Below are 72089 nucleotides of genomic sequence, written 5' to 3'. Positions count from 1 at the left end.
GCAATACGCTACTACGAGCAGACACACTGCGATGTGCGAGTCGCCGCGTGCATGCGCAGTATACTTGCACATCGCGGCAGCTCTCGGCCTACCTTATTGAGCAGGGGGAGCGGCCGTGATGTGTGCACATCGCTTCAGGGTGTCTGCACGTAGCGGCGTAGTCGTTCCAAGCAGGCACATGTAAAGGCAACATACAGAGGACCTTCAGCTGCAAATACGCAAGTCTGAACCTACCCCAATACTAGAAATATCAAAAACAAAAATAAAATAAGTGCCAAGTTTATCTTATATGAGTAAGAAGATTGGGATTCCTTCTTGAGCACCTACCCAGAGGGAGCGCTGTATCTTGTGTGCAAGTTCTACAAAATCGCAGAATGTTGACACTATGGTGTTTTCTTTGGATAAAATCTTGGTGTCTCTCTCCCATAGAAGTCTATGGGAGCAAAAAAAAAAAATAAAAATAAAAACTAGCATAAAAATCGCCATAAAAATCACCATGTGGTGTAAGCATTGGCGGTAGAGATGAACGAACTTACAGTAAATTCGATTCGTCACGAACTTCTCGGCTCGGCAGTTGATGACTTATCCTGCATAAATGAGTTCAGCTTTCCGGTGCTCCGGTGGGCTGGAAAAGGTGGATACAGTCCTAGGAAAGAGTCTCCTAGGACTGTATCCACCTTTTCCAGCCCACGGGAGCAACTGAAAGCTGAACTCATTTATGCAGGATAAGTCATCAACTGCCGAGCCGAGCAGTTTGTGACGAATTGAATTTACTGTAAGTTCGCTCATCTCTAATTGGCGGGTTCCCCCCCCCCCCCACACCCCATTATGTCTTTAATAGAAATCCATGACACAACGAAAGAAAAACATAAGATAAAATGCAGTTGAAAAAACTGTATAAAAAACGCCAAGACTAAAACCCACTACAAAGCGATAGATGGCAACTTCAGCTCACCCCCCAAAGCCCCAGCCGCGCTCGGACTGTGCAAGGCAGCGCAACCTGAAGAGCAGAGAAGCAGAGGGTGTCCAGCGCAATTGTCATGCAAAATATATTCTTTTATTGAAGATTAAAAGCCATCACAGAAGTACAAAGTAGGCAGGCAGTTCTTTGTGACATTTTTATAGGTCGAATTTGGGGAGGGGGAAAAAAACATCAGAAAAAAATGCCAATGTTAAACCTACATTGCGTTTATTTTTTTTGTTGGTATTTTTTTTCTCCCATAGACTTTCACCTAAAGATTCTCTTAAAAAAAAAAAAAAAAGCGCCTTACCTTTGAAAACACAGCCCAAAAATAAATAAAATAGAAATTGCCAATAAAGTAAAAACGCCAAAAAGAAAAGAAAAAAAAAAAAAAAAAAGGGGTTTGGCGTTTCAGAATTCCCTATTGACTTTTGTGCACAAAACGCCTTCCATCGATTTGGAAGTTTTAAGTAAAAAATTAAATTTACAAGAGCAAAACCAATTATGACATAAATTATTATTATTATTACCGTATTTATCGGCGTATAACACGCACTTTTTAGGCTAAAATTTTTAGCCTAAAGTCTGTGTGCGTGTTATACGCCGATACCGCCCCAGGAAAGGCAGGGGGAGAGAGGCCGTCGCTGCCCGCTTCTCTCCCCCTGCCTTTCCTGGGGTCTAGAGCGCTGCTGTCGGCCCTTTTCACCCCGATAGCCAGGGAGAGAGAAGCGGCGCCGACAGCCAGGGGGAGAGAAGGGGCAGCGGCACCCATTGCCGGCGCCGCTGCCTCCCCCCATCCCCGGTGGCATAATTACCTGAGTCCGGTCCGCGCTGCTCCAGGCCTCCGTCGTGCGTCCCCGGCGTCATTGCTATGCGCTGAACGGCACGGCGCATGACGTCAGAGCGCCGCGCCGTGCATAGCAACGACGCTGGGGACGCACGAAGGAGGCCTGGAGCAGCGCGGACCGGACTCAGGTAATTATGCCACCGGGGATGGGGGGAGGCAACGGGGCAGCGGCGCCGATAACCAGGGGGTGAAAAGGGCCGACAGCAGCGCTCTAGACCCCAGGAAAGGCAGGGGGAGAGAAGCGGGCAGCGACGGCCTCTCTCCCCCTGCCTTTCCTGGGGGTATATTGGGGTATACACACTCACACATGCACCCTCATTTTTTCATGGATATTTGGGTAAAAAACTTTTTTACCCAAATATCCTTGGTAAAATGAGGGTGCATGTTATAGGCCGGTGCATGGTATACCCCGATAAATACAGTATTTTTTTTTTATTAAAACCACATAAGAAAACACACTAATTGACTTATATGGGTATTATGACATCAAATTCTGCAGACGTGTATAGTATTGTTAACCAATCTGCGTTCACGCGTGACATTTTATTAGTGGCGGTCACTGTAATGCCACGTTTTTACATGGATTCTCCAAAAACACAGTAAAAATTTAGCAATCTTACTGCCAAATTGCAAACCATTTAAAAAGCGATTTTTGTCACTGTTTGAAACACGGAAAAAAACGCACATGGTACGGTCGACAGGATTGCTAATTAAAGTTCACACAGCCTAAAAAGGTACCGTATATATGTATATGACAGGGAGATGTAGGTTGTAGGGGCTGGTCAGAGGTGATGACATCACACAGGGGGGGGGGGGGCAGTGCTCAGAGACAAGATCCAGCCACGCCTCCTGAGACAGGAGAGGACGATCGTCATCTCGGGAGAGAGGGAGGAGCAGGGGAGCTGTTGAGACAACACCACACTGACAATAAGAGGACTACACAACTTCCTGTTAGGGGCGTATCGTGCAGAAACACTCTGAAGCCAGTGTAATTTGTGATAACACTATATTTATATACTATAAGTTATATATCTTGGGGTCTTATTTGAATACAGTTTTCTAATACGGTAAATAGGTGCTGGGGAACCACTTGTGGATTTTCCTTAGTGTGTTCCCAATTCAGGACCTTACAGTATTTCCCAACCAGGGTGCCTCCTGCTGTTGCAAAACCACAACTCCCAGCATGCCCGGACAGCCAAAGGCTGTCCGGGCATGCTGGGAGTTGTAGTTTTTCAACAGCTGGAGGCACCCTGGTTGGGGAACGCTGAACTACATGGTGACTTTTGTGCAGCTCTGCACTATAATCCCATGATGCCTCAGCCCATCATGGCATCCTGCATCTGACAGTCGCTCTTTGCATTCAGTGTATGACACGAGGAGGGGGCGGCTGAACAGGCAGTAGTATGTTGCGTTAATTCGTAGACGTAAGAAGTCATACTGTGCCTCAATAAACAACACAAATGAAATATATTTAATGCCTCGTCACCCACTGGAAGTCAGTCAGTTCCCATGGTAACGGCCCCAAATGACTACAGCGGCAAAAAAAAAAAGACTTTAAACGCTTCACGGATTGGTATCAGGTTTTTTTTGAGCCTTAGAATATATTTTATTTATAATTACTTTTCAATTACAAAATTATATTGTTCTCTACCTCTATAAAAGGGATCTAAACCATTGTCCGAACTCCATGAAGATATAAAGTTAAAACTAGAGATGAGCGAACTTACAGTAAATTCGATTCGTCACGAACTTCTCGGCTCGGCAGTTGATGACTTTTACTGCATAAATTAGTTCAGCTTTCAGGTGCTCCCGTGGGCTGGAAAAGGTGGATACATTCCTAGGAGACTCTTTCCTAGGACTGTATCCACCTTTTCCAGCCCACCGGAGCACCTGAAAGCTGAACTAATTTACGCAGGATAAGCTATCAACTGCCGAGCCGAGAAGTTCCTGACGAATCGAATTTACCGTAAGTTCGCTCATCTCTAGTTAAAACCCCTGCCTATACTGCCTACATTCCCATGAAGACTCTGGCTGCTTCCTGAGACTGGGTGTGGTGTTTGATCATTGCACCTGGGCATCCCATTAAAAACATTATACAAAAACAAAAATAGCCAGCACAACAACCAAACACACTGTGTATGCCGCCATGGCAAATACAAAATACACAAAAAGAACTATATACTTGACCGCGAAAGTAAAACTGAGGCTCCACAGGATAGGGGATAAGTAGGTGATTGCAGGGGGTCCGGCTGCTGGGGCCCCCGCAATCTCCTGAATGGTACCCCGTTGGTCAGACCCCCCTGCAATCATCTGCTTATCCCCTATTCTGTGGATAGGGGATAAGTTAATTTTGGCCACAGTACTCCTTTAACCCCTTAAGGGTTTTTCCATTTTTGTACATTTGTTTTTTCCTCCTTACCTTTTAAAAATCATAACCCTTTCAATTTTGCACCTAAAAAATCCATATTATGGCTTCGGTTTTGGTCCACCAATTCTACTTTGCAGTGACAGTTATTTTACCAAAAAATCCATGGCGAAACGGGAAAACATTTTTTTATTGTGCGCCAAAATTGAAGAAAGTATGCCATTTTGTAACTTTTGGGGGCTTCCAAAAAAAAAAAAAATAAATAAAAAAGTTTCTACACAGTAAATTTTTTCAGTAAAAATGACACCTTATCTTTATTCTGTAGGTCCATACAATTAAAATGATACCCTACTTATATAGGTTTGATTTTGTCGTACTTCTGGAAAAAATCTAATTGTCATTTTGACCCCTAACACTATTTTTCTGCGTACGGGGCGGTATGAGGGCTAATTTTTTCTGCCATAGTTTTTATCGGTACCATTTTTGTATTGATCGGACTTGATCGCTTTTTATAAATTTTTTTCATGATATAAAAAGTGAGCAAAACTACGCTATTTTGGATTCTGGAATTTTTTTGCGCGTACGTCATTGACCGTGCGGTATAATTAACAATATATTTTTATAGTTCGGACTATAATTAGTGAAGGGGTTACAGGATCTTTATTAACTTTCCTTCCACACTTATTTTTCTGCATTGTTATAGCCTCCTCTAGTTGCATTACTGTAACTTCGCTCATCTCTAACACGGCAATGATCAGTGTTATCGGCGGTCAATTGCTCAAGCCTGGAGCTGCCGGGAGTGTATTTTTGACACGGCATTCAAAGTTCGGTGCCATGCGCTACTAACCGGGGTCCGGCTTTCATTAGCCGCTGAGACCGACCCACTATGACGCGCGGTCAGACCCCGTATTATAGACTGGGACCGGGCACAGGGCGTACAGGTACGCCCTGCATCCTGAAGATGTTTAAAAGGGTACTCCGGAGGGGGAAAAAAAAAAAGAAGGACTACACAACTTATTTTGGAGCATACAACAGCTAATAAGTACTCGAAGGATTAAGATTTTTTTTTTTTTTTAATGGTGCCGATTCCGCTGGTTCCTGCACATGGACTCTAGTGTGCATGTGCCCTTAGTCATGGGAAAGGAGCTGGGTAAACCTGCTGCTATCTGAAAAAAAAAAAAAAAACTCACTAGTAGCAGAAACGGCTTCCCAAGGCATTGTCCCTATTCATTTTGTGATTGTCAGTGGTCAGAACTAGAGAGGAGCGAACTTACAGTAAATTCGATTCATCACAAACTTCTCGGCTCGGCAGTTGATGACTTTTCCTGCATTAATTAGTTCAGCTTTCAGGTGCTCCCGTGGGCTGGAAAAGGTGGATACAGTCCTAGGAAAGAGTCTCCTAGGACTGTATCCACCTTTTCCAGCCCACCGGAGCACCGGAAAGCTGAACTAATTTATGCAGGATAAGGCATCAACTGCCGAGCCGAGAAGTTCGTGACGAATCGAATTTACTGTAAGTTCGCTCATCTCGTTAGAACCCCTGCTGTATACGACCTCAAAGTCATGTCAGCTCTATAAAATATAACAATAAAACAGCCTAAAAGGGATAAAACATTTTGCTGTAAATAAGACATTTCAAAATATTTCCATAGGCAAAGAAATAGAATGCAGATTGCGATAACTTTCATCTGCTGCAAGTAAAAGACAAATATACAAGTGACGAAACCACATGGTGGCGAAATACTGCGACTGTCCATACAAGCACACAGAGGGATGGCTTTATTATTATGTTTGTAGGAACTCTGGCTGCACTCGTGCCACCTTCCGCGGTTCTTTCATGTGAGTCTTCGGACACTGCATCTCACACCAGCTGATGGGCACCATGGTCGCCCCTGCGTAAGAGGACAAAAAGCATATTAACTGTTTGGTCTGGGTAACTTAAAAGGTATTTTAAACTGTAAAGTGTCCCTGTCAATAAAAAAAAAAAACAACTATTGAAATGTTTTATGGAAACCTCAAAAGTTTGGTTCGGTTTGGGTTTCTGTGCCAAGACCCCCGCTGATCAGGAGAACAAGCGAGAAGCGGCTTTCAGTGATCTTTGTCTCGCTGCTCCTTTATAAGGTCTATGGGGCTGTGAGTAGTGCTGGGCGATATGACCAAAAATGAGTATCACGGTATTTTTTTTTTTTTTTACATTGAGACTTGCATTGAGGAGGCGTAGCGGAACTAAATGGGCTTTTGGAACTAAATGATCTGAACACTGGGGCAGTGGGGTACCCTTTTAAATAGATGTAACAAACAACCCTACAGCCTCCAGCTGTTGCAAAACTACAACTCCCAGCATGTTGGACTGTATAGTAGTGTATAGTATAGGTCAGTGTTTCCCAACTAGGGGTGCCTCCAGCAGTTGCAAAACTACTACTCCCAGCATGCCCGGACAGCCGTTGGCTGTCCGGGCATGCTGGGAGTTGTCGTTTTGCAACAGCTGGAGGGCCTACTGTAGGTATAGTATATTATACAGACCCCTGTCCATCCCAGAACCCTGACTCACCTTCCCAGTTGCTGCAGTGACCGCCCGGGGAGGGTGGTCCGGGCCATCCATCCTTCCTGCAGTGTCCGGCGGCATTTCAGGTGGAGGGTGAACCGGTCCGGGCTGTCCTTCTCCGGGGGTCCTCTTCTCCACTCCGGGCAGGCTCCGGCCTAGTAACGCTGTATAGACGCCGCTGCGCAGTGACATCCGTGCGCAGCGACGCACCTGAAGTCACGGCGTCTATGCAGCTTACTAGGCCGGAGCCTGCCCGGAGTGGAGAAGAGGACCCCCGGAGAAGGACAGTCCGGACCGGTTCACCCTCCACCCGGAATGCCGCCGGACACTACAGGAAGGATGGATGGCCTGGACCCCCCCCCCCCCCCATTACGGGTAAGTTTAATTTTTTTTACTGACTCGGAAGGTGGGGGAGGGGCCCGACCGGTATAGCGGTATGGGCAAAAATCCATACCGTGGGAGAGAAAAAAAAAAAACGGTATCCGGTTCATACCGGTATACCGCCCAGCACTAGCTGTGAGACTAAGATCACTAAAAACCGGGGGTTAACGAACGCTGCCACTTGCTTCTCACCATTTGCTCTCCTGATGGGTTGGGGGTGCTGGACCCTTAGTGGTGGGATTTCCAGGAGCCATTTTCTTTATTAAATATTCAAAACTTTTTAAATAACCATATTACAAAAGGTCTTTAATTTTCATTATTATAAACATAAAAAGTTTATAGATCTTACAGTGCCCATTTAACCCCTTAAGGACCGAGGGTTTTTCTGTTTTTGCATTTTCATTTTTTGCTCCTTGCCTTTAAAAAAAATCATAACTCTTTCAATTTTGCACCTAAAAATCCATATGATTACTTATTTTTTGCGCCACCAATTCTACTTTGTAATGACATCAGTCATTTTGCCCAAAAATCTACTGTGAAACGGGAAAAAAAAAAATCATTGTGCGACAAAATTGACACATTGTGAACAGAGCCTTGCTCTCCAACAACCAGAAAGGACACAAAAGAATAAAATAAATCAATATATAAAAAAATAGGTATAAAATAGTTCTTAAAAGGGGTACTCTGTTTCTCAGCGTTTGGAACAAACTGTTTTGAACGCTGGAGCCGAGAGCTCGTAAAGTCATAGCCCCACCCCCTCATGATGTCATGCACCACAGCCGTCACACCCCCTACCATAGACTTGTACTGAGGGGGCGGGGCTATGACATCACGAGCTCCCGGCGCCGGCTCCAGAGCTCGAAACAGTTTGTTCCAAACGCTGAAGTTGGCGCCGGGAGCGCGTGACATCATAGCCCCGCCCCCTCTTGATGTCACCCCCCACCCCCTCAATACAAGTCTATAGGAGGGGGCGTGGCAGCCGTCACGCCCCCTCCCTTAGACTTGCATTGATGACGTCACAAGCTGCCGACTCCAGCATTCGTAACAGTTTATTGCAAACGCAGCGGAGTACCCCTTTAATGCCGTTCATTTCTTATGTGAATGGGGCCAAAGAAAAGGTCATATACCACTTCTAATAATGAATGTCTACCAGCTGGGGCAAACTTGTATGGTATGGGGGTAAAAACAAAGTTTTATGGGGGGAGATTTATCAAAACCTGTACAGAGAGAAAGTTGACCAGTTGCCCATAGCAACCAATCAGATCGCTTCTTTCATTTTTCAGAGGCCTTTTTAAAAATGAAAGCAGCGATCTGATTGGTTGCTATGGGCAACTGGTCAACTGTTCCTCTGCACAGGTTTTGATAAATCTCCCGCTATATGTTAACATGAGTGACACAATCAGCGCCTGTATGGACCTATACATGTTGTATTACAGAACTATGAAAACCTGCAGTGTCCGGAGTTTCTATAGTCCACGGTATGTACAGAACCATTCCAGGCCGTACACCCATTCCCACTCACCTGCTTCACTATGTGCAACCACAACTCCCAATTCATTCTCCGCCGTTGTCAACAAATAGTTAGACTGGGCGTCTCCTAAAGATATCTACACGAGATATAAGGAAGCGGTAACAACATTACAGAACATGTACCTTGAGGTTGTATCAGGTTCATACATTTGCAGTACCTTGATCCTTATCAGCCCATTAACAAATAGCTGCGCTCCGACTATAACATGTGGGCGAGAGTCACTATATAGTAGTGCTGGGCGATATGACCAAAAAGGAGTATCACGGTATTTTTTTTTTTTTTTACATTGAGACTTGCATTGAGGTGGCGTAGCGGAACTAAATGGGCTTTTGGAACTAAATGATCTGAACACTGGGGCAGTGGAGTACCCTTTTAAATAGATGTAACAAACAACCCTACAGCCTCCAGCTGTTGCAAAACTACAACTCCCAGCATGTTGGACTATATAGTAGTGTATAGTATAGGTCAGTGTTTCCCAACTAGGGGTGCCTCCAGCTGTTGCAAAACTACTACTCCCAGCATGCCCGGACAGCCGTTGGCTGTCCGGGCATGCTGGGAGTTGTAGTTTTGCAACAGCTGGAGGGCCTCAACAGCTGGAGAGACTACTGTAGGTATAGTATATTATACAGACCCTGGCCATCCCAGAACCCTGACTCACCTTCCCAGTTGCTGCAGGGACCGTCCGGGGAGGGTGGTCCGGGCCATCCATCCTTCCTGTAGTGTCCGGCGGCATTCCGAGTGGAGGGTGAACCGGTCCGGGCTGTCCTTCTCCGGGGGTCCTCTTCTCCACTCCGGGCAGGCTCCGGCCTAGTAACGCTGCATAGACGCCGCTGCGCAGTGATGTCCGTGCGCAGCGACGCACCTGACGACATGGCGTAGCAGCGTCTATGCAGCGTACTAGGCCGGAGCCTGCCCGGAGTGGAGAAGAGGACCCCCGGAGAAGGACAGCCCGGACCGGTTCACCCTCCACCCGGAATGCCGCCAGACACTACAGGAAGGATGGATGGCCCAGACCACCCCCATTATGGGTAAGTTTAATTTTTTTTATTGACTCAGAGGGTGGGGGAGGGGCCCGACCAGTATAGCGGTATGGGCAAAAATCCATACCGTGGGAGAAAAAACAAACTGTATCCGGTTCATACTGGTATACCGCCCAGCACTACTATATAGTAGTCAAGGTGCCCAGATAAGGCTAATAGTCTGTGAGAGAAGATATTAGCGAATTTTGCAGGACGCCAGTAGTTGAATAGAGACAGTGTATAGTTAGTGTCTCTGGAACGAGCGCGCACGGGATTTCTCTGATAAGACATCTCTGCGACTTGTCCTATTGAGTATATTGTATTTTATCTGTATATGTGTTATGTCAAGTCATGTCCAAATTGTTTCTGTGGATTAATGTTAGTTTCAGATGTGGGTTGGAGATTGCTTAAAGGGGTATTCCGCTGCTCAGCGTTTGGAAAAAAAATGTTCCGAATGCATGAGCCAGGAGAGTGTGACATCATAGCCCCGCCCCTCATGATGTCACACCCCACCCCCTCAATTCAAGTCTATGGGGAGGGGGTGTGACGATGTCACGCCCCCTCCCATAGACTTGCATTGAGGGGGCGGGGTGTGACATCATGAGGGGGCAGGGCTATGACATCACGAGCTCCCGGCGCCAGAGTTCGGAACAGTTTGTTCCAAATGTGGAGCACCCCTTTAAAGTGATTAGCCCAGGTTATCCAAGTGAATTGTTGGGACGTCACAAAATTATACCAGAGTTGAAAGAGTTAGTGGTTTTTAGACATTTTCCAATAGAGGATTGGGAGCAGGGACTGTCTTTGGAAGAAATAGAAGGTAAAGCAGGAGAGGAGGGGAGTGAGCCGGTTAGGTGCGTCTGCCACCAAGAACAGCCAGAGGACTGCGAGACGGAAGAGTAGAATATAACAGCAGATCTGTTTGGGCTCCTAATGGGAGGTCCAAAGTAAGGATGGGACAGAAACAGGTGAAGCCGGAGAGAGGGATTTTAGCATGTAATCTGGTGGCAGAAAGCGAGTCAAGAAAATGTGAAAAAGTTGAGTAAACTGTTGAAAATATGTGATATGCAACCAGTAATGGGAGGAAGGTTGCAGCCAAAAATATGGCGGAAAATTCTCAGAGAGACGAAAGGATTATAAGTTGATAATTGGTTAGAACAAGAAATAGAACAGGAGGATAAGAAGGTATGTGTGTACGATAAATGTCTAAGGGTACGTTCCCACACGGCGTATTTGCTGCTGCGTATTTTATTTTCCCTGTTGAAGTCAATGGGTAGGAAAATACGCAGCACCAAATATGCAGCAAATACGCAGCAAAATACGCCACGTGGGAATGCACCCTTAATGCTGATGAAATGCCCCCAACACACATCAATGTTTTAAGTCAGCCACAAACTAGGGTGGATACGCTTTAATTGTGGTGCCCAGAACGCCCCCTGGTGAGATAAGTGTCATAGGCCACACCCAGTTTCTGCCCCCCAGTAATGACCTGAAAACACCTGCCCCTTCTGTATCCTGAACTGGCGGCCATCTTGGCATACCCGGAAGTATGGGTACTCCCACTTCCGCCCAATGGGAGCCATCTTGGGACACCCAATACTCTTACTTCCCCCTACTTCCTGCCCCACCCCATGCAGCCATCTTGCTAAACCTGGAAGGCCTACTCCCATGTATCCTGTGCTTAATCCTGATGGCTCCTACCATGTTCCTCCTACATCCATCCTCCCTTTCTCTGTTATTGGGGGGGGAGGAAGGGGAGCAATTCTCAGAGGACAACAAGACCAATGTACCAATGTACCGAAGGGATAGAACCAGCCCTAATGTAGCCACCGCTAGTGGGCGGCTACGCTTCCACTCCGGGGGTTGCCCTCATAGAAGGTGCTCAAGCACCTGTGACCCGTCCCAAGCAGCAGGTAGACCTGATTACACCCGGTCGCTTCTGCATGTCACCCTTTAATCCAGCCAGCTCTTCAGAGACCCCCATCTGAAATACCTACTATATTCTGATGCAGCTTGATGGACATGCACAGGGCAATGCCCCTCCTGATGCCCCTACTATGTATGTTACTTTTAACCCATCCCAAGCAGCTACCGTTGTATCTCAACTCCCTAACCCAGATAAACAACCAATGCCCTTTTACCGTAGGATCAGGGAAATCAAACAATCTTACTCTGCTTCATTTAAGGATCTACAGAGCCTATGTCAGATTAAGGCTGGTGATGCTTACTGACTAATTATGGAACCGCATCTCCAGAAAGGAATTTACCCTGAGGAAACTACCTACTGGTCATACACCTACTTCTGTGAGCTCCTATTAAAATGGGCCCAAGACAGATTAGCAGATCAAGCAACTTGTGTCCATGATATTATCCAGGACAAAGGTGAATCTGATAAAAAATACCAGACTCAAGCAACTCTTTCATGATCTTGGATTTGACTCATCCAAGAAAAATCACATTCACAAATGTTATCCTCTGCTTTTGTCAATGGCCTAAAAGACCCGGTAAAGAAGGGCCTTGTTCTATCATGCCCAGAATACAGAGTGCTGACACTTGATACCCTACTCTTAGTGGCAAAAGGTTTACAATCTAGCCACATTCTCACCAAGAAACCTGCCCCTCTTATGATGACTGGGGATCTCCCCACCAACCGCCAGGACAGCGCCAACCTGTAGTCTGCTACAACTGCCACAAGCCTGGCCACTATAAACGTGACTGCAGATCCCCAAGGAGATCTGGACCCCCACAAGGTCAATACTTGGCCAATTACCAACAACCCAATGGCCCACATGGTACTCAAGAGCCCTCTGGATACTCCCCAAACCAAGGGCAAAGACCTACCTGTCTCTCACCTTCTATGGCAGTATCCTCAACCAGCATGGATGGCCCACTGGCTAAAGTGACACTACCCATTGAAGGACACCTTACAACCTTTCTTACAAACACAGGTTAATTAGGGCCCAAGACCTGCCAACTGAGTCTTTACTCTCAAATATAGATGTGTCATGTGTAGGGGTTGATGGTGTACCCCAGACTAATCCCTTCACAAAGCCTCTATGCAGTCAACTTCCCCCACTTACTGGCCAGATTTATAGTTGTACACTTGTCCACTTAACCTGTTAGGAGCAGACGTTCTGTCCAGACTCCAAGCCTCCATTAAATTTAGCAAAGATGGAACTATATCCATCTTATCCCCTCTGGAGATTGAGGATGTCTCTGCTCTATGCTTATCCCGATTATGTTGGCTCTCCATTAAACTCCCACCTCCACAATCCCATCAGATGTACTTGCTTGTATACCAGTAAGTCTCTGGTCAACTGGTCCAGAAGACATTGGCAAACTTAAGGTCCCACCTGTCATGGTCACTCTCAAGCCAGGAGCCCCACTGCCTAGAAAACCCCATTACCCACTTAAGATTGCCAATCTGAGGCTCTCTCTAAACAAGTCCAGACACTGGTCAGCAATGGGGCTCTCACACCATGTACTTCTCCCTGAAACACGCCCTTATTCCCGGTCAAGAAAAAAAGACTGCCAAAGGGGAACCTGAGAAGTACAGGATGGTACAAGATCTTAGAGCCCTGAATGAAGCCACAGTACTAGACACCACTATTGTTCCCAATCCCCATACTCTGCTGTCAAGGGTTCCCCCTACTGCAAAGTATTTGACTGTTGTCGACCTCAGCAATGCTTTATTTAGCATACCTTTGGATCCCAGATGCTGGTATTTATTCACCTTCACCCACAAAGGACAGCAGTACACTTGGACTGTCATGCCCCAAGGAGCCCAAAATTCACCCAGCCAGTTTTCTAAAGCCAAGACTCTCATACTATCCACCTGGCAAGAACAGAACCCATCCGTGGTACTTATCTATGTGGATGATCTTTTATGTGCTGAGGACCTCATGTGCAGAAAAACATTCTAAATGTCTCCTCTGTTACCTAGCTGACCAAGGCTGCAAAGCCTCAAAACAGAAACTTCAGTGGTGTTCCACCTTAGTTGTGTTCCTTGGCCACTGCACCTCACACCTTACTCAAGACAGAATTCAACCCATACAGGATATCCCTGTACCAGCAAGACGCAAGGCTTTACATGCCTTCCTTGGACTGATCTCCTACTGTAGGTCATGGATCCCAGAAGCCTCTCTATGATACTTTGAGGATGGATCCGTTTGACCTGGGCTATCTCTTGGCTATCTCCCACTTTCTGAAATACAATATATATGTAAAATGCGGTAATAAAGCAAGGAAGAATTTCTCCGGTCAGCTCATTGAAATGAATGAGATACAGGCCGGCTGGGATACGGGTGCGCCAGGTTTTCACTCCCCTCAGCTAAATCCGGTTCCCGTATCTTCAAAACGTGGTGTGAAAGCACCGCACCCTAAGGCAGGTTAGAGGCCCACTTTATTTTATTTATTTTTTGCTAAAATTATAGCATGAATCATATGGATTTGCAAACATTTGCTACTCCACACTACTACTATACCTTCCAAAGTGGCATTGCTTAGGGAATAGGATAGGTCTACAACAATGTCAATTGCCAGTACAGATCGTCACAAAGCAGGGGGTAACAGGACACTGGTTGAAAAACACCAAGACAGACCATAAGTTTTGTAGTCTCTGAACCCCCTTTTTCAAGGGGTATTCCAGGGGAAAAATGTGTCCATTGTTTCAATAAGGTTAAAAATTACTTACTGTAATATAAGTTCCTTACTTAAAAATAAATAAAAAAATGTAAAAAAAAAATTTGTATGAACTTGTGATATTTACATTTATACATTAAATGGTTCAGTAAGAACCAACACAAGACTCTCTGCTGCCCCTAATGTTCTACCGAAACAGAGCCTCCCCAACCAAATGGGGGAGGCTCAAATGCATTAGAATACCTACCACACTGGGAAAGGCTGTCTGTCACTAGCGCTAGCCTTCCCCAGTGTTTTGTATATCCTAATGCATTTGAATATATAATACACAAGAGGAGGATTTGTAATCAGGGACCATGAGAAGTCCTGCAATTCCCCCTCGCAAACACAGGTGGCAGTAGCGAGCACGGTGTCTGCTCTTACTGCTACCACTCAACCTAAAAGTAATAATCACAAAAATTACAATTTTAAATGAAGTTATATAAAACTTCACCAAAGCAATAAACAAAATCTTCAGAATCCTACTATAATTATTGCTAATATAAGGATACAACTTTTGCAACAACTATGTCTCCTGGTCGAACACTTTTGTAAACTTCAACCTGGAAAAGACAATCAAGAACATAAGTTAGAAATATATACTCTACATCATGTAGACTATATGGACCAAGTAAGAATCAATAAAATAAGGGTCAGATTATTAGTGATATTATATTATGTCCTGGCATTTTGGATAGAAAATACCAAAACATTATGATCAGTGCAGGGTTTCAGCGTCCACAGATCCAGAGAATGAAGGAAAAAATCAGACACTTCGGCCTTTTCATGAACAGCCATCCATAGTGTAACACAGTGTTTCCCAACCAGTATGCCCCCAGCTGTTGCAAAACTACAACTCCCAGCATGCCCGGACAGCCGTTGGCTGTCCGGGCATGCTGGGAGTTGTAGTTTTGCAACAGCTGGAGGCACCCTGGTTGGGAAACACTGGTGTAATGGAATGACACCACCACAGCTCCATTCAAGTAGATGAGGCAGTCTTCAATTAGGAGAATCCTGGAGGTTCCCGGCTCTCAGACCCCACTGCTGATCAGGACTATGCCAGCACTTCTAGGGAAACCCCTTTTAATGGTGCGTTGTTTCAATAACTAACCACAGTGTTCGCCTATAAAGATTTGTTTTGTGTAATACCTTATCCTTCTCTGTTGCTCGGATGTCTTCTCTTCTATACATGGAAAAAATAATAATAATAATTAATAATAAAATGATAATACTAAACTACTAAAATACTAATACTAATATATAACACAAACTTGCACAATAGGAGCAACTACAAGTCCCAGCTTGTCTACCAAGCCAAGACAGGTTTATTCATAAACTGAAAGGCCAGTGCTTTTTTGCTAATAATGTTGTTTTCCAAAGCTAAATGTTCACAGAGGTCCTAGGTGCGTTTTGTGCCACATCCCTGGGCACTAACTGCAACCAATGGGCGTTCCTGGTATTTTAATAGACACCTATGGTTCTTTACAGGAAAGTGCAATGTGGCTTTAAATGGGCACTATCATTAAAACTTATTTTTGCTATTGCACTCCTTATGGTAAATAAAACATCTTTCTAATGCGAATTCCACTAGAGAAGAAAACAGACCTGGTCGCACATCCACAACATGCACAATGATCTAATGTTTCTCAGCAACATTTATTAAACGAACACGTTGTTAGTGTACTTTATGGTCATGAAGTGCAAGCCCGCTAGCCACGTCACGGCCATCTGTAAGTAGTGGGTCCCTAACATCCCTAGCATAAAATGGCGCAGCACTGAGTGGCGACCACCACTGCCCCAACACCAGTGCCCACAAGGGGGAAACGACCCAACTAGCAGAGCAGCCCCAATGACACTCAAACTAGCCCCTGTGCTGCGCCACCCCAAGGCATGGACCAGGGACTGGTTTGAGTGGCATTGGGACTGCTCTGCCAGTGGGTCATTCGACCTGTAGGCACTGGTATTGGGGCGGTGGTGATCGCCGATCAGTGCTGCGCCATTTTATGCTAGGGACCCATTACTTACAGGTCTCTGTGATGTGGCTAAGGGGCTTGCACTTCATGACCATAAAGTACACTAATGACCTGTTAGTTTAATAAATGTTGCTGAGAAGCATTAGATCAAGGTGCATGTTGTGGATGTGCGACCAGGTCTGTTTTTTCTCAAGTTGAATTCACATCTTTCTAATGTACTTTATTTTTATTTATTTTATTTTTTAAAGAGTTTTCTGTGTTTTGTGTTTAAAAAAGCTGCCATTAGATGTCTCCCTACTTGTCCACAGCACATTTCCCCCCCCCCCCCCCCCCCCCCATCTCTTGCACTGACTTTGGACTCCTGCTGGCCTGGCAGAAGTTTAAAAGCAGGAAATGCAGTCTGGAGTGCTGAGAGGGGGCTGTGCAGCCTTAGCCAATCATAAATATTCTCACACTGAACTGCTCTGGGCTGTGTGCAGCAGAGTGAGGGAGGAAGTTCTCCCCTGTTTGGCTTCAGATGATGCCACGTCTGCTGGGGAACGCCCCTTCCCAGTCTGTGAATCTGACTGAGACTGAGCAAAAAATAAAGAACAAATATCAAGGTAGAAAAATAAAAAATAAAAATAAAAGGCAGGGAGTGGTTTATCATGATGGGGGCAGTGAACTGGGAAGGGGTGTGTCCAAGGCAAGCACTGAGCCCACCCTCACACGCCCTGCATTAACTTCCTCCCAGAGTCTGCTGTGCTGTGTCTTTATCCAATTACTACAGGCTGCTCTGTAACCCCCTCCTCTCTGGTTGCTGACAGGAGTCTTATAGGACAGGAGTGAGCACAGAGAAGTGCTAGTCCAGACCATTTGACCATTTTATTTTTAAAGAATTTCTGAATGATGATTGTTCCAATTTTCCTAACTATATTTTAAAATAATCCTGAAATCTTGCTGTTTCCATTTTGTCCACTAGGCTTAAAACTAAGCTGAAACTTCCTGTTCTGTATGAGATTAGGAGGAGGCTGCTGGAAAGTGATCAGTACAAAAATTATAGTGAATGGCGACACCAGCAGATAGATAAGACAGGATCTTCACAATAGCTGAAGCTCTGCCCCCCCCCCCCCCCCCCAAATCCCTGTTAAAATGACCTCTGTAAGGGCTCATTCACACTGCAGACAGTCAGCCGGCCAACTGAATGACTGCTTGCAGCATGCTCGGCCAAAGTCATCAGCAGTAGGACCCCATGGACATGCGTCGTCTCATAGACAATGCAGTCTGGCAGAATTCTGCCCAAAAAATGTACATGTTAATTTTTGGATGAACGTACTTTCCACCAGCTGAGAACAATGGGACTCTGCTGCATGCAGATTTCTGCCAGCGGAATGTCAACATTGTGGTCGAGCCCTAAAGGTAAGAGAGTATGCCCAGAAGCCTTTCCCATTCATGTACACTGAACAGGTACTGTCTATTGTGGCCTATGTCCTAATGTAAAATACATGTCCGAACACTGTTAAAAACCCCTCAGGCAAGATGGCTGCCACCTTAATGACGTAAAAAAAAAAATACAAAAAAAATTAATAAAATAGCAACAGATTAGGAAAAAAAAATGAAAAAGTTTCAGTATCTTGACTCAAATTAGTAAAATAAAAAAAATAAATCTAGGCAATTTTAGTGTGCAACCCCCCCTTTAGATTGGGCATACACAGAGCAGTCTAAAAGCAGGAAAGCCAAAAAAAAGAACTTGCATTGGTGAATATAGAACTCAGTCGTACCTGATTGTGCCTCTGAACATGTTTTTGAGTGCAGTTGCACCAACATACATGATCTGAACTTTAGCAAATCTTGGGTTAATACTTATCACCTGCAAATAAGGAGGAGGGGGGTAAAAATGCTTTAGAAAAACAAATCAATTACTTACTTTTTCCAAAAGTGAATTTCAGTATTACTGCAATTTGCAGGTGACATCAACTACACTTAAAGGGGTACTCCACTGCTAAACATCTTATCCGCTAACCCAGTGTTTCCCAACCAGTGCCTCCAGATGTTGCATAACTATAACTCCCAGCATGCCCTGACAGCCAAAGGCTGCCCAGGCATGCTGGGAGTTGTAGTTATGCAACACCTGGAGGCACACTGGTTGGAAAACACTGCCCTTTCCAAAAAATAGTGGATAAGATGTCCGATAGCAGGGGTGTGGCCGCTGGGACCCCCCGCAATCTCCGGCGCGGCACTCTGGTCATCGAGTGCATGAACTTCGCTCCGTGCTGGATGACGGGTGACCACATCTGTCACACCCCCTCCATTCATGCCTATAAAAGGAGGTGTGACTGGTATGTACTAGCCGTCACGCCCCCTCCCATAGACATGAATGGAGGGGGTGTGGCATGACATCAGGAACACGGAAGCTCCAAGCGGTCACCAGCCTGGAGATCACGGAGGGTCCTAGCGGCCGGACCTTCAGCGATCAGACATATTATCCCCTATTCTTTGGATGAGGCATAAGATGCTTAGCCATGGAGTACCCCTTTAAGTCCATGTTCACAGGCGGTAGATTTGTTGTGGATTTATGGTGCAGATTCTACATCGCAAACCCACAGCAACCGGTCTACGTGTAGCAGAAAAGAAAACATGCAGAACTGCAGATTTCATACTTTGCCGGGCATAGCGTGCAAACCATGTTGAATATACAGATCAATTTATCACAAAACGGCAAATCTAAGCCTCGCATAGAAGAACACTGAGGGAGATTTATCAAAACCTGTGCAGAGGAAGAGTGGTGCAGTTGCCCATAGCAACCAATCAGATTGCTTCTTTCATTTTCCACAGGCCTCTAAAGAGGCCTGTGGAAAATGAAAGAAGCAATCTGATTGGTTGCTATGGGCAACTGCACCACTCTTCCTCTGCACAGGTTTTGATAAATCTCCCCCACTGACACCACTTACCTTACAGGTCACGATGGAGCCGACATCAGGCAGAAGATTGGAGCCTGTATCTCTCACTACGGAGATCACTGGCATCTACAGAAAGAACAAAAGCCAGTGACCACGCTGGTAGCGAACCACTAAGTAACAGCACTGTGGGTATTTGTCACAGAATAAGCCACTGGTTTCCAAACAGCGTGTCAAAGGCTGTCCGGGCATGCTGGGAGTTGTAGTTTTGCAACAGCTGGAGGCACGCCATTTGGAAGACACTGGAGTAAGCAATGTTATACAATACTTGCTGCCACAGATATGAAAAAAACTGATCCACTTTGAAATTTGCCGGCATCCATGCAGTCCCAGTATCATCTACGCCCAGAAATGGTATAATAATAAATAGGGATGTCCCGATACCGACACTGGACATTTACACGAGCACGTGGACTAATCCGAATGCTGCCAGGACCCCCACCGGCAGGTATTACAGAGGTGTCCTGTGCGCGCTACTGAACTATGCAGCGCGCGTCACAGTGGGGGCCTATGACTAATGCTGAACATCTTCGATCGAGGTGATGTCCGGCATTAACCCTTTAGACGCCACGATCACAGTTCATCGCTGCGTCCATAAGTCCTGAAATTAACTGCCGGTTATCTCATGGATGCTGATCGCTATCAAGCGGTGTCCCGATCAGCTGATAGGAAGGCCGAAGGTCCCTTACCGTGCTCCATGCTGTCCGATCGTCACTCCTATACTGCAGCCAGCCATGGCAGGCAGTAGTATAGGAGCACCGATAACACTGATCAATGCTGTGCAATGGCATAGCATTGATCAGTGTATGCAATCTACAGAATGCATGTAATAGTCTCCTATGGGGACTTAAAAAATAGTGAAAATATATATATATTTATATATTCCCTTGCCTAATAAAAGTTACCCCCTTTTCAATAAGTTTAAATAATAGATTTTTTTTATATTAAAAAGTCCTTCCTCTAATAAAACCTGGAAATACTCCCCTTTTCCCCTTTATAAAGAAAAAAATAACTTAAAAAAAAACCTGACATTTAAATGACATTCATTTAAAACGTATCCCTGATAATAAATGTCAGAAAGCGCCAACTTTACATCATTGCAGCACAAAGAAGAGAACAAAGAAGTGTACACGTATGTTCATATGTACATAAACAACTATGGGTTTCCAGCAAAGGGAATTTCTACTGCCGAAAACCAGCAGCTGATTATGTACATGTGAACTCACCCTAAGAGAGCTTTACTGTCTTATAGAAATAAAATGGCCCTCATTTACGAGTGGAGTGTCGGTTTGTGTTTTTGCAAGTCTTTTACTCTTTTTTTTCTGATGCTATTTACTAATCTGACGCCCAATTTCCCTTTCTTTCTGTCGCAGGTTTTTTTTTCTGTCGCACAAAATGTATTCTGTGCGACAGAAAAAAAAGTATCTGCAAATTCTGACTACATTAGGTGCTTGTACTACTACCCCCATCATGGAACAGGGTCTGTTCCATGTTGGGGGTAGTAGTAGAGGGGCTGAGGGATTGATCGCAACGGGTCTCACTTCTGAGACCCGATCCAATCAAATGTTATTAAGCAGGGGAGTGGGCGGCATGTTCCGATCCCCTGCAATGTACTGTAAACTTTCATTTTTAAATTCCGGGACCGAGGAGCCAATCAGGGCTCCTGGCAGAGTTTTAATATAGAAGCGCTGTGGTGGGCAAAGATGTATAGAATCGCTGGGGGGGGGGGTATATATCTGGCCCCTCCAGCATTTCTATATATCTTTCCCCCTACTGCGCTATATCAAACTTAGTGGCCGCTGCGCTTGAATAAATGTACTGCCCCCCCCAGCGCTATTGTATATCTATACTGACCCCCGCTGCACATATACTGACCCCCTCTGCGCATATTTATATATATATATATATATATACTGACCCCCAGCTGCGCATATTAATATTCATGCTCTCCCTCCCCTGGCTGCCAATGAATGAAAACTCTATTAGCGGCGGAGCGGAAGGCTGCTGCCCGCTCACGCTGCTAAGAGTTAGTCATTCATAGCGGGCAGCAGCTGCATATCATGCTGTGGGGGTCAGACATATGGATATACAGTATGTCTGACCCTCACATCATACATATACAAATGCCGGCTCACCGCTATGAATGACAAGTAAAGCAGTGCAGGGAGGCTCGCACTGCTGCTCCTAATAGCTTACTTGTCATTCATAGCGGTGGGCCAACATTTGCCGCTAATAGAGTTTTCATTCATTGGCAGCCAGGGGAGGGAGAGCATGAATATTAATATGTGCAGCTGGGGGTCATTTATAAATAAATATGCACAGAGGGGGTCAGTATATGTGCAGCGGGGGTCAGTATGGATATATAATATCACTGGGGGGGGGGGGAAGTACATTTATTCAAGCGCAGCGGGCGCTAAGTTTGATATAGCGCAGTAGGGGGAAAGATATATAGAAACGCTGGAGAGGCCAGATATATACCCCCCAGCGATTCTATACATCTTTGCCCACCACAGCGCTTCTATATTAAAACTCTGCCAGGAGCCCTGATTGGCTCCTCGGTCCCGGCCATTCAGGGCTCCTGGTGGGGAATTTAAAAATGAAAGTATACAGTACATTGCAGGGGATCGGAACATGCCGCCCGCTCCCCTGCTTAATAACATCTGATCGGGTCTCAGAAGTGAGACCCGGTGCGATCAATCCCTCAGCCCCTGTACTACTACCCCCAACATGGAACAGACCCTGTAGCAGGATTCACTCAGTTTTGTGGAATTTACCGACAGCTCAGAGCTGTCGGTATTCTGTGAAGCAAAACTCACAGGTTTTCCTGTGAGTTTTCTTCACACTCAGTGTTTTTTCTTTTTTTTTCGGGAACATGCCCCTTTTGTCGGGAAAAACACCCCTTTTTGTCGGGTTGTGCACCAGATTCTGGCGCAAAACCCGACAAAAAGTGTCGGGATCCTGTTAGTAAATGAGGGCAAATGTCTTCAAAAGGACAATCACAGATTTCATGAGAACGGATAATGGACGGCTCTAAACCATTAGCGCTCTGCGCAAAAGATCCCTCCCAACAACACAGGACAGGGGTGTCGGCATGTGGCCACCATTTCTATAAAATCCCATAGAGATCCCAGAATACATGACGATTCTTTACCAATCCATTGTCACTTTTCTTAACCACGTATCCGGACAGTGAGGAGAAGATGTAGCCATGTTTGCAGTAGGTTCCGTAGCCGGGGGCACAATCCTCCAAACTGCAGAGCCGTTCCCCTAGAAGAGGAGCACATCTATTAATAAAAGGCTTATTTTAATGATAAACCCCCTAGCCACATTCCACCCTCTCAATAAAAATAAATAAAACTATCACTTGAGGGCGCAGCAATTTTTAATTTTTGCTCGCCTTCAAATAGCCATAATGCTTTTAACGCATCTAGAGATGAGCGAACTTACAGTAAATTCAATTTGTCACAAACTTCTCGGCTCGGCAGTTGATGACTTTTCCTGCATAAATTAGTTCAGCTTTCCGGTGCTCCGGTGGCCTGGAAAAGGTGGATACAGTTCTAGTCGACTCTTTCCTAGGACTGTATCCACCTTTTCCAGCCCACGGGAGCACCTGAAAGCTGAACTAATTTATGCAGGAAAAGTAATCAACTGCCGAGCTGAGAAGTTCGTGACGAATCGAATTTACTGTAAGTTCGCTCATCTCTCAACGCATCCACCTATAGACCCATGAGGCTTGTTTTTTGCAGCAACAATTATACTTTGTAATTACATCAATCATTTTACCACAAAATCTACAGTGAAACAAAAAAATTATAATAAAAAAAATATAAAAAAATAAAAATGTTATATATATATATATATATATATATATATATATATATATATATATATATTTATTTGTGGAGGCAAAATTGACAAAAAAATACCAAAACCCACATGTTTGTTAACAGTGGCATTTAAAAAGGGGTTCTTATCCCCATTCCAGGCGATCGCAGCTGTGGCGCCCCCTCCATTCATGTCTATGGAAGGGGGCATGATGGCTCGTACATACAAAGACATGATTGGAGAGGGCGCGAAATGACATCACTAACATGGAAGCTCCAAGCTTCCGTGTTCAGGATGCCGCAGCGCCGGCCCGGAAACCCCCCCGCGACCAGACATCTTATCCCCTATCCTTTGGATAGGGGATAAGATGTCTAGGGGCGGAGTACCCCTTTAAGGATAAAATGACACATTGGCCCTTATTTACTAAGAGTGTTGTGTAGGTTTCTTTGTGGGTTTTAATTCCCTACAATTTATTTTCCATGATATTTACTAAGGTTTCCCTACATCATTTATTTTTTTAATTTTTTTTTTTTTTTGCACGTGCTGATCTGTCGGGTTTTCCTCGGCTCAAATCCACCTTATCTTCTGTGGAAACCTTAGTAAATATGTTGCTTTTTTGTGAAAATGTCAGGAACACGCCCCTTTTTATGTGACCACACCCCCTTTTCCCGAAGGCCATGCCCCTTTTTCAGGTTTCTCCATAAAATGGAGAGTCAGGAGTTTTTTTTTTTTTCAATTCTGGCGCAATGCGTCTCAATCTGGCACACGACCTGACATAACATGTCGTGTTTGCAGTAGTAAATGAGGGACAATGTCTCTATACCAGGGGTCTCCAACCTGCGGACCTCCAGATGTTGCAAAACTACAACTCCCAGCATGCCCGGACAGCCGTTGGCTGTCCGGGCATGCTGGGAGTTGTAGTTTTGCAACTTCTGGAGGTCTGCAGTTTGGAGACAATTGGTCTATACGATTACAAAGATCCCAAATTTATATAGGTTTTATTTTACTATCGGGACCCTGTGTTTGCACTGGTGTGGTCCAGATCAGCCCCCTGCGCTAGCCGGCAGATGCCTTTTACACTTTTAGATACAGTAATCTAAAGGGTTAATGCCGGACAACAGCATAATCGCCGACGTTCAGAATTAGCGTTGAGTCCTGGCTCCTATCCATTACTCCCACACTTTCTCTACTCTCCCCCCAATGTGATTGTATGCATGCTCAGACCGACCGAGCATGCATATGTATAGGGGCATCATGACTAAAAGCTGTCAGCTCAATGAGTGCTCAACCGGAGTCTAGTGCGGTGTTTCCCAACCAGTGCGCCTCCAGCTGTTTCAAAACTACAACTCCCAGCATGCCCGGACAGCCTATGAATTCTGGCATTTTGCTACAATGTATCGGTAATTTGTAGCCACCTGAAGTCCGGGATGTTCAGCTCATGAGGATTGATTAGACTGGATGCAATTGTAACAAATCCTCAGCTGTCAGCTGGATTAGGTCTGTAGATAGGAAAGTTTCCATTCACTGACAGCCAGCAGAGATCTTTAAAGGGGTATTTCCTACGTTAGCCAGTGGGTTTTAAACCTAATGCAATACTACGGCTGTCAGGGCATGCTGAGAGTTGTGGTTTTGCACCGGACAGTGAAACACAGGTTGAAAAAATAAATAACCTATAATGCCTCACGCCGTATACTGGGACTTGTAGTTCCCCAGGTTAATCATAAACGTCTCCGTACTCACCAGGAACACAACACCGAGCAGGCGCCATCCTAACCACGTGAGGATCCGCACATTCGCCGGAAGTCGCGCTGTAATTGGAAGATGGGGTAGCACGTGACTCGCTGCCTATTGGACGCTGTGCGAAGTTAACGAGCCAATCAGCAGGGACAATCCCCTTAAGACCGGTTGCGGCCATCTTTAATAAGGGAAAGAGATCCAGAAAACTTTGTAACAGTGCGTGTGTGTGTTCAAATACTTACCAAGCTGAGTTTTCTGTTCATGGGGCCAGAGTTCCCCCCTAGTACTGAGGATATAACATTGGGTTCTTTTTTTATTTTTTTACTTTTAGCATTTTATATCATTTTTTTAAACAAATGTTCTGCTTTTGCTAAAAAAAAAAATTACAGGTTTGCACAGAAATTGTCAAAATTTTCAGTCCAATATTTCTGTATTTAAATGCGTAGTCGCCTGCGCTATTGTGTCACGCAAGAACAAGTATGTTGAGATGCTTTTTTTTTTCTTATATAAGTCAAATGTAAACTGAATCTTTTCTTTATGCATCAGTTTTGAAGACATTAAACATATATGTTAAATAGTGCCGTATGAACAAATCTATAAGTTTTATTTATATATGTAGCGATCCAGTGGCAAAATACAGATGTTACATTCCGATTTAGCAGCAGACATCCCTGATGTATTGAAAGGGTTAAAACAATGGTAAACATCTGAGATTTCTGCTAAAATATGAGCGGATTTGGGCAGGAAAGTCAATTATTTGAATCTATTTAGGATGTGTTCACACGTTGTGGTTAGTTATTGTTAACGCAACTAATTAACGCATTTCTTTTTCAGCATGCGCAGTGTGCTCGCAGGCATAGCAGTAGCTCCCCCTGCTCTCTGAACTAGGCCAAGAGCAGCCATGATATTTTTAAGCACGCTGCTACGCTGTGCATGCGCACGGCAACTCGCAGATCACTGTGTGTCTGCTCATGGCGGCGGATTGCGACTACAAGCAGACAAAACAGGAGGCACACTCGAGAGACGGTCAGTAGAGCATCTACAGCGTCAAATACGCTGCGGATGCGCAACGTGTGACCCTACTCTTAATTGGGTACACCTGTTTATTTGCTTGTTAACAGCTAATCAGCCAATCGCATGGCAGGAACTCAATGCATTTAGGCATGTAGACATGGTCAGGACAACTTCCTTGAACTTCAAACTAACCATCAGAATGGGAACAAAAAGGTTATTTAAAGGGGTTAACCAACATAAGGTGACTTTAGTATTGTCATACAGTAATTGATATGTTTACCAAGGATCTGTGCTTGTGTCGGTGGTAAATGGCCGTGTCCTAAGTCCCCCATCACGCTGCTGGCTTTTTTTGGGGGGGTAACTGACTACTTCCTGCTTCTGTGGCCTCCCTCCGACTACAATTCCCAGGATCCTTTGTTTCAAGGTGGGAGGTGACTTATTTTCCTTCCACACATCGGTCACCCCACCCATTGCAGCACAGCCACGCTCCCTTTGATCACATGACTTGCCTAACATCCCGACTCACAAGCTGTGTATCTCTGTGATGAGGAATGCACGCACATGTACGCCGGTAACATCATCAGGGGGCTTCACACACAACAGACAGAGCAGCCAAGCCCCCATTCAGCACCTGACTTGTGATATATTGTCTCGGGCTGCACAGCAAACTGGGAAAGGTCCAAGACAATACTGATTTTGTAGGCTTCATAAAATGAACCGGGAAAAAAGAAATTTGATATTAGTCGCCAAACACAAAATATTAGTAACTAGACTAACTTTGCTGCCAGTGTCTTACATTCAAAGAACCAAAAATCCTGGAATACCCCTTTAACCCCTTAAGGACCAGGCCATTTTACACCTTAGGACCAGAGCGTTTTTTGAACATCTGAACACTGTCACTTTAAGCATTAATAACTCTAAGACGCTTTTACTTATCATTCTGATTCCGAGATTGTTTTTTCATGACATATTCTACTTTATGTTATTGGTAAAATTTTGTCGATACTTGCATCGTTTCTTAGTGAAAAATTCCAAAATTTGATGAAAAAATTGAAAATTTTGCATTTTTCTAACTTTGAAGCTCTCTGCTTGTAAGGAAAATGGATATTCCAAATAATTTTTTTTTTATTCACATATACAATATGTCTACTTTATGTTTGCATCATAAAATTTACGAGTTTTTACTTTTGGAAGACACCAGAGGGCTTCAAAATTCAGCAGCAATTTTCCAATTTTTCACAAAATTTCCAAAATCACAATTTTTCAGGGACCAGTTCAGGTTTGAAGTGGATTTGAAGGGTCTTCATCTTAGAAATACCCCATAAATGACCCCATTATAAAAATTGCACCCCCCAAAGTATTCAAAATGACATTCAGTCAGCGTTTTAACCCTTTAGGTGTTTCACAGGAATAGCAGCAAAGTGAAGGAGAAAATTCACAATCTTCATTTTTTACACTTGAATGTTCTTGTAGACCCAATTTTTGAATTTTTACAAGGGGTAAAAGGAGAAAATGTATACTTATATTTGTAGCCCAATTTCTCTTGAGTAAGCACATACCTCATATGTCTATGTAAATTGTACGGCGGGCGCAGTAGAGGGCTCAGAAGGGAAGGAGCGACAAGGGGAATTTGGAGAGTACGTTTTTCTGAAATGGTTTTTGGGGGGCATGTTGCATTTAGGAAGCCCCTATGGTGCCATAACAGGAAAAAATACCCACATGGCATACCATTTTGGAAACTAGACCCCTTGAGGAATGTAACAAGGAATAAAGTGAGCCTTAATACCCCACAGGTGTTTCACGACTTTTGCATATGTAAACAAAAGTTTAAAAAATTTCACAAAAATGTGTGTTTCCCCCCAAATTTCACATTTATGCAAGGGTTAATAGCAGAAAATACCCCCCAAAATTTGTAACCCCATCTCTTCTGAGTATGGAGGTACCCCATAAGTTGACCTGAAGTGCACTACGGGTGAACTACAATGCTCAGAAGAGAAGGAGTGATATTTGGCTTTTTGAGAGCAAATTTTGCTCGGGGGCATGTCGCATTTAGGAAGCCCCTATGGTGCCAGGACAGCAAAAAATACCCACATGGCATACCATTTTGGAAACTAGACCCCTTGAGGAACGTAACAAGGAATAAAGTGAGCCTTAATACCCCACAGGGGTTTCACGACTTTTGCATACGTAAAAAAATATATATTTTTTTCACTAAAATGTGTGTTTCCCCCCCAAATTTCACATTTTTGCAAGGGTTAATAGCAGAAAATACCCCCCCAAAATTTGTAACCCCATCTCTTCTGAGTATGGAGGTACCCCATAAGTTGACCTGAAGTGCACTACGGGTGAACAACAATGCTCAGAAGAGAAGGAGTCATATTTGGCTTTTTGAGAGCAAATTTTGCTCGGGGGGCATGTCGCATTTAGAAAGCCCCTATGGTCCCAGGACAGCAAAATAACCCCCACATGGCATACCATTTTGGAAACTAGACCCCTTGAGGAATGTAACAAGGGGTACAGTGAGCATTTACCCCCACTGGTGTCTGTCAGATCTTTGGAACAGTGGGCTGTACAAAATTTTTAATTTTTAATTCTGTTCCAAAGATCTGTCAGACACCAGTGGGGTGTAAATTCTCACTGCCCCAGAGCACTTTGCGCCCACATATGGGGTATCTCCGTAGTCGGGAGAAATTGCATAACAAATTTTGGGGGGCTTTTTTTTTCCCTTTTACCTCTTGTCAAAATGAAAAGTATGGGGCAACACCAGCATGTTAGTGTAAAAAAAATTTTTTTTTTACACTAACATGCTGGTGTAGACCCCCAACTTCACCTTTTCATAAGGGGTGAAAGGAGAAAAAGCCCCCCAAAATTTGTTAGACAATTTCTCCCGAGTATGGCGATACCCCATATGTGACCCTAAACTGTTGCCTTGAAATACGACAGGGCTCCAAAGTGAGAGCGCCATGCGCATTTGAGGCCTGAATTAGGGATTTGCATAAGGGTGGACATAGGGGTATTCTACACCAGCGATTCCCAAACAGGGTGCCTTCAGCTGTTGCAAAACTCCCAGCATGCTTGGACAGTCAACGGCTGTCCGGAAATACTGGGAGTTGTTGTTTTGCCACAGCTGGAGGCTCCATTTTGGAAACAGTGGCGTACCAGACGCTTTCATTTTTATTGGGGAGGGGCGGGGGGCTGTGTAGGGGTATGTGTATATGTAGTGTTTTTTACTTTTTATTTTATTTTGTGTTAGTATAGTGTAGTGTTTTTAGGGCACAGTCACATGGGCGGGGGGTTACAGCAAGTTTCCCGCTGCGAGTTTGAGCTGCATCGCAAACTTGCAGCCTGATACTCACTGTAAGCCCCCTGCCCATGTGAGTGTACCCTGTACATTCACAGGGGGGGGTGGGGGACCTCCAGCTGTTGCAAAACCACAACTCCCAGCATGCACAGTCCATCAGTGCATGCTGGTAGTTATAGTTTTGCAACAGCTGGAGGCACACGGGTTGGGAAACACTGAGTTAGGAAACAGACAATGTTTCCCAACCAGTGTGCCTCCAGATGTTGCAAAACCACAACTCCCAAACATTCTCAGGCATGCTGGAAGTAGTTCGGCAACATCTTTAGAGCCAGATGTTGCCGAACTACAACTCCCAGCATGCTTGGAGTTGTAGTTTGCAACATCTGGAGGACTACAGGTTGCAGACCACTAATACAGTGGTTCCCAATCTGTGCCCTTCCAGATGTTGCAAAACTACAACTCCCAGTATGTCAAAACTGTCCAGGCATGCTGGGAGTTGTAGTTCTGCAATATCTGAAGGGCCAGATGATACAGAACTACAACTCCAAGCATGCCTGGACAGTGAGGGCATGCTGAGGATGTGTATTTTTGCAAAACTGCAACTCCCAGCATGCCCAGACGCCAAGGGCTGTCTGGGCATGCTGGGAGTTGTAGTTTACAGGGTCCCATTACAGCAATGCATGTCGCTTTACGGCGACGTGCATTGCTGTAAAGGGCCCGACCACGGCTGAAGATCAACTCACCTGTCGCCGCTGCCGCCGTCTCCGCCGCCAGGATCCAGGTCTTCAGGGACGAGGTAAGTACCGGGGCTGGTCCCCAGCACTCCCCCATCCCCCGCCGCGTCCTCCGGTCTTCCTCCCATCCTCTCCGGACTTCAAGGTGCCGGGCAGGACGGGAGGAAGTAACCGCCCCCCCCCCCCCCCCTTGCGATTGGTCGGTTAGTTAACCGATGGATCGCAGGGGATCGGAGGAGGTGGCAGGCTTGCCACCTCTCTCCTAGCCTCCAGCATGGTCCTGGCTGTCTGTGACAGCCGGGATCATGCGAAATTACCGGGCGGTCGGGTCCCAGAGACCCGATCAGCCCAGTATCGCCGCAGATTGCAAGGGCGATTTCCCTTGCGATTTGCGGCGATCGCCGACATGGGGGGCCTACATGGCCCCCCTCGGCGTTTGCCCTGGATCCCTGCTGAAGCATTTCAGCAGGCACCCGGTTCCGATCTCTGCCCGGCGAGCGGCAGAGACCGGAAAACGCCATGACGTTGTGGAACGTCATTGGTCCTTAAAGCCCAGGGTGCCATGACGTTCCACAACGTCATTGGTCCTTAAGAGGTTAAAGGGGTACTCCGGTGAAAACCTTTTTTATTTTAAATCAACTGGTGGCAGAAAGTTAGAAGTAATTTTCAAATATGTTTATTAAAAAAATCATAATCCTTCCTGTACTTATTAGTTGCTGAATACTACAGAGGAAATTCTTTTCTTTTTGGAATGCTCTATGATGACATCACGAGCACAGTTCTCTCTGCTGACGTTATTAGAATAATAACACTTTATTTATTGTTGTCCTTGGTGGGATTTGAACCCAAGTCCCCAGCACTGCAGGGCAGTAGTGCTAACCACTGAGCCACCATGCTGCCCTTAACATACATCTGCTATGTATTGTTGCTAAAATGGACAGAGATGTCAGCAGAGAGCACTGTGCTCGTGATGTAATCAGTGTTCAAAAAAGAAAGGAATTTCCTCTGTAGCATTCAGTAGCTAATAAATACTGGAAGGATTAAGATTTTTAATAGAAGTAATTTACAAATATGTTTAACTTTCTGCCACCAGTTGATTTAAAAGAAAAAAAGATTTTCACCGGAGTACCCCTTTAAAGCATTGCTTTTATTACAAAACAACTTATGACATGTCAGACACGTCAACAGTTGTTGATCGCACCAGATCTCACTCCTGAGACCTGCTGCAATTGTGAGTTATTAGCTGGGGAAGCGGGTGGCACCGGCCTCCACAGTCACCAGATCTCATCCTATAGATCACCGCTGGGATGTGGTGTGAGATTCTCATCATGGATGTGCAGCAACTGTGTGATGTCATCTTGTCCATATGGAGGAAGTGTGTGATGTCATCATGTCCATATGGAGGAACTGTGTGATGTCATCATGTCCATATGGAGGAACTGTGTGATGTCATCATGTCCATATGAAGTAACTGTGTGATGTCATCCTGTCCATATGGAGGATCTGTGTGATGTCATCATGTCCATATGAAGTAACTGTGTGATGTCATCCTGTCCATATGGAGGATCTGTGTGATGTCATCATGTCCATATGGAGGAACTGTGTGATGTCATCATGTCCATATGGAGGAACCGTGTGATGTCATCATGTCCATATGGAGGAACTGTGTGATGTCATCATGTCCATATAGAGGAACTGTGTGATGTCATCATGTCCATATGCAGGAACTGTGTGATGTCATGTCCATATAGAGGAACTGTGTGATGTCATCATGTCCATATAGAGGAACTGTGTGATGTCATCATGTCCATATGGAGGAACTGTGTGATGTCATCATGTCCATATGGAGGAACTGTGTGATGTCATCATGTCCATATGGAGCAAAATCTCTGAGGAATCTTTCCAGCACCTTGTAGGAAGAATGAAGGCAAAAGCAGGTTCAAGCTGGTACTAGCAGCGAGTACCTAATAAAGTGGCCAGTGAGTGTATGTATCCCATTGATATTAACTTACTGCCAGAAATAAAATAAAAAATAAAAAACACTACAGCAGATTTGCACATCACTCCTTTATTGTGATAATAATGGACATCTCTACTTTAGGAAAAGTAACCACCATAGAACAAGTGCTAAGACCTGGCCGCCACAATATGCACAGTCAGGAAGCAGAGGTACAATGCACAATACATATCCACAGTATAGTGATGTACTTTATCGCTAATACAGTGACTTAAGAGAGGGGGTGCTCACAGGAACTAAAAATACAGGCCATGTGTCCGATAATAGCTGCAGTATTGGTCCTTATAGAGCTGCACAAAGCCAAACTGACCAAATGTACTCAACGTTTCAACCTCAAAGGAGTTTCCAGGAATACCGAAAACAGAGCTAATTTCTTCCAGAAACAGCGCCACACCAGTCTCCGGGTTGTTTGTGGTATTACAGCTTGGCTCCATTTACTTTATTACAATTGAGCTGCAATACCACACACAACCTCAGGACAGGGGTGGCGCTGTTTAAAAAAATTATAATAATAAATCTGCTCTCTTACTAATCCTGGATAACCCTTTAAATTTACTGCTTCCTTGAGTCTTGGCCTGATATTCCAGCGCATTTTCACTCAGCTTTTCTAGAGTTCTGAATGTCAAGCCTGTCTACTTATGTAGGAACACTGGAGCTAGGGATGCATCGCTGCAATAATAGGCGGTTTTGTTATTCAGGAGTTTGGGAAAGCTGGGAAATGTGTTACAATATACATCTTGACTAAAAACCGTTAAAATGACATTCCCAAATCAGTTTCCCAAACAGGGTGCCTCCAGCTGTGGCAAAACTACAACTCCCAGCATGCCCGGACAGCCTTCGGCTGTCCGGGCATGCTGGGAATTGTAGTTTTGCAACAGCCGGGGGCACACTGGTTAGGAAACACTATAGTAGTTATAGCTCATCTCTAGTCCTGGATGACTCCTTTAAAAAGAGATTATGCAGAATAAAAAAAAAAATAAAAAAAGTGGAATTCCTCCCAAAAAAAATAAATCTTATGGACGAAGAGAATGTCCAGGCCGGTATGAATCCTAAAAGATAGTTTAAAATCACAGCAGAGCGCTTAGAAATAAGACTATGCCCAGCGCGTTTCTAACAATCACAACTTCCTCACCTATGAAGAAGGACGTTGTGATTACATCAGAAACCCGTCTGGCATAATCCCATTCCCAAGTGCTTTTCTGTGATTTTAAACAAAGGTAAATGAAGGCTACCATTTATTATTCACACTAGCCCGGACATCCTTTTCATTGACAAATTGAATCTGGGCCGGGATTGGGCTTTGTCTGAGCAGAGTAAATCGTCGGGAGCTGTGGGGTGAGCTGGACAAATCTTGCTATGGTGAATATTTTTTCCCCAAAAACAGCACCCCACCTGTCCTCAAGTTGTGTGTGGTATTGCAGCTCACAGCCATCGAAGTGAAATGAGCCAAGTTGCATTAATGCACAAGACCAAAGGACGGGCGACGCACTGTTTTTGAAAGAAAAACTGGATAACCCCTTTAAGCACAATAATGAACAGTTGGGGGTGACTCAAGGGCTTGTATTTTGAAAGGATTTCTTAATTTTAGGGTGGTTATTGTTAAAGGGGTACTCCAGTGAAAAACAATTATTTTCATATTAACGGGCTGCAGAAAGTTAAACAGATTTGTAAATTACTTTAAAAAATATCTTAATCCTTTCAGTACTTATCAGCTTCTGAAGTTAAGTTGTTCTTTTCTGTCTGACAACAGTGCTCTCTGCTGACACCTCTGACTGTCTCAGGAACTGTCCAGAGCAGGAGAGGTTTGCTATGGGGATTTGCTCCTACTCTGGACAGTTTGAGACAGACAGAGGTGTCAGCTGAGGGCACTGTTGTCAGACTGAAAAGAACAACTCAACTTCAGCAGCTGATAAGTACTGGAAGGATTAAAAGGGTACTCTTCTGGAAAACATTAACTTTCTGTCACCAGTCGATTTAAAAAAAATAAACAGATTTGTAAATAACTTCTATTTAAAAATCTTAATCCTTCCAGTACTTATCAGCTGCTATATGTTGCACAGGAAGTTCTTTCCTTTCTGTCTGACCACAGTGCTCTCTGCTGACAACTCTGTCCATTTTAGGAACTGGCCATAGCAGGATAGGTTTGAGGATTTGCTCCTACTCTGAACAGTTCCTTAAATGGACAGAGGTATCAGCAGAGGAAATTCAAAAAGAAAAAGGACTACCTGTGGAGCATACAGCAGCTGATAAGTACTGGAAGGATTAAGATGTTTAAATAGAAGTCATTTACAAATCTGTTTAACTTTCTTCAGCTTGTTGATATGAAAAGAATTGTTTTTCACTGGAGTACCCCTTTAAACTCTTGCCTTTCATCAAATCAGAGGCTGAGACGACAAAGGCGGAAACGCACTTACGAATTTTGTCTCAAGGCGCTTGCATATTTTGTATTACGTTAAACGCAAACTGGACTATGAACAGTAATGGCTTCAAAAAAAAGGAATATGAGAAGTGCATTGGAAATGGAATAAAGTGACGTTAACTTGGACAAAACATCCAGCAGGACCTATACGGGAGGAGCCCTGATTAACCGTAAACAGAAGACTACAAGAACGGACAACGCCTCCCGTGATGTGTGACTACAGGCCGCCATGCGGTGACACTTCAGTCTGACTATACAAATAACTAATCTATCGTGGAGGACGTGGAATGAAATGCACTGAAGAGTAACACGCTAAAGTCAGCTCCAGCTGCGCAGGTGCGGGAGACATGTGAACGGTTGGGCTAGGGGTGCGCCATCCCACATACAGCTGTATTTTTAGAATCCCTAGCTGTCAAGTGTCGGCTTTAGAAGTAAACTAAAAAAGAAAATAGTGATGGATGATGCCGGTTCTTCCGGGACAGACGAATTACTTCTTGGCTTTCCCTTGAGCGGCCACGGCCTCCATGGCTTTGCGCACCGTTTCTTCGTCTCCTAGAAACTGCATGGGTTTGATGGGCTTCAGGTTCTTGTCGAGCTCGTACACAATAGGGATGCCGGTGGGGAGGTTCAGTTCCATGATGGCTTCCTCAGACATGCCTGTATGGGGAGAGAAGAAGAAGAAACAGAAGGAATAAAAAGTGAATGAATGCAGCAGTTTGAGTTGAAACTGAAACGGTTACCGAGTTTGTCCACAGACACATGGATAGGGACAATTTCTCTTAGGTCATAACATGGAACAGTGTCTGGTGTAAAGTCTGCACTTCCTAGGATGGTGTTTCCCAACCAGGGTGCCTCCAGCTGTTGCAAAACTACAACTCCCAGCATGCCCGGACAGCCGTTGGCTGTCCGGGCATGCTGGGAGTAGTAGTTTTGCAACAGGTGGAGGCAACCTGGTTGGGAAATACCATCCTAGGATGTAGTGCACGAGAAGAAGCAAGATTATAGCCCTAAAAACCTGCAGAACTGTGAGTGCTGCTCTGGAGTATAACATACACTAATTTAGTATTAGTAAAATATTAGTAATGTACACAGTGACTCCACCAGCAGAATAGTGAGTGCAGCTCTGGGGTATAATACAGGATATAACTCAGGATCAGTACAGGATAAGTAATGTAATGTATGTACACAGTGACCTCACCAGCAGAATAGTGAGTACAGCTCTGGAATATAATACAGGATATAACTCAGGATCAGTACAGGATAAGTAATGTAATGTGTGTACACAGTGACCTCACCAGCAGAATAGTGAGTACAGCTCTGGAGTATAATACAGGATACAACTCGGGATCAGTACAGTATAAGTAATGTAATGTATGTATACAGTGACCCCACCAGCAGAATAGTGAGTACAGCTCTGGAGTATAATACAGGATATAACTCAGGATCAGTACAGGATAAGTAATGTAATGTATGTACACAGTGACCTCACCAGCAGAATAGTGAGTACAGCTCTGGGGTATAATACAGGATATAACTCCGGATCAGTACAGGATAAGTAATGTAATGTATGTACACAGTGACTCCACCAGCAGAACTGTGAGTGCTGCTCTGGAGTATAACATACACTAATTTAGTATTAGTAAAATATTAGTAATGTACACAGTGACTCCACCAGCAGAATAGTGAGTGCAGCTCTGGGGTATAATACAGGATATAACTCAGGATCAGTACAGGATAAGTAATGTAATGTATGTACACAGTGACCTCACCAGCAGAATAGTGAGTACAGCTCTGGAATATAATACAGGATATAACTCAGGATCAGTACAGGATAAGTAATGTAATGTGTGTACACAGTGACCTCACCAGCAGAATAGTGAGTACAGCTCTGGAGTATAATACAGGATACAACTCGGGATCAGTACAGTATAAGTAATGTAATGTATGTATACAGTGACCCCACCAGCAGAATAGTGAGTACAGCTCTGGAGTATAATACAGGATATAACTCAGGATCAGTACAGGATAAGTAATGTAATGTATGTACACAGTGACCTCACCAGCAGAATAGTGAGTACAGCTCTGGGGTATAATACAGGATATAACTCCGGATCAGTACAGGATAAGTAATGTAATGTATGTACACAGTGACTCCACCAGCAGAATAGTGAGTGCAGCTCTGGAGTATAATACAGGATATAACTCCGGATCAGTACAGGATAAGTAATGTAATGTATGTACACAGTGACTCCACCAGCAGAATAGTGAGTGCAGCTCTGGAGTATAATACAGGATATAACTCAGGATCAGTACAGGATAAGTAATGTAATGTATGTACACAGTGACCTCACCAGCAGAATAGTGAGTACAGCTCTGGAGTATAATACAGGATATAACTCCGGATCAGTACAGGATAAGTAATGTAATGTATGTACACAGTGACTCCACCAGCAGAATAGTGAGTGCAGCTCTGGAGTATAATACAGGATATAACTCAGGATCAGTACAGGATAAGTAATGTAATGTATGTACACAGTGACCTCACCAGCAGAATAGTGAGTACAGCTCTGGAGTATAATACAGGATATAACTCAGGATCAGTACAGGATAAGTAATGTAATGTATGTACACAGTGACTTCACCAGCAGAATAGTGAGTACAGCTCTGGAGTATAATACAGGATATAACTCAGGATCAGTACAGGATAAGTAATGTAATGTATGTACACAGTGACTTCACCAGCAGAATAGTGAGTACAGCTCTGGAGTATAATACAGGATATAACTCAGGATCAGTACAAGATAAGTAATGTAATGTATGTACACAGTGACTTCACCAGCAGAATAGTGAGTACAGCTCTGGAGTATAATACAGGATATAACTCAGGATCAGTACAGGATAAGTAATGTATGTACACAGTGACCTCACCAGCAGAATAGTGAGTACAGCTCTGGAGTATAATACAGAATATAACTCAGGATCAGTACAGGATAAGTAATGTAATGTATGTACACAGTGACCTCACCAGCAGAATAGTGAGTACAGCTCTGGAGTATAATACAGGATATAACTAAGGATCAGTACAGGATAAGTAATGTAATGTATGTACACAGTGACTTCACCAGCAGAATAGTGAGTACAGCTCTGGAGTATAATACAGGATATAACTCAGGATCAGTACAAGATAAGTAATGTAATGTATGTACACAGTGACTTCACCAGCAGAATAGTGAGTACAGCTCTGGAGTATAATACAGGATATAACTCAGGATCAGTACAGGATAAGTAATGTATGTACACAGTGACCTCACCAGCAGAATAGTGAGTACAGCTCTGGAGTATAATACAGAATATAACTCAGGATCAGTACAGGATAAGTAATGTAATGTATGTACACAGTGACCTCACCAGCAGAATAGTGAGTACAGCTCTGGAGTATAATACAGGATATAACTCAGGATCAGTACAGGATAAGTAATGTAATGTATGTACACAGTGACTTCACCAGCAGAATAGTGAGTACAGCTCTGGAGTATAATACAGGATATAACTCAGGATCAGTACAAGATAAGTAATGTAATGTATGTACACAGTGACTTCACCAGCAGAATAGTGAGTACAGCTCTGGAGTATAATACAGGATATAACTCAGGATCAGTACAGGATAAGTAATGTAATGTATGTACACAGTGACCTCACCAGCAGAATAGTGAGTACAGCTCTGGAGTATAATACAGGATATAACTCAGGATCAGTACAGGATAAGTAATGTATGTACACAGTGACCTCACCAGCAGAATAGTGAGTAAAGCTCTGGAGTATAATACAGAATATAACTCAGGATCAGTACAGGATAAGTAATGTAATGTATGTACACAGTGACCTCACCAGCAGAATAGTGAGTACAGCTCTGGAGTATAATACAGGATATAACTCAGGATCAGTACAGGATAAGTAATGTAATGTATGTACACAGTGACTTCACCAGCAGAATAGTGAGTACAGCTCTGGAGTATAATACAGGATATAACTCAGGATCAGTACAGGATAAGTAATGTAATGTATGTACACAGTGACTTCACCAGCAGAATAGTGAGTACAGCTCTGGAATATAAAACAAATTGTAGCTCTAGGTCAGTAACTTTCATCATTCCTTTTAGTGGTCGTGGGCACAGTATAGAAAGTGATCTACAGTAGAGATCTAGTATGGCCTCCTGTACAGTTAACAGGTAGCAGCTAGAACCACTTTCGGACCCCGCCATACTACATTTGAGATTGCAGAAATTCTTCATGGTTTAGTAAAGACTCTATAAAGAATAGCTGCAAAAGGGAAAGAGTTGCTATTTTTTCACCAGCGTTTAAAGGGTTACTCCACAGCTCAGCACATGGAACAAAGTGTTCCGAATTCTGGAGTCGGGAGCTCGTGACGTCATAGCCCCGCCCCCTCATGATGTCACGCCCCATCCCCTCAATGCAAGTCTATGGGAGTCCCATAGACTTGCATTGAGGGGGCGGGGTGTGACATCACGAGGGGGCAGGGCTATGACATCACGAGCTGCCGGCTCCAGCATTCGGAACACTTTGTTCCATGTGCTGAGCTGTGGAGTAACCCTTTAACATGCTTCAATCCATTATCCGGTTTCCATATGTGCAGGCAGCTGAAAGAACGGTAAAGAAAACACCACTCAAAGCTATATGTCTTAGTCAGCCATATTTACTGCTAAGCGCCAGTCTTGTGAAAGTGCTGAGCTAAGCAGTTTGGTGGATTTGCCTGAAACAACCGACGCCGCGTCTCTGCGTTTGATGTTCACTGAAAGATCCTGCATCAAAGGCAAAAGGTCGGCAAAAGGTCGGCAAAAGGTCGGCAACTGGCAAGACCGGTCAAATGGGGTTTCCCACCGCAGACACTGATGGCATCCCTCATGGTACAGGGTGGATCTGCAGTGCTCAACCCTAACCTAGGGCAAAACTACAAATCCTGTCTAAGGGTGGGTTCACACTACGTTTTGTCCCATACGGGAGCGCATATGGCAGGGGGGAGCTAAAACCTCGCGCTCCCGTATGTCACCGTATGCGCTCCCATATGTCATTCATTTCAATGAGCCGACCGGAGTGAAACGTTCGGTCCGGTCGGCTCATTTTTGCGCCGCATGCGCTTTTACAACCGGACCTTAAACTGTGGTCAACCACGGTTTTAGGTCCGGTTGTAAAAGCGCATACGGCGCAAAAATGAGCCGACCGGACCGAACGTTTCACTCCGGTCGGCTCATTGAAATGAATGACATACGGAAGCGCATAAGGTCACATACGGGAGCGCGAGCTTTTAGCTCCCCCCTGCCGTATGCGCTCCCGTATGGGACAAAACGTAGTGTGAACCCAGCCCAAGGGTGGGTTCACATCTCGTTTTGGCTATACGGTTCCCGTATCAGGTTTTTTGTAAAAAAAAAAAAAAAAAAAAATGTACCGTATATACTCGAGTATAAGCCGACCCGAGTATAAGCCGAGACCCCTAATTTCAACCCAAAATCCCAGGAAAAGTTATTGACTCGAGTATAAGCCTAGGGTGGGAAATACCTCATCCCCCCCTGTCATCATCCAGACCCGTCATTAACATCCTCATCATCATCCCCTTGTCATCATCCCACACATCCCCCCTTCATCATCCTCTTATCATCCCACACATCCCCCCTTCATCATCCCCTTATCATCCCACACATCCCCCCTTCATCATCCCCTTATCATCCCACACCCCCCCCTTCATCATCCCCACCCCCCTTCATCATCCCCACACCCCCCCTTCATCATCCTCTTCTCATCATTCGCCCTCAGTGGTCTTCAACCTGCGGACCTCCAGAGGTTTCAAAACTACAACTCCCAGCAAGCCCGGGCAGCCATCGGCTGTCCGGGCTTGCTGGGAGTTGTAGTTTTGAAACCTCCGGAGGTCCGCAGGTTGAAGACCACTGCGGCCTTCAACATCATCCAGCCCCCTCTCACCCCCCTTTAGTTCTGAGTACTCACCTCCGCTCGGCGCTGGTCCGGTCCTGCAGGGCTGTCCGGTGAGGAGGTGGTCCGGTGAGGAGGTGGTCCGGGCTGCTATCTTCACCGGGGGCGCCTCTTCTCCGCGCTTCCGGCCCGGAATAGAGGCGTTGCCTTGACAATGACGCAGAATTACGTTGGCAATGAACGCACCTCTGCGTCGTTGTCACGGCAACGTGACTATTCTGAGGCCGGGCCCGAAGCGCTTAGAAGAGGCCTCCCCGGTGAAGATAGCAGCCCGGAACACTATCCCACCGGACCACCTCCTCACCGGACAGTCCTGCAGGACCGGACCAGCGCCGAGCGGAGGTGAGTACTCAGAACTAAAGGGGGTGAGAGGGGGCTGGATGATGTTGAAGGCCGCAGTGGTCTTCAACCTGCGGACCTCCGGAGGTTTCAAAACTACAACTCCCAGCAAGCCCGGACAGCCGATGGCTGCCCGGGCTTGCTGGGAGTTGTAGTTTTGAAACCTCTGGAGGTCCGCAGGTTGAAGACCACTGCGGGTGGGGGAGTTCACTCGAGTATAAGCCGAGGGGGTGTTTTCAGCACGAAAAATCGTGCTGAAAAACTCGGCCTATACTCGAGTATATACGGTATGTCTCAAAACCGGACCGAACCCTATACAACAGTATATACACCTCTGTACGGTTTTAAACTATATACGGTTTGAAAACGGATGTCAGGTTGCATACGGTCTAATACGTTTTTTGGAAGAAAAAAAAAAAACGGATACGGTTTTATGTTTGTCCTTAATTAAATAAAGTTCTTCTTGTTCCCATAGGCCATTTAAAAAAATAAAATAAAAAATAAAATGTATACAGGTTTTATCAGTTTTTTCACCCGGACATAAAACCTTAGTAGACTACGGTTTTGTGTACGGGAAAAAATAAAAATAAAATAATCGGATAAAACCGTAAATGATGCAAAATGTACACAACCGGATGCTACGGTTGCCATACGGTTTTCTATGAACTGTCTATACATATCTGCAATACGGTTCCATATGTTTTTTTTTTTTCACTGAAACCGGATACGGGAACCGTAATGCAAAAACGAGATGTGAATGCAGACTTATCCCGACAACAGAAAATAGGAGTTGTAGTTTTGCAACAGCTGGAGGGCCACATGCTGGGGAACACTGTTTTCCCACAGAATTCCATGGAAATGGATTTCATTGGGAGCTGCACCGTGCACACAGCAGAATTTCGATGGCATAAACATTTGCCGCTGACATCCAGCTTTCGGTGTCTGCAGAAACAGTGAACACGTTTGTTTTTTGCACTGTTCCATATGGAAATGCATTGCTGTCTATGGAGACGGCCCATTTCTGAGCGGTCCTAGCGCCGGCAGAACATGCTAATTTGCGGATCATCCACCCTTGTTGACGTTCCAGAAATTTTCTGCTGTATCAACATAGCCTTATAGTGTAGAACAGTGTTTCCAAACCAGGGTGCCTCCAGCTGTTGCAGAACAATGGTGCTATGTTACATTATATTAACACTTAAAGAGTACAGTGATCCCTCAACATAAAATGGCCTCAAGTTACAATATATATGGTCTTTTCTGGACCATTGTAACTTGAAACCACTGACTGGCTGTCTCGTAGCGCCCCCTACAGTACAGGGAGGTATTACATGTTCTGTACTACTATTTACCTGGGCCAGGGTTAGCTGCTCCTTTGGACACCAGGTGGGGGCGGCTCCATGTTACTTTTTTAGGACACTGTGTACTGTACAGGACCCTGAAGAAGCTCCTGTCCTCTACATAGACAGTGATTACAGCTCCCAGCAGATCTTTATTACTTTTATATGGAAGGATTTGCTTTATCTGTATTAGTTATCTACTTATTTTTCTTTAATCCTTACATTTCCTATTTTTGGATGACATTTTGGGGCTTTTGAACCAATTACCAGGTTGCCACAGAGTTATGGTCCCAACATACAATGGTCAGGACTTAACCAATTAGAGGGGTACTCCGGTGGAAAACAGTTTACCGTATGTATCGGGGTATACCACCCACCGGCCTATAACACACACCCTCATTTCACCAAGGATATTTGGGTAAAAAATTTTTTACACAAATATCCTTGGTAAAATGAGGGTATGTGTGTGCGCGCGTGTATACCCCGATACACTGTTTCTGACCCCACAAAAGCCCCCAGGAAAGGCAGGGGGAGAGAGGCCGTCGCTGCCCGCTTCTCTCCCCCTGCCTTTCCTGGGGTCTAGAGCCGTGCTGCCCCCGCCACTTCTCTCCCCCTGGCTATCGGCGCCGCTGCCCCATTACCTCCCCCATTTCCCGGTTTAATAATTACCTGTTGTCGTTGCTATGCGCTACGAGGTGCAATGACAAGTGTCGTCTTCAACGCGATGTCACTCGTCATTGCGCAGTGCATAGCAACGGCGCAATTATAAAACCGGGGATGGGGGAGGCAATGGGGCAGCGGCGCCGATAGCCAGGGGGAGAGAAGTGGCGGGGGCAGCAGGGCTCTAGACCCCAGGAAAGGCAGTGGGAGAGAAACGGGAAGCGACGGCCTCTCTCCCCTGCCTTTCCTGGGGGCTTCTGCGGGGTCAGAAAAAACAGGGATGGGGGAGGCAATGGGGCAGCGGCGCCGGCAGTCTCTGGAGCCCAGGATAGGCAGGGGCAGAGAATCGGGCAGTGACGGGAGGTCTCTGGACCTGCAAAAGCCGCTGCAGGTCATTGATTTAAAGCGCCCGCTTTAAATCATTGAACTGCAGCGGCTTATCGGCGTATAACACGAAGATAGACTTTAGGCTAAAAATTTTAGCCTAAAAAAATGCATGTAATACGCCGATAAATACAGTATTTTAAATCAACTGGTGCCAGAAAGTTGAACAGATTTGTAAATGACTTCTTTTAAAAAAAATCAAAATCCTTCCAGTACTTATCAGCTGCTGTATACTACAGTTCTTTTCTTTTTGAATTTATTTTCTGTCTGACCACAGTGCTCCCTGCTGACACCTCTGTCCATTTTAGGAACTGTCCAGAGCAGGAGAGGTTTGCTACGGGGATTTGCTCCTGCTCTGGACAGTTCCTGACACGGACAGAGATGTCAGCAGGGAGCACTGTGGTCAGACAAAGAAAATTCAAAGAGAAAACAACTTTCTCTGTAGTGTACAGCCGCTGGTAAGTACTGGAAGGATAAAGATTTTTTTAATAGAAGTAATTTACAAATATGTATAACTTTCTGGCACCAGTTCATTTAAAATAAAAATAAAAAAATAGTTTTTCCACCGGAGTACCCTTTTAATATTGTAATTTGAGGGACCACTGAACATTTACACGTACATAATGCACTGCCAGATTATGTTGCTACTCATTGATTGTAAATTCGGCAAGTGGATTATGTACGTGTGAACTAACCCTCGACGGCTATTTAAGCCTTTCACTAGGCTGGGAGTTGTAGTTTTGCAACAGCTGGAGGCACCCTGGTTGGGGAACAATGGTGTAGAGCAGTGGTCTTCATCCTGCGGACCTCCAGATGTTGCAGAACTACAACTCCCAGCATGCCCGGACAAAATCAAGTTGGCAACAGAGGTCAGATTTGCAAAAAACTGCTGCGTCTTTAAAGGGGTATTCCAGGAATAAACGTTTTTATATACATCAACTGGCTCCAGAAAGTTAAACAGATTTGTAAATTACTTCTATTAAAAAATCTTAATCCTTTCAGTACTTATGAGCTTCTCAAGTTAAGGTTGTTCTTGTCTGTCTAAGTGCTCTCTGATGACACATGTCTCGGGAACCGCCCAGTTTAGAAGAGGTTTGCTATGGGGATTTGCTTCTCAACTGGGCGGTTCCCGAGACACGTGTCATCAGAGAGGACTTAGACAGAAAAGAACAACCTTAACTTCAGAAGCTCATAAGTACTGAAAGGATTAAGATTTTTTAATAGAAGTAATTTACAAATCTGTTTCACTTTCTGGAGCCAGTTGATAGATAGATAGATAGATAGATAGATAGAGATATATATATATATATATATATATAAAAAAAGTTTTTTCCTGGATAACCCCTTTTAACCCCTTAAGGACTCAGCCCATTTTGGCCTTAAGGACTCAGACAATTTAATTTTTAAGTTTTCATTTTTTCCTCCTCGCCTTCTAAAAATCATAACTCTTTTATATTTTCATCCACAGACTAGTATGAGGGCTTGTTTTTTGCGCGACCAGTTGTCCTTTGTAATGACATCACTCATTATATCATAAAATGTATGGCGCAACCAAAAAACACTATTTTTGTGGGGAAATTAAAACGAAAAACGCAATTTTGCTAATTTTGGAAGGTTTTGTTTTCACGCCGTACAATTTCTGGTAAAAATGACATGTGTTCTTTATTCTGAGGGTCAATACAATTAAAATGATACCCATTATTATATACTTTTATATTATTGTTGCGCTTAAAAAAAAAATCACAAACTTTTTAACCAAATTAGTACGTTTATAATCCCTTTATTTTGATGACCTATAACTTTTTTATTTTTCCGTATAAGCGGCGGTATGGGGGCTCATTTTTTGCGCCATGATCTGTACTTTTTTTTGATACCACATTTGTATATAAAAAACTTTTAATACATTTTTTATAATTTTTTTTTTAATAAAATGTATTAAAAAAGTAGGAATTTTGGACTTTTTTAATTTTTTTTCGTTCACGCCGTTCACCGTACGGGATCATTAACATTTTATTTTAATAGTTCGGACATTTACGCACGCGGCGATACCAAATATGTCTATAAAAAATGTTTTTTACGCTTTTTGGGGGTAAAATAGGAAAAAACGGACGTTTTACTTTTTTATTGGGGGAGGGGATTTTTCACTTTTTTTTTTACTTTTACTTTTACATTTTTTTTTACACTTGAATAGTCCCCATAGGGGACTATTCATAGCAATACCATGATTGCTAATACTGATCTGTTCTATGTATAGGACATAGAACAGATCAGTATTATCGGTCATCTCCTGCTCTGGTCTGCTCGATCACAGACCAGAGCAGGAGACGCCGGGAGCCGCACGGAGGAAGGTGAGGGGACCTCCGTGCGGCGTTATGAATGATCGGATCCCCGCAGCAGCGCTGCGGGCGATCCGATCGTTCATTTTAATCGCGAACTCCCGCAGATGCCGGGATCTGTATTGATCCCGGCACCTGAGGGGTTAATGGCAGACGCCCGCGAGATCGCGGGCGTCGGCCATTGCCGGCGGGTCCCTGGCTGCGATCAGCAGCCGGGATCAGCCGCGCATGACACGGGCATCGCTCCGATGCCCGCGGTTACGCTTAGGACGTAAATGTACGTCCTGGTGCGTTAAGTACCACCTCACCAGGACGTACATTTACGTCCTGCGTCCTTAAGGGGATAAGGACGCAGCAGTTTTTTTGCAAATCTGACCTCTGTTACCAACATGATTCTGTCCGGGCATGCTGGGAGTTTTAGTTCTGCAACATCTGGAGGTCCGCAGGATGAAGACCACTGCTCTACACCATTGTTACCCAACCAGGGTGCCTCCAGCTGTTGCAAAACTACAACTCCCAGCCTAGTAAAAGGCTTAAATAGCCATCGAGGGTTAGTTCAGAAAAGAACAACCTTAACTTCAGAAGCTTATAAGTAATCCTTTCAGTACTTATAAGCTTCTGAAGTTAAGGTTGTTCTTTTCTGAACTAACCCTCGATGGCTATTTAAGCCTTTTACTAGGCTGGGAGTTGTAGTTTTGCAACAGCTGGAGGCACCCTGGTTGGGTAACAATGGTGTAGAGCAGTGGTCTTCATCCTGCGGACCTCCAGATGTTACAGAACTAAAACTCCCAGCATGCCCGGACAGAATCATGTTGGTAACAGAGGTCAGATTTGCAAAAAAACTGCTGCGTCCTTAAAAGGGGTTATCCAGGAAAAAACTTTATATATATCTATCTATCTATCTATCTATCTATCAACTGGCTCCAGAAAGTGAAACAGATTTGTAAATTACTTCTATTAAAAAATCTTAATCCTTTCAGTACTTATGAGCTTCTGAAGTTAAGGTTGTTCTTTTCTGTCTAAGTCCTCTCTGATGACACGTGTCTCGGGAACCGCCCAGTTGAGAAGCAAATCCCCATAGCAAACCTCTTCTAACCTGGGCGGTTCCCGAGACATGTGTCATCAGAGAGCACTTAGACAGACAAGAACAACCTTAACTTGAGAAGCTCATAAGTACTGAAAGGATTAAGATTTTTTAATAGAAGTAATTTACAGATCGGTTTAACATTCTGGAGCCAGTTAATATATAAAAAATAAAAAAATGTTTTTTCCTGGAATACCCCTTTAAGGTCAAAATGGGCTGCATCCTTACAGGGCTATGTAGATATATGAAGGAGGTGTGGTGGCCCCCCACTTCGTGCTGGGGTTGTGACGCACTGTTCCCGGGGAAAGTCCATACAGGAGATGCAGCTTTTGTTTTATCCTCTCCCTAAAGCAGTGTTTCCCAACCAAGGTGCCTCCAGCTGTTGCTAAACTACAACTCCCAGCATGCCCGGACAGCCGTTGGCTGTCCGGGCATGCTGGGAGTTGTAGTTTGCCAACATCTGGAGGTCCGCAGGTTGGAGACCACTGGTGTAGAGAATGAGTTGATAAAGTGGTTGTCTAGCTAGGACAACTACTTCTATATCCATGGGTCTTTGTGACGCCTGATGGTGCAGTTCAGTAGGGTTAGACCCGTACCTTCAAGGTGCTTGACAATCCCCCTAAGGCTGTTTCCGTGAGCTACAATCAGGACTCTCTTCCCCTCCTTGATCATTGGGACAATCTCATCATTCCAGAATGGCAGGGCTCTGGCAATGGTGTCCTTCAGACTCTCGCAGCTTGGTAGTTGATCTTCCGTCAGGTCAGCATAGCGACGATCCTGAGGTTAGAAGGAAGAGAAAAATCAATGAGCCATTCACTGGAGAGAGCAGGAACTGCGCAAAACATCAATAACCGGAACGAGAGACTGAGGAAGAGCAAGCTGTATGATATTTATAACTGTTTTTAAATCACGGTGCCTCCAGCTGTTGCAAAACTACATCTCCCAGCATGCCCGGACAGCCTTTGGCTGTCCGGGCATGCTGGGAGTTGTAGTTTTGCAACAGCCGGAGACAAACCGGCCCTGATTTACTAACATGATCCCGACTCTTTATCGGGTTATGCGACAATTTGCGTCGCACGTCCTCTGCAACACATTGGCCCTCATTTACTATTGCAAACCCGACATGTTTTGACTCTCCATTTTGCAAAAAAAAAAAATGAAAAATGGGCGGGGCCTCCGGGGAAAGGGGGATGTGTTCACAGAAAAGGGGCGTGTCCCCGACATGGTCGCAAAAAAAAAAAAAAAAAAAAAAAAAAAAAAAAAAACATATTTACTAAGGTTTCCACAGAAAATGTGGTGGATTTGAGCCGAGGAAAACCTGACGGATCAGAACATGTGTAAAAAAAAAAAAGCAAGTGGAAAAGTGGAAAATGTAGGGAAATCTTAGTAAATACTGTGGAAAATAAATTGTAGGGAATTAAAACCCACAAAGAAACCTACACGACACTATGGGGGAGATTTATCAAAACCTTTGCAGAGGAAAACTTGCCCAGTTGCCCATAGCAACCAATCAGATCGCTTCTTTCATTTTTATGAAGGCCTGTGAGAAATGAAAGCAGCGATCTGATTGGTTGCCATGGGCAACTGGGCAACTTTTCCTCTGCACAGGTTTTGATAAATCTCCCCCTATTAGTAAATAAGGACCATTGTGCAACACATTTTACTGGTAAAAACCTGACCGTTTTCTAATTACTCTGAGTATTTTTTTTTTTAACCTGACTAAAGGGGCGTGGTTTGCATAATTAGGGGCGTGTTCCCGACGTTTTTCCTGAAGACCCGACAGTTGTATTTAAAAACCCACCGGAAAAATAACGAAATACTGAACTTCAAAACCTGATTGCCTTGAGGTGTGGGGAATCTGTTAAAAATCTTAATCCTTCCAGTACTTATCAGCTGCTGTATGCTCCAGAGGAAGTTATGTAGTTCTTTCCATTTTGACAACAGTGCTCCATGCTGACACCTCAGTCCATGTCAGGAACTGTCCAGAGCAGGAGAGGTTTGCTAGGGGGATTTTCTCCTGCTCTGGACAGTTCCTGACACGGACAGAGGTGTCAGCAGAGAGCTTTGTGGTCAGACAGAAAAGAGCTACACAACTTCCTCTGTAGTATACTGCAGCTGATAAGTACTGGAAGGATTAAGATTTTTTTTTTTTTTTTTTTTTTTACATAGAAGTAATTTACAAATCTGTTTAACATTCTGACACCAGTTGATGTAAAAAAAAAAAATGTTTTCCACCGGAGTACCTCTTTAAGTGGTGGCTTAGCAGGAATTCCACCGCTTCATCCAGGGGTTGCAAAACTACAACTCCCAGCATGCCCGGACAGCCTTCGGCTGTCCAGGCATGCTGGGAATTGTAGTTTTTTAACAGCTTGAGGCATCCTGGTAAGCAAACAATGACATAAGGAACAAAAGCATTCGGCCTTACCTTGCTTATGATGCTATAATAATCATGCTCGCCTTCCATGGGGGGTGGAGGGATATCGTACGACCGCCTCCAGATCTTCACCTGCTCCTCTCCATGTTTGGCGGCCGTCTCTGCTTTGTTCAGCCCGGTCAGCCCGCCATAGTGCCTCTCGTTCAGTCTCCAGGTCCTCACCACCTTCACCCACATCTGGTCGGTGCCATCCAGTGCCAGCCACAAGGTACGGATGGCTCTCTTCAGCACGGAGGTGTAGCAGATATCAAACTGATAGCCGGCATCTGTAATAACAATGAAAACAAGTTACTACAACGGCAACTTAGATCTCAGTGTTCGCCACGTAAGGGTAACGTCCAATGGTGGACAACACCTTCAATATTATTATTAATAACAATAATAAAATAATAAAGAAATAATAAAGATAAAATAATATAATAAATCATAATTATTATTTTATTATTCTACCATTATTATTTCTATTAATAATAAATAATTTGTATTATTATTATTTTCTCTATCATTTCATTATAATAAAAATAAAAGCTAAATAGATTATAATTATTATTTTATCTTTACTATTTCATTATTGTTTCTATTAATAAAAATAAAATAATAATTTTATTATTAATATTTTATCGTTGTCATAATAAATAATGAAATAAAGATGAAATAAAAGATAAATATAATAAATAAAATTATTATTATTATATTTATCTTTTATTTCCTTATTTCTAATAATAATAATAATAATAATAATAATAATAATATAATACTTAATATTATTATTATTATTAATAATAATAATTATATTATTATTATATTATATTTTATTTATATAGCACCAACAGATTCTGCAGCACTTTACAATTTTGGGGATATGACAAGTATCAGACATTACAATATTACACAATAAATATTCAAACCACCATCATGCTAAAGCCATTCCTAAATTCATTTTAATCTGAATGAAAAGGTAAGGAAAGGCCTTTCTTCTATTTGCATTGCAAAAGGTCATGTCAAGGCTGTCAGGGCATGATGAGAGTTGTAGTGACACAGGTTGGGGAATGAAGCATAAAGCTTTGTGCACTAGAGGAGGCCATGCGCCAAATGGGAAACCCCAATTGCTCTTGTTTCATCATTTCCAGCCTTGCGAGAAGCAGCGATGACAGTAAAAAGGAGCGGATCACTGAGCTAGGACTAGAATTTGCTATATTGAATCCGCACAACAATTAGGGTGTAGGGTGTCACGCCTGCCAGAATGGGCGACTGCCTAGAGCTTCCATAAGTGGCCATTATTGACCTCCATGTTCTTAAAGGGGTACTCTGCCCCTAGACATCTTATCCCCTATCCAAAGGATAGGGGATAAGATGTCTGATCGTAGGGGTCCCGCTCCGTGAAGGATGATTGATGATGCGTGGAGGAGGCTCGTGACGTCACGGCCACGCCCCCCTCAATGCAAGTCTATAGGAGGGGGCGTGATGGCAGTCACGCCCCCTCCCATAGACTTGCATTGAAGGGGCGTGGCCGTGACGTCAAGAGCGGGGCGCAGCCGTGACGCCTCGGGTCTCCGGTGCAGAACCCAAGGCTCTAAACGACCGCCGGGTGCAGCAGGGAGATTGCGGGGGGGGTTTGTAATTTCATAGGGAAATAAGCCAATGCCAGAGCAGATGTTTATCCGCTACAGCATTGTTCCCTTAGGGTGCGTTCACATGGCCGTCTGTCCCAGTTTCAGTTCCGATTAAAAAACGGTTTTATAAAAAAAAATCCCATTCATATCAATGGGAATTTTTTTTTACAATCCGTTTACATCCGTTTGTACTCGTCTGCACTCATTTCCATTTTTTTTGACGGCAGAAAAAAAAAGGCCCATGCGGTATTTTTTTCTTCCGTTAAAAAAAAAACAAAAAAAAAAGAAGAAAAAAAAAACGGATACAGTAAATTTAACATTAAAGTCTATGGAAAACGGATGAGCCTTTATTGTAATCCGTTAGAATGTGTCTTTTGATCCGTTTTTACTTCTGAGCAAAAGAACTTCAGAACAAAAAAAAAAAATATATATATATATATATATATATTTTTTTTTTTTTTTTTTTTTTTTTGGTGGTTTATTAACGGAACAATAATGGATCCAAACGGATAAAAATGGATAACATCCGTTTTCATCCGTTATTGTCAGTTTTTTTTAAGTCCGTTTTTATTTTTGACCAGAGAAGAACGGGCCGGGTCTAGACGGCCGTGTGAACGCAGCCATAACCTGCCCCTGTCCAGGACAGCTACAGGTTGGGGAAACAGGATCCTACAGGAACAAAGGATTTGGGAATACTGTAATCCAACACGTCATTCTGCCCATTTTACATAGCGCTTTAGGGATTTGCTTGTACAAGGTCAAAATGACTAAAACTACGCGTGTAAATTCTGCAGTTGACCTTTGACACAAGATCGTTGCCCCAGTGTATTTCAGGTTCGCTTACATTCATCCCTGGAAGAGGTTTTTTTATTTTTATTTTTATTTTTTTTACTTGTACAGAACAGAAAACAAGACAAAGGTCAAAGCTCCCCAGACCGGAGAGCACAGGAGCAGGGATAGCACAGCGGGGATACAGCAGGGATGCAGCAGAGCTGGTGCTGCGCGCTATTTTAACCCCTTAAGGACGCAGGATGTAAATGTACGTCCTGGTGAGGTGGTACTTAACGCACCAGGACGTACATTTACGTCCTAAGCATAACCGCGGGCATCGGAGCGATGCCCGTGTCATGCGCGGCTGATCCCGGCTGCTAATCGCAGCCAGGGACCCGCCGGCAATGGCCGACGCCCGCGATCTCGCGGGCGTCCGCCATTAACCCCTCAGGTGCCGGGATCAATACAGATCCCGGCATCTGCGGCAGTTCGCCATTTAAATGAACGATCGGATCGATCATTCATAACGCCGCACGGAGGTCCCCTCTCCTTCCTCCGTGCGGCTCCCGGCCTCTCCTGCTCTGGTCTGTGATCGAGCAGACCAGAGCAGGAGATGACCGATAATACTGATCTGTTCTATGTCCTATACATAGAACAGATCAGTATTAGCAATCATGGTATTGCTATGAATAGTCCCCTATGGGGACTATTCAAGTGTAAAAAAAAATGTTAAAAAATGTAAAAGTAAAAGTAAAAAAAAGTGAAAAATCCCCTCCCCCAATAAAAAAGTAAAACGTCCGTTTTTTCCTATTTTACCCCCAAAAAGCGTAAAAAACATTTTTTATAGACATATTTGGTATCGCCGCGTGCGTAAATGTCCGAACTATTAAAATAAAATGTTAATGATCCCGTACGGTGAACGGCGTGAACGAAAAAAAATAAAAAAAAGTCCAAAATTCCTACTTTTTTAATACATTTTATTTTAAAAAAAATTATAAAAAATGTATTAAAAGTTTTTTATATGCAAATGTGGTATCAAAAAAAATTACAGATCATGGCGCAAAAAATGAGGCCTCATACTGCCGCTTATACGGAAAAATAAAAAAGTTAGAGGTCATCAAAATAAAGGGATTATAAACGTACTAATTTGGTTAAAAAGTTTGTGATTTTTTTTAAGCGCAACAATAATATAAAAGTATGTAATAATGGGTATCATTTTAATCGTATTGACCCTCAGAATAAAGAGCACACATCACTTTTACCATAAATTGTACGGCGTGAAAACAAAACCTTCCAAAATTAGCAAAATTGCGTTTTTCATTTTAATTTCCCCACAAAAATAGTGTTTTTTGGTTGCGCCATACATTTTATGATATAATGAGTTATGTCATTACAAAGGACAACTGGTCGCGCAAAAAACAAGCCCCCATACTAGTCTGTGGATGAAAATATAAAAGAGTTATGATTTTTAGAAGGCGAGGAGGAAAAAATGAAAACGTAAAAATTAAATTGTCTGAGTCCTTAAGGCCAAAATGGGCTGAGTCCTTAAAGGGTTAAGAGCAGCTGTTCGGTGACCGCTCTTATCTGTGCTGTCGCCACACTGGGGGGAATAAGCCGTAGCCCAGATGTGTTATTAATAGAATTGTCCTCTTGATGAAAACCATTTCAAGATTACTTGCAAAAATGGCAGTGTGAAATTTCATAGCTACGTAATGTGACATATTTGTTATTCAGAAGCTTAGGAAAGCTGGGTGACAACTTGTATAGATCACTGTTTCCCAACCAGTGTGCTTCCAGCTGTTGCAAAACTACAACTCCCAGCATGCCCAGACAGCCAATGGAGATATATATAAAATTTTATTATTTTTTAAATGAACTGGTGCCAGAAAGTTACAGATTTGTAAATTACTTCTATTAAAAAATCTTTACCCTTCCAGTACTAAGTAGAGATGAGCGAACTTACAGTAAATTCTATTCGTCACAAACTTCTCGGCTCGGCAGTTGATGACTTTTCCTGCATAAATTAGTTCCGCTTTCAGGTGCTCCCGTTGGCTGGAAAAGGTGGATACAATCCTAGGAGACTCTTTCCTAGGACTGTATCCACCTTTTCCAGCCCACCGGTGCACCGGAAAGCTGAACTAATTTAAGCAGTAAAAGTCATCAACTGCCGAGCCGAGAAGTTTGTGACGAATCGAATTTACTGTAAGTTTGCTCATCTCTACTTATTAGCTATATATTCCCCCCCCCCCCCCAACACCGGAGTACCCCTTTAACAACTAGCTAAACCATGTTTCCCATCTAGCATAGATGACGGTTCCAATCCGGGGCCTGCATTTATCCCCGAGATCCAGGCTGTCCGGTCATGCTGGGAGTTGCAGTTTTGCAACAGCTGGGGGCACACTGCTTGGGAAACACTGGTTTTATCAAAAACGGAAAAAACAAACTGCCACTGTTGCCCATGGCAACCAGTCACAGCGCAGCTTTTATTTCTTATAGTCATTTTGAAAGAAATGACAGTTGCAGTGATCGGTCGCCATGGGCAACAAACTATTCGAATAAATGTGCTACAATGTATGGATTTCCTGCGGCTCCCTGATCAGTCCTGACAATACTTACAATCAATCTAATCAATATTAATCATCCGTCCCGGGTTTTTATTCCCACATTACTGCTCTGCAAGATCTCCAGGATCCTCCTGCACCCGTATGGGACTCGATGAATCATTCCCAGGCCGCCAGAAGGAGCGATGCCAGGAAAGCCAATGAATCATTCCCCTCAACCCCCCATCATGCAGAGAACGGAACATTTCACGACTTCACCGCGTGGAGGAAAGAAACAGGAGGCTTGTTACGTAATAACGTCCATTTACCTCCCGGAAATGAGTAAGATACAGCCCACAGATGAGTACTATGAATGTGAAGCCGCCCCTGCATGGGATAGATCGGTGTTTCCCCAACCAAGGTGCATCTAGTTGTTGCAAAACTACAACTCCCAGCATGCCCGGACAGCCTTCGGCTGTCCGGGCATGCTGGGAGTTGTAGTTTTGCAATAGCTAGGGACAGCCTGGTTGGGAAACACTGATCTAGTGACTAGCCAGAGGTCGGAGTCCCCCACGATACTTATTGGTGGGACCCCCACCGATCGTAAGCACAGAGGTCAGTTGTCTCCCATTGCAGGCCCAGCCACTGTTCCATTCATTCTCTATGGGGCTTCTGTGTATAGCCAATCAGCTAGCTATCCCCTATCCCAGTGGTCTGCAACCTGCACCTATCCTGTGGATCGTCCATCCAAAATACTTAAAAACCCGTCCATTAGGTTGTCAGGGGAATCTGACAATGGATGTGTATATCCCACCCATCTTGGATTTCCTCTGTGACCCCCACAGATTATAGGGTGATGGCAGATCCTATCCATCTTCGATGTCCTCTGTGACCCCCAACCGCTTTAAGGTGATGGGATAACCCACCCATCTCACAATTTCTATGGGGCCTCCATTGATTATAAGGTGATGGGATAACCCATCCATCTCACAATTTCTATGGGGCCTCCATTGATTATAAGGTGATGGTATACCCCATTCATCTCAGATTTCCTCTAGGACCCCCATTGATTATAAGTTGAATGGATAACCCATTCATCTTCGATTTCCTCTAGGACCCCCACCGATTTTAAGGTGATGGGATAACCCATTCTTCTCCGATTTCCTCTAGGACCCCCACCAATTATAAGGTGATAGGATAACCCATTCATCTTCCATTTCCTCTAGGACCCCCACCGATTATAAGGTGATAGGATAACCCATTCATCTTCCATTTCCTCTAGGACCCCCACTGATTATAAGGTGATAGGATAACCCATTCATCTTCGATTTCCTCTAGGACCCCCACCAATTATGGTATATCCCATTCATCTCAGATCTCCATAATTTATAAGGTGACGGCAGATGCCATGCAACTCCAACCTTCTCTGGGACCCCCCGCAGATTATAAAGGTGATGGTACAACCCATCCGAGATTTCCTAAGGGACACCACCCCCACCGATTAGAAGATGATGGCACATCCCATCCATCTCTGATTTCCCATAGATCTACAAATCAGTTATAAGGTGATGGTATATCCCATCCATCTACGATTTTCTCTCTGGGACCTTAAATGATTATGAAGGTGACTCCATCTCCGATATCCTTTGTGACCCCCCCCCCCCAGCCAATATAAAGGTGATGGTATATCTTATCCCCAATTTACTCTGGGACCCTCACAGATTATAAGGTGATGGTATATGCCATCAACCTTAAGTTTCTGTTCCCCCCACCCATTATAAGCTGAAGGTACATCCCATCCACCTTGGATATGGTTTGCTGACTCGATCTGATGTCATCCATTGCAATGTCTTAAAGGGGACTTCCATCATTCATTACCTAACACAATACTACGCAGAGGTTTCATTACAGCACCATAGAGCATTGTGGCACCGTTACACGACTGTCCTCTGTGCCCATGGCAGTGGCTTCTATTAAATGTATTATGATGGAGATCGAGCGCCATGACTACCTGGTACACACAGTGCTCCAACAAGGTCCTTTATGTGCAACATATACCTGCAACCTGCACATACATACTTTATTACTTTATTAATGACAATACAACAACAAATGTTCAAATGTCACTACTATATATATATATATATATATATATATATATATATATATATATATACACACACACACACCCACTTCAAGGGACATTACCGTGCAGAGCCTGGCCGCCCCTCTTAGCCTCCTCCACTCCTGTCTCACTCAGATCAGCATCAAACCATCCGCAGAATCTGTTCTCCTGGTTCCAGGTGCTCTCTCCGTGGCGGATCAGGACGATTTTATAAGCTGCCATGTCTTCTCCTCTCCGTTGCTGTCAGACTGCGGACCTGAGTGCTGGGGACTGCGCCTGCGTAGTCGCAGCCGGCAGAGGTGGGCGGGGCAATCGTGACGTCGGTCGCTCACCTGACAGCCTCTCGAGCACGTTCACGCTTCACAGGCGTCAGTGCGCCTGCGTCAGTGCAGCCGCATATGCCCAGTGTTACAATGACGTGAGAACGATCGGGCAGTATGCTCCATCAGCCATATTTGTTTTGGGAAAGTCGATTATGGGGATGATAGAAATGGAATTATAGTTGTGTTTACGGCTTCATGTATTGAAAATCTAACAGGGATTCTATGGGCGTGTAGTGAGTTCATGACATCAGCGTAGGAGACAAAAAAAAAAATAGGACGAGTTCCCTTCAGAAAGATGGCTGAAATGGCATCATTACGCTTCAGGGCGTTGGTTGTCTTCAGACTGTCGGTCACGTAAAGCACGTACCAGCAGCAAGGCGACGTGACCTTCAGGCAGGGATGTAGTTGGTGCTGAGCATCATTAGTCATATAGCTCCTGGGTCTGGACAATGGGGCTTATCATGTGCGCCCCCTAGAGGCCATATAGGAGATTGTGGAGGTTGTTAGAAGACATTTATTTATATTTATTTATTTTTTTAAGTAGATTTTTCAGCAATGTGGAGAAGCAGGGACGAGCACAGACATTTTGGGAGGCAGGGGCTCAAGTAATAAAAAAAAAAAAAATTAAAAAAAGGAACTTAACTGTGTATAGCATGCCTGTATTGTGACATCACTGTGTATTATCCCTGTACTGTGACATCACTGTGTGTATTATCCCTGTACTGTGACATCACTGTGTGTATTATCCCTGTATTGTGACATCACTGTGTATTATCCCTGTACTGTGACATCACTGTGTGTATTATCCCTGTATTGTGACATCACTGTGTATTATCCCTGTACTGTGACATCACTGTGTGTATTATCCCTGTATTGTGACATCACTGTGTGTATTATCCCTGTACTGTGACATCACTGTGTATATTATCCCTGTATTGTGACATCACTGTGTGTATTATCCCTGTACTGTGACATCACTGTATGTATTATCCCTGTACTGTGACATCACTGTGTGTATTATCCCTGTATTGTGACATCACTGTGTGTATTATCCCTGTACCGTGACATCACTGTGTGTATTATCCCTGTACTGTGACATCACTGTGTGTATTATCCCTGTATTGTGACATCACTGTGTATATTATTCCTGTATTGTGACATCACTGTGTATATTATCCCTGTACTGTGACATCACTGTGTGTATTATACCTGTGTTGTGACATCACTGTGTGTATTATCCCTGTACTGTGACATCACTGTGTGTATTATCCCTGTACCGTGACATCACTGTGTATTATCCCTGTACTGTGACATCACTGTGTGTATTATCCCTGTACTGTGACATCACTGTGTATATTATCCCTGTACTGTGACATCACTGTGTATTATCCCTGTACTGTGACATCACTGTGTATTATCCCTGTACTGTGACATCACTGTGTATTATCCCTGTACTGTGACATCACTGTGTATTATCCCTGTACTGTGACATCACTTTGTGTATTATCCCTGTACTGTGACATCACTGTGTGTATTATCCCTGTACTGTGACATCACTGTGTATATTATCCCTGTACTGTGACATCACTGTGTATTATCCCTGTACTGTGACATCAATTTGTGTATTATCCCTGTACTGTGACATCACTGTGTGTATTATCCCTGTACTGTGACATCACTGTGTATATTATCCCTGTACTGTGACATCACTGTGTTTATTATCCCTGTACTGTGACATCACTGTGTGTATTATCCCTGTTCTGTGACATCACTGTGTATATTATCCCTGTACTGTGACATCACTGTGTTTATTATCCCTGTATTGTGACATCACTGTGTATTATCCCTGTACTGTGACATCACGGTGTGTATTATCCCTGTTCTGTGACATCACTGTGTGCATTATCCCTGTACTGTGACATCACTGTGTATATTATCCCTGTACCGTGACATCACTGTGTGTATTATCCCTATACCGTGACATCACTGTGTATATTATCCCTGTACTGTGACATCACTGTGTGTATTATCCCTGTACTGTGACATCACTGTGTGTATTATCCCTGTACTGTGACATAACTGTGTATATTATCCCTGTACTGTGACATCACTGTGTGTATTATCCCTGTATTGTGACATCACTGTGTGTATTATCCCTGTACTGTGACATCACTGTGTGTATTATCCCTGTACTGTGACATCACTGTGTATATTATCCCTGTACTGTGACATCACTGTGTATATTATCCCTGTACTGTGACATCACTGTGTGTATTATCCCTGTTCTGTGACATCACTGTGTATTATACCTGTACTGTGACATCACTGTGTGTATTATCCCTGTACTGTGACATCACTGTGTATATTATCCCTGTACTGTGACATCACTGTGTGTATTATCCCTGTACTGTGACATCACTGTGTATTATCCCTGTACTGTGACATCACTGTGTGTATTATCCCTGTACTGTGACATCACTGTGTATATTATACCTGTACTGTGACATCACTGTGTATAATCCCTGTACTGTGACATCACTGTTTAAATTATCCCTGTACTGTGACATCACTGTGTGTATTATCCCTGTACTGTGACATCACTGTGTGTATTATCCCTGTACTGTGACATCACTGTGTGTATTATCCCTGTACTGTGACATCACTGTGTGTATTATCCCTGTATTGTGACATCACTGTGTATTATCCCTGTACTGTGACATCACTGTGTGTATTATCCCTGTATTGTGACATCACTGTGTGTATTATCCCTGTACTGTGACATCACTGTATGTATTATCCCTGTACTGTGACATCACTGTGTGTATTATCCCTGTATTGTGACATCACTGTGTGTATTATCCCTGTACCGTGACATCACTGTGTGTATTATCCCTGTACTGTGACATCACTGTGTGTATTATCCCTGTATTGTGACATCACTGTGTATATTATTCCTGTATTGTGACATCACTGTGTATATTATCCCTGTACTGTGACATCACTGTGTGTATTATACCTGTGTTGTGACATCACTGTGTGTATTATCCCTGTACTGTGACATCACTGTGTGTATTATCCCTGTACCGTGACATCACTGTGTATTATCCCTGTACTGTGACATCACTGTGTGTATTATCCCTGTACTGTGACATCACTGTGTGTATTATCCCTGTACTGTGACATCACTATGTATATTATCCCTGTACTGTGACATCACTGTGTGTATTATCCCTGTACTGTGACATCACTATGTATATAATCCCTGTACTGTGACATCACTGTGTGTATTATCCCTGTACTGTGACATCACTGTGTATATTATCCCTGTACTGTGAAATCACTGTGTATATTATCCCTGTACTGTGACATCACTGTGTATTATCCCTGTACTGTGACATCACTGTGTATATTATCCCTGTACTGTGACATCACTGTGTGTATTATCCCTGTACTGTGACATCACTGTGTGTATTATCCCTGTACTGTGACATCACTGTGTGTATTATCCCTGTACTGTGACATCACTGTGTGTATTATCCCTGTACTGTGACTTCACTGTGTATATTAACCCTGTACTGTGACATCACTGATTGCATTTTTGCCGAGATTTTACTGTGATTTTGGGCAAATCGCTGCAAAATGCAATAATATGCCTGTCAATAAGGCATCAAAAGGTAGGTGTAGAAAAAGGGCAGGGGCTTAAGCCCCCTGTTACGCCGAGCGCTCCGGGTCCCCGCTCCTCCCCGCAGCGCTCGCAGCATCCTCTCATTCGCAGCGCCCCGGTCAGACCTGCTGACCGGGTGCGCTGCAATATCACTCCCAGCCGGGATGCGATTCGCGACGCGGGAGGCGCCCGCTCGCGATGCGCGTCCCGGCTCCCGTACCTGACCCGTTCCCCGTCTGTCTTGTCCCGGCGCGCGCGGCCCCGCTCCTTAGGGCGCGCGCGCCGGGTCTCTGCAATTTAAAGGACCACTGCGCCACTGATTGGCGCAGCAGGCCTAATCAGTGTTATCACCTGTGCACTCCCTACTTATACCTCACTTCCCCTGCACTCCCTCGCCGGATCTTGTTGCCATTGTATCAGTGAAAGCGTTCCCTTGTGTGTTCCTAGCCTGTGTTCCAGACCTCCTGCCGTTGCCCCTGACTACGATCCTTGCTGCCTGCCCTGACCTTCTGCTACGTCCGACCTTTCTCTTGTCTACTCCCTTGTACCGCGCCTATCTTCAGCAGTCAGAGAGGTTGAGCCGTTGCTGGTGGATACGACCTGGTTGCTACCGCCGCTGCAAGACCATCCCGCTTTGCGGTGGGCTCTGGTGAATACCAGTAGCAACTTAGAACCGGTCCACCAACACGGTCCACGCCAATCCCTCTCTGGCACAGAGGATCCACCTCCAGCCAGCCGAATCGTGACAGTAGATCCGGCCATGGATCCCACTGAAGTCCCGCTGCCAGTTGTCGCCGACCTCACCACGGTGGTCGCCCAGCAGTCGCAACAGATAGCGCAACAAGGCCACCAGCTATCTCAACTGACCGTGATGCTACAGCAGCTATTACCACAGCTCCAGCAATCTTCTCCTCCACCAGCTCTTGCACCTCCTCCGCAGCGAGTGGCCGCTTCCAGCCTTCGATTATCCTTGCCGGATAAATTTGATGGGGACTCTAAGTTTTGCCGTGGTTTCCTTTCGCAATGTTCCCTACACTTGGAGATGATGTCGGACCAGTTTTCTACTGAAAGGTCTAAGGTGGCTTTTGTAGTCAGCCTTCTGTCTGGGAAAGATCTGTCATGGGCCACACCGCTCTGGGACCGCAATGACCCTGTCACTGCCTCTGTACACTCCTTCTTCACGGAGATTCGAAGTGTCTTTGAGGAACCTGCCTGAGCCTCTTCTGCTGAGACTGCCCTGCTGAACCTGGTCCAGGGTAATTCTTCTGTTGGCGAGTACGCCATCCAATTCCGTACTCTTGCCTCCGAGTTATCCTGGAATAACGAAGCCCTCTGCGCGACCTTTAAAAAAGGCCTATCCAGTAACATTAAAGATGTGCTGGCCGCACGAGAAATTCCTGCTAACCTGCATGAACTTATTCATCTTGCCACCCTCATTGACATGCGTTTTTCCGAAAGGCGTCAGGAGCTCCGCCAGGATATGGACTTTGTTCGCACGAGGCGGTTTCTCTCCCCGGCTCCTCTCTCCTCTGGTCCTCTGCAATCCGTTCCTGTGCCTTCCACCGTGGAGGCTATGCAAGTTGACCGGTCTCGCTTGACACCTCAAGAGAGGACACGACGCCGCATGGAGAATCTTTGCCTGTACTGTGCCGGTACCGAACATTTCTTGAAGGATTGTCCTATCCGTCCTCCCCGCCAGGAAAGACGTACGCTGACTCCGCACAAAGGTGAGACAGCTCTTGATGTGAACTCTGCTTCTCCACGCCTTACTGTGCCTGTGCGGATATCTTCTTCTACCTTCTCCTTCTCTGCTATGGCCTTCTTGGATCTGCAGGAAATTTTATTTTGGCCTCTCTCATCAACAGGTTCAACATCCCGGTGACCAGTCTCGCCAGACCCCTCTACATCAATTCTGTTAACAATGAAAGATTGGACTGTACCGTGCGTTACCGCACGGAACCTCTCCTAATGTGCATCGGACCCCATCACGAAAAAATTAAATTTTTGGTCCTCTCTAACTGCACTTCAGAAATTCTTCTTGCATTACCGTGGCTTCAACGCCATTCCCCAACCCTTGATTGGTCCACAGGAGAAATCAAGAACTGGGGTACTTCTTGTCACAAGGACTGTCTTAAACCGGTTCCCAGTACTCACAGTCGTGACCCTGTGGTTCCCCCGGTATCTGGTCTTCCTAAGGCCTATCTGGACTATGCTGATGTTTTTTGCAAAAAACAAGCAGAGACTTTGCCTCCTCACAGGCCTTATGACTGTCCTATTGACCTCCTCCCGGGTACTACTCCACCCCGGGGCAGAATCTATCCTCTGTCTGCTCCAGAAACCCAAGCCATGTCGGAGTACATCCAGGAGAATTTAAAAAAGGGGTTTATCCGCAAGTCCTCCTCTTCTGCAGGAGCTGGATTCTTTTTTTGTGTCCAAAAAAGATGGCTCCCTACGCCCTTGCATTGATTACCGCGGACTTAATAAAATCACGGTAAAAAAACGCTACCCCTTACCTCTTATCTCGGAACTCTTTGATCGCCTACAAGGGCCCACATCTTTACCAAGCTGGACTTAAGAGGTGCTCATAATCTCATCCGCATCAGGAGGGGGACGAATGGAAGACCGCATTTAACACCAGAGATGGACACTTTGAGTATCTGGTCATGCCCTTTGGCCTGTGCAACGCCCCTGCCGTCTTCCAAGACTTTGTTAATGACATTTTTCGTGATCTCCTATATACCTGTGTTGTGGTTTACCTGGACGATATTCTGATTTTTTCTGCCAACTTAGAACACCGCCAGCATGTCCGCATGGTTCTTCAGAGACTTCGGGACAATCAACTTTATGCCAAAATGGAAAAATGTCTCTTTGAATGTCAATCTCTTCCTTTCCTAGGATACTTGGTCTCTGGCCAGGGACTACAAATGGACCCAGATAAACTATCTGCTGTGTTAGATTGGCCACGCTTCTCCGGACTCCGTGCTATCCAACGTTTTTTGGGGTTCGCCAATTATTACAGACAATTCATTCCACACTTCTCCACTATTGTGGCCCCTATCGTGGCTCTAACCAAGAAAAATGCGAATCCTAAGTCCTGGTCTCCCCAAGCGGAAGACGCATTTAAACATCTCAAGTCTGCCTTTTCTTCTGCTCCCGTGCTCTCCAGACCTGACCCATCTAAACCCTTCCTATTGGAGGTAGATGCCTCCTCAGTGGGAGCTGGAGCAGTTCTTCTACAAAAAAATTCTTCCGGGCATGCTGTTACTTGTGGTTTTTTTTCTAGGACCTTCTCTCCGGCGGAGAAAAACTATTCCATTGGTGATCGAGAACTACTGGCCATTAAATTGGCGCTTGAGGAATGGAGGCACCTGCTGGAGGGATCAAAACATCCAGTTATTATATACACTGATCACAAGAATCTCTCCTATCTCCAGTCTGCCCAACGACTGAATCCTCGCCAGGCTAGGTGGTCGTTGTTCTTTGCCCGTTTTAACTTTGAAATCCATTTTCGCCCTGCTGACAAGAACATTAGGGCCGATGCCCTCTCTCGTTCTTCTGATGCCTCTGAAGTAGAGGCCTCTTCGCAACACATCATTCCTCCGGACTGTCTGATCTCCACTTCTCCAGCTTCCATCAGGCAAACTCCTCCAGGGAAGACCTTCGTTTCTCCACGCCAGCGTCTCGGGATTCTCAAGTGGGGACACTCCTCCCACCTCGCAGGCCATGCGGGCATCAAAAAATCCTTTCAACTCATCTCTCGATTTTATTGGTGGCCGACTCTGGAGACTGATGTTGTTGATTTCGTGCGGGCCTGTACTGTCTGTGCCCGGGATAAGACTCCTCGCCAGAAGCCTGCTGGTCTCCTTCATCCTCTGCCTGTTCCTGAACAGCCTTGGTCACTGATTGGTATGGACTTTATTACGGACTTGCCCTCATCCCGTTTCAACACAGTTGTTTGGGTGGTCGTTGATCGATTTTCCAAGATGGCGCATTTTATTCCTCTTCCTGGCCTTCCTTCAGCGCCTCAGTTGGCAAAGCAATTTTTTATACACATTTTTCGCCTTCACGGTTTGCCCACGCAGATCGTCTCGGATAGAGGTGTCCAATTCGTGTCTAAATTCTGGAGGGCCCTCTGTAAACAGCTCAAGATCAAATTAAACTTCTCTTCTTCTTATCATCCCCAATCCAATGGGCAAGTAGAAAGAATTAATCAGGTCCTGGGCGACTATTTACGGCATTTTGTTTCCTCCCGCCAGGATGACTGGGCAGATCTTCTACCATGGGCCGAATTCTCATACAACTTCAGAGTCTCCGAATCTTCTGCTAAATCCCCATTTTTCGTGGTTAACGGCCGTCACCCTCTTTCCCCCCTCCCTACTCCCTTGCCCTCTGGTTTGCCCGCTGTGGATGAAGTGACTCGTGATCTTTCCACCATATGGAAAGAGACCCAAAATTCTCTTTTACAGGCTTCATCCCGGATGAAAAAATTTGCTGATAAAAAAAGAAGAACTCCCCCCATTTTTTGCTCCCGGAGACAAGGTATGGCTCTCCGCTAAGTATGTCCGCTTTCGTGTCCCCAGTTACAAACTGGGACCACGCTATCTTGGTCCTTTCAAAATCTTGTGCCAGATTAACCCTGTCTCTTACAAACTCCTTCTTCCTCCTTCTCTCCGTATTCCCAATGCCTTCCATGTCTCTCTCCTTAAACCACTCATCCTTAACCGCTTCTCTCCCAAAGTTGTTTCTCCTACTCCTGTTTCCGGTTCGTCTGACATCTTCTCTGTGAAGGAGATTCTAGCCTCCAAGATTGTCAGAGGTAAAAAATTATTTTGGGTGGATTGGGAGAACTGTGGCCCAGAGGAGAGATCTTGGGAACCTGAGGACAACATCCTAGACAAAAGTCTTATCCTCAGGTTCTCAGGCTCTAAGCAGAGGGGGAGACCCAAGGGGGGGGGGTACTGTTACGCCGAGCGCTCCAGGTCCCCGCTCCTCCCCGGAGCGCTCGCAGCATCCTCTCATTTGCAGCGCCCCGGTCAGACCTGCTGACCGGGTGCGCTGCAATATCACTCCCAGCCGGGATGCAATTCGCGACGCGGGAGGCGCCCACTCGCGATGCGCGTCCCGGCTCCCGTACCTGACCCGTTCCCCGTCTGTCTTGTCCCGGCACGCGTGGCCCCGCTCCTTAGGGCGCACGCGCGCCAGGTCTCTGCAATTTAAAGGACCACTGCGCCACTGATTGGCGCAGCAGGCCTAATCAGTGTCATCACCTGTGCACTCCCTACTTATACCTCACTTCCCCTGCACTCCCTCGCCGGATCTTGTTGCCATTGTGCCAGTGAAAGCGTTTCCTTGTGTATCCCTAGCCTGTGTTCCAGACCTCCTGCCGTTGCCCCTGACTACGATCCTTGCTGCCTGCTCTGACCTTCTGCTACGTCCGACCTTGCTCTTGTCTACTCCCTTGTACCGCGCCTATCTTCAGCAGTCAGAGAGGTTGAGCCGTTGCTGGTGGATACGACCTGGTTGCTACCGCTGCTGCAAGACCATCCCGCTTTGCGGGGGGCTCTGGTGAATACCAGTAGCAACTTAGAACCGGTCCACCAACACGGTCCACGCCAATCCCTCTCTGGCACAGAGGATCCACCTCCAGCCAGCCGAATCGTGACACCCCCTTTAATGTCTATGGAGGAGATTTATCAAAACCTGTCCAGAGGAGAAGTTGCTGAGCTGCCCATAGCAACCAATCAGATCGCTTCTTTCATTTTCAAAGAGGCCTGTGAAAAATGAAAGAAGCGATCTGATTGGTTGCTATTGGCAACTGTACCATTCTTTCTTTACACTGGTTTTCATAAATCTCCCCCTATGTGTGTACGTCCCTGTGGGGAAAGTTTGGTGGGATTTGGATGCTCCTTGCTACATTTGGACCCACAGCTTAGGCAGTTGTCATATTTTGCGGTACCGCAACTAATGACTGCATTTGTTTTTGCTGCAACTGAAATCGCTGTAAAAACAGCAGTGATTTGCCAAAACGAGTAATTTTTACAGCAATTTTGGTCATTTGTGGTAAAATACGGTAATAACGTGCATGGTAATTGGTTGCGGTACCGCTAATTAGCTGCAATGTGTGAACACAGCCTTAGTGTTTGCTAAATTTAGTGGGGAAGTTTGCATTAGGGCAGTGTTTCCCAACCAGTGTGCCTTGAGCTGTTGCAAAACTACATCTTCCATCATGCCTGGACAGCCTTTGGTTGGGATTTGTAGTTTTGCAATAGCTGGAGGCACATTCATGAAGTCACAACTCCACCCCCATTTGATGTCCCGCCCCCTCAATGCAAGTCTATGGGAGGGGGTGTGACGGCCGTCACGCCCCCTCCCATAGACTTGTATTGAGGGGGATTGACGTCATGATACTCTGTGCCCGTGGTCAGGAGGCATAAGACTGAGAGCCCCCAGCGCTTCCTGCAGTGCTTACATGCTAGATTGCGGGGGTCCCCAGCGGCGGGACCCCCGCGATCAGACATCTTATCCCCTATCCTTTGGATAGGGGATAAGATGTCTCGGGGCTGGAGTACCCCTTTAAAAGAGAAGTATGCATAAAAACTGCGACCCTTCACCATCTCCTGCACTGGCCCTCTGCTTTCCCCAGGAACGGAGCATCATGACCCCTGCACGAAGCGGCGGCTGACACGTCCCCTCCATATATCTCTATGGGAGGGCCAGAGATAGCCAAACGGCTCTGCCATAGAGATTTATGGACACAGCGTCTCGTTACTGGGGAGAGCAGGGGTCCCAGCGGTCAGACCTTCCACGATCTAAAACTTATCCTCTGTATTGCGGATATGGGATACGTTTTTATGGATTTCATATCTCCTTTTAATTGGCTTTTTTCTTAAAAAGATACTCCACTAGTTTATAACTGATCCCCTATGCTCTGCACTGCAGGGTTGCTTAGTTGCTGTTGTCTTCAGGTTGCTAATGTCAACTTTTCAACGATGCTTTGTCTGCTCTTACGATAAGAGTCGAGGCTACTCTAGACACCACAAATCTGGGGATTACCTGTGGTTAAACGGAGATTCAAACATAAAGTAAGAAAAAGTCCTTACCAGTCTGCCCCAGTTCTGAAGCACCAAAAATCTATTTTAATTGTACTTATGTAATCCTGTCCCCCAACTATGTGTTCTCACTAATTCCTGATTGAGAAGTTGCCCAGTACTAATATTCCCAGAATGCATTACTTTCCCCAGCTCTTCTTCACAGCCCCCACCCCTGCCTACACCTCTCCCACAGCAATCCTGCCTGCCAGTTCCCCCCCACCCAAACCTGCTGTATGCACTCCCTGTCTGCTGCTCTGCCTGTGGCATTGTTCAGCACAAGCTAGCATACTGTGAACACACCTCATTTTATAAGGGTACGTTCACACGGTCATTTAGTTGACATTGAAATCTGCAGCAGAAAATCCTGCGCAGGATACTGTACGTGTGAACGTACCCTAAAGATATACAGTACAGAGCAAAAGTTTGGACACACCTTCTCATTCAGAGTTTTCTTTATTTTCATGACTATGATAATTGTAGATTCACACTGAAGGCATCAAAACTATGAATTAACACATGTGGAATTATAGACATAACAATAAGTGTGAAAATATGTCATATTCTAGGTTCTTCATAGTAGCCACCTTTTGCTTTGATTACTGCTTTGCACACTCTTGGCATTCTCTTGTTGAGCTTCAAGAGGTAGTCACCTGAAATGGTTTTCACTTCACAGATGTGCTGGTGTGGAGGAGGAGGTGTGATGGTGTGGGGGAGGAGGTGTGCTGGTGTGGAGGAGGAGGTGTGCTGGTGTGGAGGAGGAGGTGTGATGGTGTGGGGGGGGGGGGGTGCTTTGCTGGTGACACTGTTGGGGATTTATTCAAAATTGAAGGCATACTGAACCAGCATGGCTACCACAGCATCTTGCAGCGGCTGCTATGCCATCCGGTTTGCGTTTAGTTGGACCATCATTTATTTTTCAACAGGACAATGACCCCAAACATACCTCAAGGCTGTGTAAGGACTATTTGACCAAGAAGGAGAGTGATGGGGTGCTGCTCCAGATGACCTGGCCTCCACAGTCACCGGACCTGAACCCAATCGAGATGGTTTGGAGTGAGCTGGACCGCAGAGTGAAGGCAAAAGGGCCAACAAGTGCTAAGCATCTCTGGGAACTCCTTCAAGACTGTTGGAAGACCATTTCAGGTGACTACCTCTTGAAGCTCATCAAGAGAATGCCAAGAGTGTGCAAAGCAGTAATCAAAGCAAAAGGTGGCTAGAACCTAGAATATTACATATTTTCACACTTTTTTGTTATGTCTATAATTCCACATGTGTTAATTCATAGTTTTGATGCCTTCAGTGTGAATCTACAATTTTCATAGTCATGAAAATAAAGAAAACTCTGAATGAGAAGGTGTCCAAACTTTTGCTCTGTACTGTATATGACCGGAGAATGGTGATATAAGCTGTAGGGGCTGGTCAGAGGTGATGACATCACACAGTCGGGGCTAGAGCTCAGAGATAAGATCCACACCTTCTGAGACAGCAGTGGATAATGCGTTGCCTTGTGAAAGAGGGAGGAGCCAGAAGCTGCTGAGACAATACCACACTGATAGGGAGAGGACTACACAACTTCCTCTTCGGGGTATTTCAAGCAAAAATATGCTGAAGCCAGTACAATGTTTTACAACAAACTATTTTAATAAATTATATGTCTTGGGGTGATTGTATATAAAATCATTAGGGGGGTCTAATTCCTTAAAACTGCACTTGGTCTCTCTGGTCCCAGTGTACTTTTTTTGGGGGAGACTTATCAAAAACCTGTGCAGGGGAAAAGTGGTGCAGTTGCCCATAGCAACCAATCAGATTGCTTCTTTCATTTTTAAAAAGGCCTCTGAACAATAAAAGAAGCGATCTGATTGGTTGCTATGGGCAACTGCACCACTTTTCCTCTGCACAGGTTTTTGATAAGTCTCCCCCATTGTTCTCATGTTTCACAATGTGAATTTCTAAAGCATTGTACAAACGTTCATACTGGGCATTTGTTTTATAACTATTGCATTATTACTGTGACAAAAACAGAAGAAAAACACCGATTCGTAAGATTGATGCTTTTTTGTTCCATGTTTGTTCTTTTTAGTACACTATATCATTATAAATAAGAATAACAACTAAGGAGAATTGGTCACTAGTGCTTGTACCAGTGTTTCCCAACCAGGATGCCTTCAGCTGTTGCAAAACTACAACTCCCAGCATGCCCGGACAGCCAAAGGCCCCTAGACATCTCATCTCCTATCCAAAGGATAGGGGATAAGATGTCAGATCGCCGGGGTCCCGCTGCTGGGGACCCCGGGGATCGCCGCTGCAGCACCCCGCTATCATTACTGCGCAGAGCGAGATCGCTCTGCACGTAATGACGGGCGATACAGGAGCCGGAGCATCGTTACGTCACGGCTCCGCCCCTGGTGACATCACGTCCCGCCCCCGTCAATACAAGTCTATGGGAAGGGGGCGTGGCGGTCGTCACGCCCCCTGCCATAGACTTGCATTAAGGGGACGGGCTGTGATGTCATGAGGGGCGGAGCCATGACGTCACGCTGCTCCGGCCCCTGTATCACCCGTCATTACGCACAGAGCGAACTCGCTCTGTGCAGTAATGATGGCGGGGTGCCGCAGCGGCGATCCCCGGGGTCCCCAGCAGCGGGACTGCGGCGATCTAACATCTTATCCCCTATCCTTTGGATAGGGGATAAGATGCCAGGGGAGCGGAGTACCCCTTTAAAGCGTTACTGTCACATAAAAAAATACCACACAGACATGTCAAGGGTCTGGATGTTTAAACCCCCACCGATCGCTAGAAAAAGCTGGGAGTAGTGCTTCTTTCCCTAGTTTGCTGCTTTCCCTGCTTTATTCAGATGACAGCTTCTGCTGTAAGTCTATGGAGTTCATTTCCTGCAATAAAATGGAGATCACAGCAAGTTAAAGAGTGAAGCTCTCAGCAGAGCAATTCTCCCAGCTCTTTCTAGTGTTCGTAGGGGTGTGTACAAAATTTTTGACATGTGAAAATCTTTTAAAACGACAGAGCGCACTCTGTTAGGTCTTCTACACCCCCTGAATGGGTAAATAGAGATCAGAAAGGATCTGAGCTGCAGTAATCCGGCACAGGCACTATATGATGTACTTAGCCTTCTGCATAGTGTTGGTGCCACCGATCTGCTGAACAGAGTCACACTGACGATCAGTTACTGACGGACTACTATGAGGATAGACAACTAATATATTTTCACTGGAAAACTCCTTTAATGGGAACTGATGAGGCATGTTACTTAGATGAGTGTTAGTGTCCCTTTCTTTTGGCTATCCATGGTGGCATCCCAGTGCCCACTCTATAAATGGTGACCATTTACAGTACTGTATTATTGCCATATTTTCCGGGATTTTTCAAATTGCCATGATTTTTGCCGGCATAGGACCATTCAGTCGATGTAGGACGTGTTGTTAAGAGTTCTACAATTTCATCACGCTTTGGGTTGTAACAGGGCTGAAGCCTTTACTTGTGGTTAGTGGCTTAAACAGTTCTTTACGGATCCTCTGTCCTGACAAAGTCTTTTTCTTTTTTTGATATTTTTTTAATTCATCTCTGAAATCCTTGTGAACCATTTTGACGTAACCTTGTGGTTCGCACAGATGCTGAAAGAGAAAAATAATACATACATTATTAAAGTGTACTTGTTGCTTGAAAAAAAAAAACTTTTGTCATGTCCTTATGACACTCAGACCCCCGAACAATCAAAATATTTGATATATTCAGACCCAGACCAATCACTAGAAAAGCATGGATGACAAGACAATCCCATAGACTTACATTATACGATTGTCTCGCTTAGCAATTTTTGCCATGTCTCTACAACAAGTCAAAAGTTTTTTGTTTTTTTAAGTGTCAGTGCCCATTTACGAGAGCAAAATAATCCAAAGTATGATTATCAAAGTCTTTTTTTGTTGTTACACGCTATATCTAGAGATCAGAGAGGAGGTCTTGGCACCAAACCCCCCCGACCGATCAAAATTTATCACATGCCTGTGTGACATGTCAAAAGTTTTCTTTAAGAAACAGTGACACTACAATGTTTTTATGTAACATCAGAATGCCATAGCTGGTAGACATTAGACATACGTTACTTCGATCCATCAGTTGCCATTCTCTGCTTGAAACACATCAAATTGCATTTAGAGGAAGTGACATCAGTAAGGGAGGAAGTAGCTAGCTGTATGAAGTAGCTAGCTATATGATGAATGAAAATAAAGGTAAGCGTGCAATTAATATAGACAGGTGCAGCAGTGTTCTTGTACCCTCCTGAGACTCCCTAAACAGGCCTTGTTCCTAATATCACAGAATATGACTTAAAGGGGTACATGTCAGGAACTGTCCAGAGCAGGAAAAGTTTGCTATGGGGATTTGTTTTAGCACTAGACAGTTCCTGACACGGACAGAGGTGGCAGCAGAGAGCACTGTGATCAGACTGGAAAGAACTACACAACTTCCTCTGGAGCATACAGCAGCTAAGTACTGTAAGGATTAAGATTTTTTTTATTGGAAGTAATTTACAATTCTGTATAACTTTCTGGCACCAGTTGATTTGAAAACATTTATATTCCTCCGGAGTACCTCTCTAAATGTGTTTTACGTGACTCAGACCCATGTCTAAATTAACTCCCTTGTCCCCCTGAGAATATATTTTGAATGAATCTTCCTGTTTCCTGCACTCAGCCAGTAGCTTTCTTTCCTTCTTTTCATGAAATACTTACTTGAAATGTCTCATAGAACTCCTTATATCCACCTTTTAGGAGATAGAGTTCAGGGTAATACAAATGCGGGTAAAGATTTTCCTTCCTGTCAAGGTTTCTTAAAATCCGACACCTTGAATGAGAGAAGAAAAGTAAAAATGTTAAATAATAATTCAGAAAAGTGAAATTTTACTAAGGGAGGGGGACATTGGTTTTGCCAGTGTCCTTTAAATTGAAGGGCCAATACCCATCACATTTTGCCCCAGACTTTGCTGATGAATGTTGTGAACCGGTCAAAAAGGTGTGAGGATGTATATCATGGTGTACACCCCATTGAGTATAATGACCTGAATGTAGTCTACAAGGGAATTAGGGCCC

At 44.7% G+C, this 72089-nt stretch overlaps 3 protein-coding genes across 4 annotated transcripts in view; all 3 read right to left on the bottom strand.

Moving 5' to 3' along the window:
• Positions 1–5639: 5639 nt before the first annotated feature.
• EXOSC1 (exosome component 1) lies at positions 5640–24897 on the bottom strand. Of its 2 annotated transcripts, XM_056530242.1 has the most exons (8): positions 24801–24896; positions 22387–22502; positions 19230–19304; positions 18060–18148; positions 15476–15509; positions 14839–14889; positions 8622–8706; positions 5641–6065 (listed from the first exon to the last, which is right to left on the bottom strand). In XM_056530242.1, exons 1-8 carry the CDS (start codon positions 24826–24828, stop codon positions 5959–5961), a joined length of 585 nt encoding a protein of 194 aa, XP_056386217.1. In that variant the 5' UTR covers positions 24829–24896; the 3' UTR covers positions 5641–5958. The 2 variants fall into 2 exon arrangements, with proteins under 2 accessions (XP_056386218.1, XP_056386217.1); XM_056530243.1 differs by lacking the exons at positions 15476–15509; positions 18060–18148 and having other exon boundaries at positions 5640–6065; positions 24801–24897.
• Positions 24898–31898: 7001 nt separating this feature from the next.
• On the bottom strand, positions 31899–56217 carry PGAM1 (phosphoglycerate mutase 1). Its single transcript, XM_056529659.1, has 4 exons — positions 55992–56217; positions 48851–49125; positions 47022–47202; positions 31899–34939 (listed from the first exon to the last, which is right to left on the bottom strand). The coding sequence occupies exons 1-4, from the start codon at positions 56128–56130 to the stop codon at positions 34770–34772; spliced, it is 765 nt and encodes a 254-aa protein (XP_056385634.1). The 5' UTR covers positions 56131–56217; the 3' UTR covers positions 31899–34769.
• A 13493-nt stretch (positions 56218–69710) lies between these two features.
• LOC130281569 (M-phase inducer phosphatase 1-like) overlaps positions 69711–72089 on the bottom strand; it is a 41996-nt gene continuing 39617 nt past the window's right edge. The window contains exons 11-12 of the mRNA XM_056528912.1: positions 71733–71844; positions 69711–70616 (exon numbers count right to left, since the gene is read on the bottom strand). Of these exons, the coding sequence (XP_056384887.1) occupies positions 70434–70616; positions 71733–71844 (295 nt within the window). The 3' untranslated portion in view covers positions 69711–70433. The remainder of the gene's footprint in view (positions 70617–71732; positions 71845–72089) is intronic.

This window comes from Hyla sarda, chromosome 7, assembly GCF_029499605.1.
Source record: "Hyla sarda isolate aHylSar1 chromosome 7, aHylSar1.hap1, whole genome shotgun sequence".
Lineage (NCBI taxonomy): Eukaryota > Metazoa > Chordata > Amphibia > Anura > Hylidae > Hyla > Hyla sarda.
Note: the sequence above shows the minus strand (reverse complement) of the source record. Positions and strands in the feature narration are given on the sequence as shown.

What these genes read in the sequence shown, in the direction of transcription:
- EXOSC1 (XM_056530242.1), bottom strand. Translation starts at nt 24,828, where the DNA reads ATGGCGCCTGCTCGGTGTTGTGTTCCTG. An exon ending in ATGTTCAGAGGCACAATCAG is followed by an intron (nt 15,510 to 18,059) that starts GTACGACTGAGT and finishes TTCCATGTATAG; the next exon opens with AAGAGAAGACATCCGAGCAA. An exon ending in GAGCAACAGAGAAGGATAAG is followed by an intron (nt 14,890 to 15,475) that starts GTATTACACAAA and finishes TGTCTTTTCCAG; the next exon opens with GTTGAAGTTTACAAAAGTGT.
- PGAM1 (XM_056529659.1), bottom strand. Translation starts at nt 56,130, where the DNA reads ATGGCAGCTTATAAAATCGTCCTGATCCGCCACGGAGAGAGCACCTGG. An exon ending in GGGCGGCCAGGCTCTGCACG is followed by an intron (nt 49,126 to 55,991) that starts GTAATGTCCCTT and finishes TTGTTATTACAG; the next exon opens with ATGCCGGCTATCAGTTTGAT. An exon ending in GATTGTCAAGCACCTTGAAG is followed by an intron (nt 34,940 to 47,021) that starts GTACGGGTCTAA and finishes CTCCCCATACAG; the next exon opens with GCATGTCTGAGGAAGCCATC.